A 68,836-nucleotide genomic window follows, 5' to 3' on the forward strand; every position below is an offset into this window, starting at 1 on the left:
AGAGGGTCGACCGGCAGTGGATGTCGGATGGCGCTGAAGAGGTTCATCCGCAGGAGGGGTCCAGCTGCTGGATTTCGTGTGTCGTAGGAGTTCGCCCGGAATCTGTCCGCTACAGAAGTTCGATCGGAGTCCGATCTCCGTAGAAGCCCGGACGGAGATCATTTGTCGAGGAATCTCGGCCGAAGCTTGTCTGCAATAGAAATCCGAAAGGAATTCGTCCACAATGGAAGCTCGGGTGAAGGCTTACAGTGGGAATCCGGCGCGGACCGCTCGTAGTAGAAATTTGAAGTAGATCGTTTGTAGCAGAAGCTCGGAGTGAATCGCTTGCAGTAGAAGCTCGGAGTCCGGTCCTTGTAGGAGTTCGGGTGAGGTCTACCTGCATCAGGAGTTCAGGGCGGAAGTCCGGCTCCCGTAGGAGCTCGGACGAAGTCTACCTGTTCGGGGAAGAAGACCGGCTCCCGTAGGAGCCCGGACGAAGGCTACCTGCAGCTGGAGCTCGGGGAAGAAGTCCGGCTCCCGTAGGAGCCCGGACGAAGGCTACCTGCAGTTGGAGCTCGGGGAAGAAGTCCGACTCCCGTAGGAGCCCGGACGAAGACTACCTGCAGTTGGAGCTCGGGGAAGAAGTCCGGATGAAGTCTAGAAGGTGGTCAACCACCGTAGACACTTGGATGGTGTCCGTCCATCGCGGAGAATCCGGTTGACACTGGTAGGGGTTTATCCGTCAGCAGAATTTGAAAACGTTGCGGAGGCTCGGCCGCCAAGGAGGTTCGGAAAGATGTCGCCGAAGGTCGGACGTCGGTAGAATCTCCGGAGGGTCACTCCTGACACGAACTTCGGCTGGGGGGTATTTTATACCCAACAATAGTGAAGAAGTATCATTCATAATTTTTCTATAATGATATCTAATTGTTGAATTTCTAATTAAATTTGTATCCTTAATCACTTCATCTTAAATTTCTCTACATGTCCAATATAATCTCATCATTCCCCTGATTCTTTCTAGTTTACCCTACATCCAAATTCCCCTAAATTGATATTAGGCTTCTGGCCCACATGGTGGACCAGAAAATAAGGATTTAAACAAGAATCCTTGTGCATTCTTGATGGAAGATGACTAAAAAGGTACAATTTTTAACCAGGTACAAGATCATAAGCAAAAGCATACTTTGATTCTGAGCCAGTAGCAGATACAATAGATATGTTTTAAGTTATCAGAGCTCGTTCTGACATGGCAACAAACAAGTGATAAATTAATACCTCTGCTAAAAAGCCATAGTGCCTATGCAGAATAATGGCTATTTAGAAATAAAAGACAAAGTATTTAAGCTCTAAAGAGCCATAATATCCAAGTCACCAATCAGGTCTACATTATCCAGCTCTAAAGTCAATCAAATTGGTTCTGAATCCAGAAACTTTTGAGAACAGAATGATCACTGTATTGTTTTTTTGGTTTCATTTTATTGAGCACTAGTCTGTATTTGAAGACAGGAATAATATATAGGTCTCCAACAGCTCAAAAAGATACTATAGTGACTAACAGAATCAGGATATGAAGAAAAGGAAAGTGGGAGTGGACCTTAAAGTGGAAATGGAACCTTTTATATGAATCTATATGTGAGGAACCGTGTGAGGGTGCATTTAGTCCTCTATAAGCTATGCACTAGGTAGATCTTAAATACTTATATAAGCCAAGAAATCCAAATAACATCTGCTAGCTAGACTTTTGAACGAGGTCCTAGATTATTACTAGTATTGGAGCAAACCCAACCAATGGCCAATGTGAACTATAGGACACCACGAGTCCTTTGGGGCAGACCATGGCCAATCATGATGTTTATAATTGGATTTTGATTAGATTTGGATCCTTAGCTTGGTGAGGATGCTAGGACTTAAATAAAGAGAGTGCATGATGACCCGTAGCTTTAGTCCCATATACTATGTACTAGATAGATTTTGGATGCTTATACGGAACCCAAATAGTGCATTCTAGCTAGCATTTTGGGTTGAAGCCCTGCATTGTTATATTATATTTCAATATATACCTGAACCAACATAAGCATAAGATTTGTTCAAAGCACAAACAGCTTAGAAAGGTAATATAGAGATTGATAAAGGAAGCATATGAAAAAAGAAAAAATGTGGGATTGACACCTATTCTATGAATATATGTTTCATCATTTACCCCACTCCAACAAAAGGGTTTCCTTAAGGAACAAAATCAAGATTTCACCTATGAAGAAGAATTTTTTACAACAAAAAGTTCTTCAAAGTATAATTCAGACATCAAATGCATGGGCCCTTGATTTAATGTATTCTGCCATGACTAGGTAGTCTCCTAAAGAGATTCTCAAGACCATATTTCAAAATAATGAACAATGACCATGCCACACCTAGCCACAGCTTTTTCATAAGAGGCTAATGCACAAGTTATACTTTCAAGAAGCTGGTCCCTTGCTAACTCTCCTAGTCATAAGAAGGCTCACTGACAACTTCTTACATCTGAATGACTCCAGATGAAAATATTTTATTTTTTCAGAAGTCATAGATAGTCTAGTCTAAGTGACGCAAAATACAATCTTGCCTCCTAAAACCTTTTGTTACATGTTATACTAAGAACCTGCTCTGTAGCACATCAAATTTATCCCTATTGCAATGAAATCCAATGAATTCATAAAGTTGATTACAAAAACAGGGTTCACCTTTACTTCACTTGTAAAACATTGCTTCAATTTACAATCCAGAAGAAAGCAAAAATAAGTTTCTTTTAGCATAAAAGAAGTATAATACAGGAAGTAATAAAATTTTAGAATTGTCCGTTAAATTTCTCTAAGGAACAGCTTAATTTAATAGAAATAGATTACATACATCGAATTGATAAACAAACGTAGACAATTAAACAAAACATCTGCTTCAAATCAGATAACTCGAATTTATAAACAAACCAGAAAAATAAAAAAGTCAAGAAATCCATAAACCCTAGGTAAAAATGATGAAACCCCAAAAAGAAAAGAATGAGGCTATCGATCAAACATTTCATGTGATACAAATCCAAACACCCAGAACGATAAGAGCGGTACCAAAGAGTGCATGCCCGACCCGCATCTCTTCGCCGAGGAGCATGGCGACGACGGCGGTGGCGGCGAAGGTGGTGGCGTTGGTCACCGGCACAGCGACGGAGATCGGGGCGCCGCCGAGGATGTAGAAGAAGGCGCCGGAGGCGGAGAGATTTATGATGAAAGGGACGGAGTACTGCCAGGTTAGAAGGAGGTCGAGCCACTGGCGGACGGGTCCGAGAAGGCCGCGGCGGCCATCCGGCGGCGCCGCTGAGCGTTTCTGGTCCCAGATAAGAGCGCCGCGGCGCATGACGGCGTTGGTGGCGCCCCAGACAAGCCCGACGCCGATCATCTTCTCGACATCGGCTCCCATCGGGCTCCGGATCTGCAGAAGCAGCGATGATCGCCGGGTATTCGACGAGTCGCAGAACAGAGGGAGAGAGAAAAGCCCCAATCTTTCCCGTTCAAGGCTTCGAGCTCGTTAAATCAAAATTAGAAAAGGAAAATTATAACGCAGTCCCTCAGTGGACACGAAATTTTTTGAAAATTCAATTGGTGCCGTTTTTTCATTTTGCAGAGTGATCCACCGTTACTGTGTGTAATTATTGAATACTAGGGGTTTTTTGTACCAAAAAAAAATACTAGGGGTTTGCAGGTTCTCGGCATATAGCAGGATATGGTCTATAAAAATGAAGCAACAACATGGTAAAAAGGATGCTCAAACGATAAATTATATAAAGTAATAAAAATTTATTTTTAGAAAGGGTTCATGGAAAAAGAGAATTACATATAAAATAAAATATTAGAGTGGAACTCTGGGTAGAGTCCAATTCCCGTAGTTTTTTTCCCATAGTAGTAAAAATATTGAGATTTTTGAATTCTTGATTTCAATAAAAATTATTTATCAGTTAAAAATATAGAGTTTCATATGTACAGTACAATTTCATGATCACCATGTGGAGTATTTAAATAAACAATTAGTTTAGTCCTTATTTAGCTCCCGGTTTTTTGTAGGATATAAAGGTTTACCATGGGGATGAGAAATTATCATTGCACTTATAATTGAATCTTAAGAATTGATAGTTCTAAATCTCAAATTCTGTGATTGCAAATACTTCCAGGATATCAGAAAAAAGTTTTAAATAAATTCTTAATTATTTCTAGATTTCTAAGTTCGAATTTCATATGGAGGTTACAATTTATTTCCACTTTATATATCAAAAATATGAGGGCAAAAATGTTCTAAAAGTCTCCTGGAATATTTTTAAATATATAGAAGTCTAAAAATCTAAATGGAAAAAGCATCACACTCATTAGTTATTATGTAAGAACATGTGAAAAGTATATGACAAAAAAATTAGATAATGTTTTAGCTACATAGATGTCCCTAACTTACTAGCATGAAGATGCCTAACTAATTCCAATATCTTTTACATTTGAACTATTAGTATGACATATCTATCGCAAATTTAAAGTTGTCATACGGCCCACGGTAAAAGTTGTGATGGACGAGAGAAAGGGAAAACATCATCTAAGTAGGCAAAAGAAAAGATAAATGTTTACACTTACCCAAGATTATTCAAATGGGGGAAGACAAAGAGGCAAAAGTAATTAATGTCAAGACTGATAAAACTTTAACCCTCAGGGTCTAGTCCACCATTTCTTCCCTGGGACATTATCTTGGCTATACAAGGACGAAGTTTTGTACATCTATATAACCTTCAAGTTTGTATGTGAATTTGTTATAAATACATGCGTTTTATGTCAATTGCAGCTCCAAGTTTGCAATGAAGCTTTGTATTTAGCTTTAAACTTCGTCCTTTCTCTAGTTCACAGATAAGTTCTTCAATTTGAGATATTGTGTTAATTGTGTGACTTCGGTTAGCTTTGAAGACCTGTCCCCTGCTTCCCACCGCGCTCTCTTTGGGGTCAACATTTTTTAAAGTATGAGATTGAGTTTGGCACAAGAATTTTCTTTTCTTGTTCAGCTGACTGAAAATTTGATCATGAATAAATGTAACAAGGCTCTGTTTGAGCCAGGGAGCATTCCATTGCTTTGAGTTAGAGCTGTCAATGGACTGGATGAGGTCCGAGACCCACAGGTATTTACCCGATGGGTTTGGATCTGGTACTAGCATTAGACTCATTCATCCGGATCCGGATCTAGATCCGATCAACCATAATGTAAATGGATAGGATCTGGATATTTAATACCCAGACCCGATAGATCCAGGATCTGATAATATAATATAATATATATATTAAAAATATTTAATACCCCATCCCAGACCCTCTCTTTGTCTCTCAATCTCCCTCTCTCCCTCTCTTTCAGTCTCTCAATCTCTCCGTGCACCCCGACGGCGCCTTTTCCTCCCCTCCTCTCCCTCTCCGTCGTAAGATTCGCTCGTCAGCGGCCGGACCCCAACACCAACGCCGGCCCTTGACTCCCTCCTCCAATTCCTCACTTCCGATCCACCCAAACTCGCCCCTCCTTGCCGTCAGCAATGAAGTCATGGCCACCACCGACTGCAACCTCATTGCCCATCTTGTTCCCGTCATGCGCTCCCTCTCTATCGCCCTAAGTGAGGCCAATTTTTTCGAGATCCGCATCTCCACCCCCCACTCTCTCGGCATCCTCTCCGCCTCCAAGCCCCCATCCTCCGACTGCTTCCATCGGGGCTACGACTGTGCCATCTTCGCCTCCATGCTTGATTTCCACCATCGGGCCAAGATCTCCTTTGTCGTGAATACCCATGCTCGCCAATGGCTGGACCTCCGCACCAAGACTGTGGATGGAGGAGATACGGGCCGCCTCTCTCTCGCAAAATTCGTGCCCCCTCCCTCTGCCTCACATCATCTCCACCGCCATCCGGACTGCGAGAAGTTTTGGATCCCGAAACCAGATTCGGATACTTGGGATCCATTAAAGTCTAGGTCTAATACTTCAAGATTAGACCCGTCGGGTATTCGGATCCGATACCAGTAACTAAGATCGGATCTAGATTTAGATATTCAGGTTTCGATCTGAATCCGACCTGTTGACAAGTCTACTTTGAGTTTGGACTTCTGGCCTTGCATTGCTAGTTGGAGGCTAGGTTGCCCAAAAGACAATTTTAGGACCATGATTGGATAACACATGCAAACCATGCAATTGGTGCTGCAAAGGACCATCAAATTATTCAATCACCGTCCAACCTACTCCATTTCTAGCTCAAGGGAAAATCAATTTGTGCAATTTGTGGGCTTAAATGATAGGAGCTAAGAAAGATACATCCGGAGAGGAGAGCATAGGAAGAATGCAGGATACCGATAAATTGACACAAATAAAACATACAATAAATCTTCAAATGATTCCAGGCATCCTACTTATATGTAAAATAGTTCTTTACTTACAAAAAGATCTACTTTCAAACGCTACATTCACACATCTAAACTTGTCGTAACCATAACTTCGATGAAGAAGGATGCAGTGACAAAAATCTATGAAAGGGTCTGATGAGGGCAAGGCAAGCTATATATATATAAGACACATGATCATCACCAGCTACACGTCTCAAGAATGAATCCATGGCTACCGACCTCTAGAACTTATTTTGATGTCTACAAAGGGAGCAAAGAATGGGTGGGGACTACACTGCACCCATGTTCGGCATGGTCTGCACCACACTGCTAGGGTACAAAGATTCCAGTTAAAGCAAGTACCCACCTTGGGGCACCAAATATGCTTGTAGAAATGGGTTGAGGGGCATTCACAAACAGTGGCCTGGTCAATAAAGCTAATTTGCATTCTAAGAAAAATTATTCCATACAAGTCTAACATGGTCCAAGTACTTCAAAGATTAGTGGCGTGGCAGAAGCCCAGGTAGAGGACAAATGAACCCGGATAAATTGATTACAGATTATAAACAATCTGGACACCAGGTTGGTCCATTGCCATCCCTAAATTCAAGTCTTAGTTAAGATGCAAACAGAGGAACAACCTAGTGGTTGCACCCCTGTTCGGCCTGGTCTGGAATTTGGATGTGGCTATAGCAAAGATTTACTACTTTCTCACACAATCAGACGGCAGAAGTAGCCAAATTAACGCAAAAGAAAATTACAAGGAAGCACCTTACCCATCCTATACGCTAAACAATCCAGTAAAAGAGAACTAATGCAACACTGGTTTAGGCCTCAAACAGATACAAGAAAACGGCTTCTCTTAGTTTTCCATGCTCCTCCTTTACTTCATCGACCAGGTAGGATTGGAAACATAATCTAATCTAGCTACTAAACCTTTCAATCTCGAACTCCTATCAGTTCTTCAAGCAACAAGTCGTTCTCATCCTCTCCAACTCTTTGAGAACCTTGACAACTTCGTCCAAGATAACTCCCGGCTCATCACATCCTTCGTAGCCCACCATTCCAGCCAGCACCTCGATCTTTTTCTTGACACTTTCTTTACAGAAAACATCATCCACAGATCTTTCATCTTCGGAAGCATCAGCAACATCCGAATCCCAAAGATCACATGTGCCAGCATTGGACATGGCATCCAAATCCTTGTTAGAAGAATCACAAGTAAGCGTGGAGCCTTCTACTTCAGAGTCCCGAGACAACTCCAAGGAGCCAACAATGGCATCCGGCTTTGGTGCAAGAGATTGAATCCGGACCGATCGGGCTCCATCTAATGCATCCATGCTTGGAACCAAAACCTTCAGAGTGTGAGAAGACTCAAGGGGTGCTCCAGGTTTTGGATGGAAGGACGTAAGAATGGAACCGGAGAGATCAAAAAGCGCAAACTTCGGAGATGGAACGGGGGTCTCATTGTTAACATGTAATGACTCTGGTTCCATGATCATAAGGCGCCTAACTGCAAGCCAAGCAAAAAGATGGTGAGAATTAAAGAGGAAGGATAGCGAGCGTAATAATAAGCAATGAAACTAGACGTTACATTTCAAATCGGCCGTTGAGGAAATTGTTGCATGGAAGAGTCAATTATATACTGCTAGGCGATGTCCTCATATGACATTTCACAGACAAACAGAAAACAGAGGAAATGCAAAATTAAAAATATCCGTTATTAGAGCAAGAGGTGTTTTCTTTGTACACAGGCGTTTCGGTTTAGCACCAGGAATAATGGCATCACATGCTTTCTCGAGCAACATGTGATTTTCCTCAGGGAACCTTATCCTTTGACAGCCATCACGAGACATGGCAGTTCACAGAGAGAGAGAGAGAGAGAGAGAGAGCTTGGCGTCCTTCGTTCCTATCTATATGATGAGAGGATTCTTCCATGCAACTCAGCTTTTGCATGCATGAGCCGGCACGGGTTGTTTCTGGTGCCCACATGAGGAGAAGGGTAAAGAAGATAGCAGAATGAGTAGCCGGACTGACAAAGTGCCATGAAAGACATGGAAGGCTTGCAGAGAAAGAAGCCGGCTAGCAACTTACAAAAGCAAAGAAATTGTGAAAACCAGCATGCATGGCATAGCATAACAGGTACCTGTCTCTTCTCTTGTTCGGCAAACTCTTTATCTTCCTTTCTGCCCTCTTTACAGATCCTGCACCTTCTTTCTTCAAAAATAAAATACGCCCCGGGGCAAATCAAGTTCTTCTCTTCACCGTACCATTTTATACATAGGAACCTTTTAATTGGTGGGCCCTCTCCAAGGGCGATCCTCGTCAAAGAGATCCGGCATGGGCCCCAGCCGCCAATTCCAGCAAACATGCTCCCCTTTCAGTGGCTTTCCCTGTACTTTGGTTCACCACATCATGTTCTCTTGTTCGAGAACGGTGCTGCAAAAAGTTTGAAAGGGGGGGATGACTAGCCTAGAAGAAACAAGTATTTCGTGGCCGTGGGGAGTGGGTTAAGACTTAAAGAGTTATTAATGCCTCAATCTCGCCGTCTCTGTCGCCGGGTTGTAGCACGCGCGCCGGCCGACAGGCCCGAGGGGGGGAGGGGGAGGGGGAGGAGCATGGGGCCAGCATCGGCAAGCGGTCCGGCCACGCGTGGCGACCGCTCGAGAGTCCGCGCCCGCCCTCGGAGAGAGCGGCCCGTACGACCTAACCGCAGACCGACGCGTTGGAAGGGTCTGGCGCGCGTGCGCGAAAGAGACGACCGCGAGCCAGCCCGTTGACGTCGATTGAGTCAATGAGGAAGCGTGCGGTACGGCCGGCGCTACTTCGACACTCCTTCCTTTCCCTTTGCCCATCGAGTCTCTCTCTCTCTCTCTCTCTCTCTCTCTGCTGCAAGTCTCTGGCAGGCAGGCAGGCAGCAATTGATTGAAGGCAAGGGATTACATGGGATCCGCTATGAATCCATCCACAGTCACGCAGTGACCGAGGGGGAACGGAGGGCCCTAACTACGCCGAAAGAGAGTAACTGAGGAGGTCATGATGGCCGTTCATACATATACACACATAAGGGAGGCAAGCATGTTGTTTTATAATTTTATTCCAGAACAGGGACGGATTGTATGTCATGCTCCGAGTATCGTACATCACATACAATATACTTAACATATCTCTAAAATCCGAAGATCAATCAGTTACCAGAAGTTTTACTGGAAAAATCAACTATCCATCCCATTTTGTAGAGAGAGGGAGATGATGGGCTGTGTTGTATGTCGCACACTAAAAGAGTGAATTGGCTAATATCTTTTTGAATGAGAGAATAAATGGAGAGGTTAGACATATTAAACCGCTAATATGTCAATAATTTCCTATTCTAAATCTAAAAATTTGCCTTTAAATCTAAATAGAGGAAATAGAAATAAAAAAATATTAATCATCTCTCCTTCATAAGCTCCCTCCAACATGCTCCCCTCCTCTCTCTCTTCCCTTCGTATACAAGTCTCCTTGAATTTTCTATCTTCAAAAAAATCAAGAACAAAACAAAGAAATGATCCTCCTTTTTATCTCCATTTTTTCTTGGGAAAAAAAATACCACATTATCTTTGGAAAATAAATAGACCATCTTTGTTTCTTCTTAGATTTCAACATGTTGACTCTAAATTTTGGAAAGAAAAATATATTTCAACGTGTCGACAGAATTTATTTATGTATCTTATTTCAATCAAATTCGAATATTTTATCTAGATATATACTTATAGCTTTGCCAAATATCAAATATTAAAAAAAATTCTTTTAACACACCAAACCAAATATGTGCTAGATTGTGCCTACCACTCAACCACCATAATAATATTAACTGCTACTATATAACTATGATTTATTATATTTTTTCAAAAATTATTCACAAAATAAAATTTGATCATTTTAAATATATTTCGTATTCTATAATTAATTATATTCATAAAAAATCAATCCTCTTCCTTTTGACAAAAATAAAACATGAATAACTCCATTCTACTTTTTATATTATTTTTGCTTAAAATATTTAAAATATCAATAATTTTACATATTCCTATAGTTGTACATATATCTTAAAAAGTTCTTTAAAATAGATAAAATTCCTAATTATTTTTATTCATGCTGTAATTAAAGATAATAATGATATTTAATATAAAAAATTTTAATACTTTATGTTATATATTTTAAATTTTTAATATATTTTTAATATCAATTATGTTACATCTATGATCCAAATTCTTGGTTAAATCAATCTCTACACATATTTTTTTAATAACTACATCTCAGACAACTACCTAATTATGACACATTGCTTGCAATCGTAATAATACATTTCATACCTAGATTTTATGATCATATCATTGACTTAATTTTCATTATTGAATTCTACTCAACATTAGATTTATATCTAAAAAATATCCAACATATATCCAAATTCTATCCATTTCCATTTAAAACAAATACATATACACTTAATATCCTTTCCATATCTATATCTATTAGAACAAATATATATTAATTTTGCCATTTGATTAGTATATGTATTTGTGTTTGTCGAAAGATATGGATATAAATATGAATATATCAATATCCAATCTATTTCTAAATATCTTTGGAACAAAAATTAAATGATCTCTAGAAATCAGCCCCTCTCTCTGTTCCAAGTTTCTACCTCGCTGTTAATATATATTTTTGGGGGTAGAGAAAGGAAGCAAAAGCGTTTCTTGTTAGGAAAAATATTATTAGCTCCTCCTATCCCCAGTTTAGGCATCTTTATTTTAACATCTTACTATAATTAGAAGAAGTAATTAAAAGACCCAATAAAGAAGATTTGATTAGGCATACTTGTCACTTTATTTTATTTTCAATCAATTTTATTTTATGTTTAATCAATGTTATGCAATCAGTTTATTATTTTGTTTCTCTATTTTTATTTTATTCAATCTAATGTTAATTTGAATTCATACATTTCATCATTTTTCTCAAGCATGCTGCCGGCACATGCCCAGTTGCTAGTAACTAATAAAAAACCAACAGCAACTTAAAAAATATTAAATATTACAAATAATATGTTAAAATTGTGTTGATCCGTATTAGTTGTTAATATTACATCACTTCATACCACCAGCAAAAACAACACTGATATCTCCATCTACCACATCTGTATATGGGCAAGTGCCCCATAATAATAGACCCTCCACACACAGTACTAACAAGCCACAACTTAGTGCCTTCGAAATCTTTAAACAAAGACTTGTAGAAGATATTAGTTCAAAGAGGTTCAATCCGAGATACTATAAAGGCAACAAATTTGATCATATGGAAAGGGGAATCAAGGGAAAAACTCACAATATGGTCAAGATCTTGAAGTTTTCATGTGGATACATTCCTTGAATCGATTATGGTCAGGGAAAAACTGACAATATGGCCAGGCTGTAAAGCTTGCTGCATGCAAACCCCAATTTAGTACTCATCAGCCGGGCTCCACATTTGATGGCAGGTACACAGATTTCAAGCATCGAAACACGCCCCATCGTTACAAGATGCATGGTACAAATTGCTTGCCATACAGAACCGTGCATGGTGGTACATGCCTATTGGGTTCATCAACCAACTATGCACAGTTGTCAGCAGGCGCGCATAGATTGCAAGAAATAAATATACAGCATGATTAAATATGTTTTGTCTAATTGCTTGCTGTACGCTGTACCTATCCCTAGCTTAGTTTGTATATGCCAGTAAGCCTTTTTACGCATTCAAACTTAACATACCGCTTCAAGACAAAATATGATGACCCATCCCATTCTGCTCCAGATAGATATTCAACATTTTTTTTTCCTTTTTTACAGTTCACTTGAAGGGGCATCAACAGCTCCTTTATTATAGAAAAGTAATACATACGGATGAAGATACCGGCTGCTCTATATCACTTGAAATTTGCAGGAAGGACTCACCATGGTGCAGATCCGATAGCAAGTCAGGAATTTGCCAACCAATCCAAATGTGATTTTAACAGTGTAGAATGCCGATTGGACATCCACTGTTAAGCTTCCAATTTCTTCAAATTTTCCTATCTGGAAAAAAAAAAAAAATTTGAAATGAGAGGATTCTTAGTAATGAGCATGTTCAATGTGAAGGCCTAATGAAGCCTAAACAGGGTGCAATTAAAGAAAAGCGATTCCAACATGACTCGACTCATGGAAGACAATTTTTCCGGACTCGGATTTATTCAGAAGGATGCCAAAGTTGATGATGCAGTGACGGGACTCCATCTTAAGTGAGCACCTCATGATCAAAGGAAAAAGAATCCAACTGACTCAAGGAAGACAATTTTTCCTACCTTGGATTTATTCAAAAGGATGTCAATGATGATGATGCAGTGAAGGGACTCCATGGTGTTAAGCGAGCATCTAATGGTGAAGTAAATATCATAAGGCAGATGAGGCAAAGAAAGCTGCATAGATCCAAACGCTAAGCAAATGCATATGATACAAGCATCAAGTGAGGACACCTTGAAGGATAAGGTTAGGAGGGAAACACACAAGAGACCGCATACACAAACCGAATATGAGATAATGTTTGGAGACAATGAGAATTGACTGCATTTAAATGTAGCTTTAATTAAAATGAGTCATAGAGCAGCATAAAGTTGAATCCAAAAAATTAAGAAATATTTTACGGTAAGGTTTGCTGGCTACTGTATTAGCTTAGTTTCCTTCATGAGTCACTTGTGAAAGACAAAAATAGGCCGGTTAAACCCAACAACAGTGCCGGACAAACTGTCAGTTATAACCTCCGCTGATCTGAATCCGACCTACAATAACACATGAATTATCGGTCATGTACCCAGCTGAAGTAGTTAAACAAATAACAGAAAATTACTTCAGAAACAAATATTTTACTTGGGCTCTGTTTACCTTGTCTAGAAGTATGTCTCGAAAGTTGTCTGGATGTAGAGTAATTTCATTGTACTTCGCCATTGCAGTCTGCAAACAACCAGGAATTTAATACCTCCACTGACCAAGTATCTAGCAGTAATCTCACAACATATGTATGTGTGTTCATATTTTTGGGGTCTCTAATCTATGCATCATGTGGACACAAAAATGGATGGTTTCCATTGTGTTAGCATGCTCAAGTGTATGGTAAAGTATTTAAATTGAGAATCCACCTTATTTATCATGATTTGTATATATTAAAACATATATAGATTGAAAATCAATAAATTTAATAAGTATATCATAGCAAAACATAGTTTCAAGTATGTATGTGTGTATACGTGCATGTGTGTATACATATGTGTATATGTAATGTATGTGTGTGTATGTTGGGTAAGGGTTCTGCTAGAGGAAGCCTCAAAGTGTGTATTGGTATAAAGTATCAACACTATATTAAGACTACTAAATTTGTCTGGTAAAACACTTCATGACAAGATTTTACTAACAAAATGCAAGATCAAATTTTGTATATATTGGCACATCTCTAAGTAAAATAACAGCAACAAGGCATGATTATAAGCATCAAACATCCATCAGTTGTACATGTCCATCACTTTGTGCTCAAAGATTTAACTCATGGCATATCCTGCATTTGGGTTTAATTACAAATAAGCAAGGAATATTGCCTGATACAAGAAAGTGCCAACCAAATATAGTTTATCTCGAAAGCCCACTTGAATGAAGGGTGACAAAATGATTTTCTTTCAGTAATATTGCCCTCCAAGATGAGTTGCAAATTTTCACATCAATTCATTCCCACTCTCATATCCTCCTCATGTATCATATCTTTGGACTAGGTCAAATGGTGGGAAGCAATTGCCTTGAAGAACTACCCCTATCAAAATCTGTTATGGCTGCATAAAACCAACCAATAGTTGCAAGATGATGAAAGGTGTTTCTACAAGCAGGTTGCTCCCTGTTACCTCATATAGTCAGATTTAAGGCTGTGCATGACTATTTGTCTGTTTACTATAGGATGGGCCAGATCATGGCCTGAAGTCATGCTGTTAGGTCATAAACTTGTCTACCTTTTTAGGAATGAAGAATCAAAGTTGTTTACGTATGAAAAGATGTTACTTTAAAATCTCTAGCAGGATCAACGGAATGGAAATGTTCAAAAATGTAGCAAGCATGTCCCATGAGGGTTAAGTTCAAGAGGAGAAAACATACGGCAAGATGACAATTCTACAGGATGATAATGTTGGACAGTAAAAAGTGTGGATGGATGTAAAATCAAATATGGCTGTAAATATGCTGATCACATTCATGAGTTTTAAAGTTATTGTCTATCAAAAAGGATTACTCCTAACAGCTTTCTTTTGACAACGTACTCAAAAAAAACAAAGACATTAATATATCAGCCTCAAGAAAAAGAGAAAAAAAACACTGCACCTGCATGGTTAAGCAGATGTTCTTATCATTCATATTAAGTTCTTATTTGTTGCATATTCTTATATTAACAGAATATCATGCATACATTTGAAAAAGAAAATACCATAACATTGAAAAGAATTCTCTCGTATTGTATCTTTGTAACAAATGATGGAGGTTGAGCCTCTAAGGAAATTCATACAGTTGCAAAGTCGCAGTCACCAAAGCGAACAAAAACAATAATTCATAGTGTAAACATTTATTACCTCAGAGACTGGTCGATTTTTTTTATATGAAGACCAAGGCTGAGGCTCCAATAGAAGAATCCCACCCTGGCCAAAGAAAAAAATATTCAAATGCAAGAAACAAACTGTTTTTATGGCTCCCAACCTTGTAATGCACTAATGAACAATGGAGAATATCAAACAATGCAAGACATACCGGTCTAAGAAGTCTCCATATCTTTACGAACAAAGTAATCAATCCATCATCACCCCAATTCAGATGGATCCATTTTGTTACACTCAAACTGCATACAAGGATAAAGTAATTCAGCATGCAACAGGTAGGCCATTTAACAAAGTTTGACTTGAATAAATGTGAAAAAATCAGGTATGCCAGTTCTCTTAGATATTATCTATATTTATAACACCTATGGGCATGAATAAAAGGCCCGTTCTTTGGTGAGTAAATAACATGAAAAAGTCATTGACCAACTTACCAATATTCTCACACTTCTCTAGATGGATAAATCATTTTTCCATAAATAGCATTTACCAATGAAATGGGAGAAAAATCTTACCACCTAGGATGTGGATAAGTCGTTTTTCCATTAAACAGGAAAATAACCTTTTCATTTCATTCCTAATATACCCCTAACTCTATAATAATAATATAATAATATACAATACTATCTTATATGTAATATGATATAATATTATATTATTATTGGACAATAATATTTTATTATTTTAATATAATATATTATAATAATAATATAATAGTATAGTATGATATCTTATTTTATTATAATATAATATTAATATCTTATACCATCATAATAAAATATAATATAATGTAATAATGTATTATTTTAATATATATTAATATTACATACTATATTATTTTATAATATATTATATATATAACATATATTATCTATATTTATGAATATATATTATAGAATATTATTATTTTAATAAATATGAATATTATATCCCATATTATATTATAATATATTATATATATAACATATATTATCTATATTTATGAATATATATTATATAATATTATATATTAGAATATATAAAATATAATATATTATACTATATTATTATATAATAAAAAAATTATTAAAAATATGGATAGATAGCAACTTATCCAGGAAACTAGTAATGCAAAAGAACATAAGTAACAAATTTCTAAGTTATTTTTCAATGCATAAAAAAATATAGATAAATTATTTTTCTCTCTAAATGTTGTCTGGAAAATACTTATCCAGAAAAATACAGAATCTTAAATAAATTTTTTACCCTCAAAAGAACGGGCCCAAAATGCAAAAACACTAAGAATTGTAGCACCTGAATTATTAAAAAGCCATAAACTATGAGTTTGTGATGCCGGCTCTAACTAAGACTGTACGGTGAATTTACCAAATAATAGCATCATACTTCTCCGAGCATCCATGCAGACTTTGAATAAAATTTTCTTTCCGGAAAGTAACTCTTTCAAAAATTTTGCCTTCTGAGGGAGAAGAGGGACCGTGCTGACCATGAAACATTTCACCATCTGAAGCCTGAGAGACCTTGTGCTTTGAATAATTTGACCCATCTAAAATCTGCAAATCAGAAGCCTCCTTCGATTGACAATTACTATGTCCCATTCTAGCTATCTTCCGTAGATTCCAGTTAGCAGTTTCAATCAAACCTAATACATACAGAGCTCTATCAAAGGATTTTCAAAGATAACAATATAAAGAATTAGGAATGCAACAAATAAGCCCAACAGCACAAATGAGGTCTGTAATTTTGACTCAGCAGCAACTAACATATAATCTAACATATAACAAGTACCAGTAAACTGCACTTAAAGTCATCAACTCTCAAACCTACAAAAAGTATCAGAAAGCTAAAGTATATAGGCAGCATGTCTAGACTGCTGAAATTTGTTGCTCAAGTCCAAGATAAATTTTTTAAAATCAATTCATTTGCAACAAGCAACAATAAATCACATTAATTCAGGACCAGCTTGGCAGATGAATCATCTCTGCTCCTATCAAGAGCTCCACTACAGGCCTTTCTAAAGCTGTGTCACCATATATCCTATCAAACAGAGGTCATAGGTTCAGTACTTCAATTCACCAGCATGGGAGCAGTCACCACAATCAAGAAAAAACCAATAAATCAGAATGCCTCAGCACAATAACAAAAGGAAAGACAGAGCATTATCCACCATTCCTATCAGAAGCAACATCCTGCAAAACACCATTTTAAAGCTGTTTCACCATTTCCTGGAAAACTCATTTGATAACTGAACCAATACTTTATCAGTAAACACTGCAAGAAAGGTAAAGTATAAAACAATCAAAACATCTTAGAACCGTAACAAGAAGAAAGATGAGGATATCATCCCCAAGAACAAAACAGTTAAGAAGACCACATCTCATAAGCCCAGCTGACAAAACCAACACTAAAGTAACAATGAAAGCATAGAAAAAATACCACTAACTTTTGATAAAAAAAATTTGGCAATCACAACACACCTTTGTTACAAAAAGCACATAATGGATTTCATAGTGTCATAATCCACTCCCTTTAAACTGCAAAATAAAAATAAAAATCAAACAAAATCCTAAAGAGATACTTAGAAACACCAATTATTACCCATGAACAACAAAACAATGCTACCCTGCATTAGCAGGTCAAGCAAGTGGGTTATCCAAAGGGAAAGCAACAATATGAGTTCACGATAGATATTGTGCAACTAATCTATCTAGTCTCTCATCTCGCTTAACAGCAGCACATGAAGCAGCGGTTCTTCAAATCTATAATAATATCTCTCAAACTAATGAGATATAGCCATTCAAGATTTAATTATTGTAATATTGTTTGCTGGTTTAGCACTTATTGACTAACATACTTAAAGAATTAAAAACACCCAAAAAGCGAACAGAATCAGAAGGCTGAATCAAAGATGAACAGAAATTGGGGTAAGCTCACCTCCGTCAATATCTATTCCAAGAATGCTTCGGCAGAAGAACTTCGTTGCTGCATCAAAGGGCAAAGGAAAAAAAAAACCTCTAAGGGGATAGAAAAAAAGAAGGATGTTAAATAGTTAGATTCAAAGAGTTATGACTTTAGCTGACAGTGCACAGTCAGGAAAGAGGGTCATGCTTAATTAAAAAAGATAAAAGTTTAACCAAACATCATGCGTGATGGGAAAATAACCATCCATCAAATACCCATTCATTTTAGAATAGTCACTATAGCATGCAGAACATTATACATTACCTATCTCAATGGTTATCAACCCTTGGTTGCAACCAATATCAAGGCAATCCTTGCCCTCGAACCATTCCCTCTTCATAACCATAAGTCGGGGATCTTCCTTCTGATCCCGATGTATCTGCATTTAAATCAAGATGCCATTCTTTCAGCCAAGATAAGAACGCAAATCCATAAAGTGATTGATGATATTACAGGCCTTTAAGAACCGCAATTCCCGCTCAAATTAAAAAATCACAAAGAACTTTAAAAAAATGATCAAAAAGGAAAATCAAATCACTAAGACAAGCCAATCTTGCAAAATAAGACTACAATAGGCAACCAAGAGGACGCGAAACCAAGAATCGCAAAGAATTTGATGCCCTACATGCATATGTACATCCTAGATGTCATAAAACCGATTTGATTTGGGAAGTATTTAAATAGGGTTTCTCGACGAAGAACAGAAATCCTGTTCATGTTCTAATTGAAATGTCTTGATCTTGGAGGGAAAAAAAGATTAGGTTAATCGATCACGAAAGGCGAGGGTATACACGAAACTTTATCCGTTTTGACCTAAAACAAGATAGGGTGAAAGTAATCGAGAGATAAATTAACAATTAGGGTTAGGCCCAAGAAAGAAAGAGAGAGAGGGGGGAGAAGGAGAAGTTACTCGATATCCGTAGTAGTTCTTGTAGTTGCCGTAGATGAAAACTTGCTTCCGCTTGCGCTTGCCGACATTCTTGTTTACATCTTCTTGCGCTGGCATTCCTTCTCCTTTTTTTTTCCCCTGCTTCGCCTTTGCTTGGGCTCGGAGACTAGAGAGAGGCGGCAAAATAGAAGAGAAGAGGAAGGAAACGAGCGCACCAGAAGAGAGACCGGTCTGCCCCTCGCCAACTGGGGCGTTCCGGGTACGTAATAATTCTCCGGCCGCAAAAGAAGCGCCGCCGTAATCACAGTGTCGCAGGACCCGAACGGGCCGAACCCGGATCCAGACCCGCTAAGAGAAAGGATCCGAGTCCAGATCAGACGGTTACAAAATGTTCTCGGATTCGGATTCGTTCCAAAACAAGGTTGTGAAACGCTTAGGACCCACAACCAAACCCGGTAACTGGCACGTCGGCTGGCACAAAGGAATACCGTTTAAGTCCGGTGCAAGGTTTCGGCATATATGATGGTCCATCCGAATCCCATAACTGAAACTAAATTTCTACTTAACACAAGAAGCTTTTTTTTTTTTTTTTTTTTTTTTGGGTGCAAAGAAGCCAAGGATTTTTTTTTTTTTTCAAAGGATAAATCAGATATACCCATAAAAAGCAGTAAATAAAATATTCAAACATTGAGCCAGAAGAGAAAAAGTTGCAGAACCCCATAACGACTTTGGCCAATTGAGACGTTAGCCATGTTTCGCTAAACTCAAAATTGTGGTATAAAGAACCAATTTCCGGGCAGCATGAGATAGCGTGGCTTTTTTGCAGCAACAAAATTGAGCCTAAAGCACTTCTCAATTTGTATTACAAATCATCAGCTTCAAAACCGGGTTATCAGGCCTGCATTTTCATGGACTCGTGTCATGATGCGGTAAAAACATTATTGCTGGCTGACATATGAGAGTAGTTCTTTTGGGAGTGTCACATCAGTGGAAGTATACTCTACAATGATCGCATGCTAAGAATTTGTATGGATTAAAGCTGTGAACCAGCCAAGTTGGTAAAGTTTCGCTTGATATCAAGAGAGCTAGATTAAATCGCATCCTCACTGTACATTCAGCCAAGCTTCCATCGAGAAACAAATTATTTTGACTGATAGGAACTCTGGCATCCAAACAGCCCCAGGAGAGCAAGGTTGTAGGAGGATACAATCAATTATATCTGGAGGCCCCAAGTGAAGGACTTACAAATCGGAAAACAAACAATGCAGCATAAAAGCAAGTAACTTTTTTATGATTTTGATAATCTTTTCTCAAAGTCTGCAACTACAGTTTTCGATGAATTTTAATTGCTTTAGTTTGCAGAATATTTTAATGCACATCAAGAAAGTTGGTAGCTATGGAAACTATACTCTCAAAGGAAAAAAAAAAGTCTTATCGTTAAGAAGACAAACAGATCATGCCAATTTATAGCAGGTGGAAGCTAGGCAAGCAGAAGCAACCAAATATACACAAGATGCCTGATAGCCAACAGGAACATATTACAGTCATGGAGGGTGTTTGTCAGGAAGGCCATTCAAATGAAAGACAGCAGCACTTGGATGATAAATTGAACTTGAGATGAAAGGAAATTTAGGCAAGATCATTATAATCGATCAAACAATGAACTCAGCAAGAAATATCTTACAATCCATATATCAAGCAATAACCAAGCAAATGATGCATGATAACCATTTATAATGGGAGGTGGAATGGCTCATCTACGTAAAATTTGAGGAAGAGGAAGGCAGAGATGTGTTATAGAGATCTCTGGAACATATACTTGGCAGGAACAGGGTTGGGTATGATGGCAGGTCACTCCAGTTCTTTGGCAAAGTCTACATTGTCAACAAACACCTGCACAAGAACAATGCAAACTCAAGAAGATGAGGACTGAAGATAATTTATTTAAACAGCATAATTTGATTAATTAAAGATCAATTAATCAAAATAACATAAGGAAACATTGAAGAACATTTTCTGCAATTATTCAATTCTGTGAGAAGTAAAATAAGCATTGCATGTCTGTCCGCACACGCACGCATGCGAGAGAGAGAGAGAGAGAGAGAGAGGTTGTATGCATAAAATGTTTCAAGATGTCACAAAAGAAGCAAAATATTGGATCATACCGTTTTCCAGCCATCAGGATCTAAGCAGGCAGTAATCTTGGTGTTGATGCCAGGTAAGGGCCCAGGTTCACGGGTGATCTTTCCACCAAATAATTTTACTGCTTCTGCAGTTCTATAAACATCATCTGTGCCTATAGCAATCTGGTGTAATGCATAGTCTCAGTCTCCATTGTATATGAGTGAATTGACTTAGCACCACATTAAAACCAATTTTAGGGAAAAAGAAACATGTATTATCCAAAAAAGAAATATGTGATGGAGTAAAACAAGGATGACTGCACCTCTAATCATCAGTATTTTATAGCGGGAAAAGAGATCCTCACCTGTGCATAGGCATTTCCTTTGTCATACTCTTTAACTCCATAGTTATAGGTCAACTCCAACACTGCATTTTTATCTTCAGGACCATATCCCATCATTGCTACTGTGTACTGGAAGATAGCATAGGTATAAATCACATGTGCATTTATACATGCATGCACCAAATGCTAACTAGGAAAAAACTGAAAAATTGGAAATGTAAAAACAAGTCCTATGAAAAATGTATTAGCTTATTGACACAATTTTATATATATTAATACAAAGCAATTTGTCTAACTTCTGTAATGTTTAGGGCAGAAGTATTGTACACCAACAAGTAGCGTTGAAACTACAACTATAGCAAATATTAACAAGCCTGATTGCATCTCAGATTCTCACTATCTAAATTGGTTCACCATTTGATCCTATCTCGCTTAGATCCCGCAATAACAAGGTCATGAATTGTTTCCATCAGGGTATGTTACATCTCATTCCCATAATCTGGGTTGTCTCCAAAAGACTTGATCCCTACGGTTAGGGAATCATACACAAGGCCCGGGGACACAGCATACAACATAAAATTTGGTACCAAGGGATTAACATGCTTACTGAACATTACTGTTGGTGCAGACGTGTTACAAACTGTGTGCAATAAAAGACAGGTTTCCTCCAGACACTAATTGGCCTTTGACAGTATTACTGATAACTACAAATAAGAAAATATTAGTGGGTCCCTGGAAAGATCTTTCAATTAACATATAATATCCCCATTCTCATTTTGATTAGAGAAAGAAAAAAACAATGAGAATACTTCTAATTAATTCAACTCCAAGGGCCAATGGGAAGCAAGATACTTAGTGATTGTAAGTATGCCAGGGATGCTCGAGAAAAATTCCGAAAAGGAAATACTTTATTCTAAATTATTGTACCAGATCAAAATGATAAGCAATAGCTAATGAGCTTAGGCTTAGCTTGCAGCAAATCTCTAAAATTAGAACATAGCTTGCGATAAGCATATCCAAGGAAGCCTAAAAGTAGAACCAGAAGAGGATAAACTGATGGAGTCGAAAGGAAATTGTCACATCGAATATGGCAACAGAAAAGAAAGAATCTGAAAAAGAGAAGCTGGGTCTGAAAATAAGCAAATCCCAAATTGCAGAAAGGCATGATATTTATGAAATTAAACAAAAAAAAATTCTGTAAGGCCAGCAAACATAACTACCATAATGAATGAAATTTCTTGAACCCAAAAATATAAGGGTCCTGTTACAGTGGAAAAGGGCTTCATGACTCAAGTATTAAGTAATGCAAGTTATCAGAATTATTTTTCTTGTTTTTCAAATGCAATTTACTAGGTTGTTGGAAAACCAAAGATTTTTTTTTTGTCAACTTAGCTGTTATACTTAGTGTTCAGAGCTTGCTAGGGTTGAAGGTTTCAGCAGCATAGCCAGAAATCAGGGGTGGCTATAGGTTCAATTTAAAGCACATGTTTATACATGGCCCGCAAACACAAATTTCGATAAGCACTTATCTTCTATTGTTGGTGAAGAGTGCATACCTTGTACTGAGGATTGTCACGTTTGCGTAGAAGCTCCATTCCAAAAGCCTTGACTTCAAAAAAGAAGGGATTCAGAACTTGACAACATGAAAAGGTGATAAATGAAGGAACATCAAAGAGGATTGACTTAGAACTTGAAAATATACAGATCTTGTTAACTCCACTTTAGGAAAAAATCACCTTCTCATAGAAATTTATGGATCGATCAAGATCTCCTACACGGAGCATTACTTGACACAAGGGCTCTGGTGTAGGACCCCTTTCCAAAATCTCAAACTTATAACCATCAGGGTCTTCAATAAAAGCAATCACAGTTCTACCACCTTTTACAGGACCAGGTTCTCTAGTCACCTTTCCTCCTTTGGCTCTTATAAGCTCCACTGTTTTGGACACCTGTTATGAACATCAAATAAATTTGAAAACAAAAGCATCTTTCAGAAACAATGAAGATATTTTAATGAAATATTACATGCTATGCGAAGAACTAGTACTGAGAAAATAGCCGGTCGAATTAGAAGATAGCCAGTTTGATCAAGAACAAGTACTGACATCAGACAATACACTGGTATGTTAATGATGGCTTTGACAATCGACAGAAAGAAGGAACCTTGCGACAAATGTCACTTTGTAATAGATCATAAGCATTCTGCAAAAGTGAAGGGTCTTTAAGAAAATTCTATTTCTATGCACAAGAAGCTTCTTATTTTTGTGAGTTTCTTAGTCATCCATGATAACACATAGATGACATGTAATTGATGCAATATAGGTTTTTATCTTTAAATGCTTTTTTATGAGAAGATAAATATAGAAATTTGAGAAAATTGATTTTACTTTGTCATAGTCTGCTATATATTACCTATATCATATATGTACTCAACTTAGATACCACAGAGACTAGAAGATTCCAAATTGCATTCCATAATGCTCATTGATCTGCAAGTGAAGAAGATAATCCTAATTGTTTCTTTGCGAGTTGCTCTTTTCCCTGCATAATTTTCTTTCTTACAGCAAACGTGCGATTGCATCTTCATATAAACTTTTGGATTGGTGTATCAAAACAATGCAGCAAGGTGATCTCAGTTCAGCTTCAACACTTGAAAGACAAAATCTAAGAACAAAAATCCCAAGATCCAGAAGCATGAGAAAGCAATCTACATGGTTAACGAGAGAAATCCTAGTCAAACACTAAGTTTTCCTAGGAATTAACTTGTAAGAAGCCTAAGCTATACCTTGTGAGCAACTGAGAACCAAAAATCTTATGTGCAAGGTTACCCCATCTTCATATATGCAGTTGAAAAGAAAAAACAAGCATAACAAGACCCCAAACAAAATGTAAGGAAAAGAATCTTACATCTTCCACTGCGATACCAAAATGACCAAAGCCAGTTCCTATATCATATTTGTTGACCCCATAGTCTGCAAATATTTGTGCAAAATAGTTTCAGTGACACTTTCCTAAGTGCATATATTGCACTTCTAGGTAAACCAGAGAAAAGTACCAGAGCTGATTAACCTTCATAATTTCAATAAAGGCTTTTCAAATATTTTGAGCGTTGAAGATTGTTCAAACCTCAAAAATGTGCAGCAGTACAAATAGATAACCAGTTAGCATACTCACTGTAAGTGAGTTCAACAGCAAAATGTGAGTCCTCGGGCCCATATCCAAGGAAGGCATTCGAGTATTTTTCTTCAGGTATGTCACGTTTCCTCAGCAACTTCATTCCCAAGCACTCCGTGTAGAAACTGCAACATAATAATACAAAAATTGCAGCCATTAACGACATTACCTTTAATCTAAACAACATCTTTAGAATACCTCTAAAGCAGAAACTACAGCCAGGGGAAAATATCATACTTTATTGTCTTATCCAAGTCTCCAACACGATAGACAACATGAAGCAGCCTCCGGTTATCCTTTTTTGCCCACTGCAAGGCACCTTCTTCACTAACACCAGTGCTTGCTTGTGCAGTTCCTTCTGCTCTAATCAACTTAGAGGTTTTTATTCCAAGCAAATTTGGCTGGGGTATAGCTGGATGATCACAACCAATAGATTAATGAGCTCAGGCTTAATGGACTATGGATGGTTTGAAATTCTGCATCAAACTTCAAAACTGATATACGAATATTTAGGTGTTGGCTAAAACTAATCTTTTGAAGCCAAATACATTATAAATATGAAATATGCATGCAAATTTTTTTTTTTACTATTCCTTTATTCATTTAAATTGCAGGAAACATCTTTCTAGACTAAAATTTTGCAAGTTTTGATCAGCTTTGCAAGCACTGCAATATTTAGGTTGCAAAAAGATTTAGAGGTAAGCGACATATCTTAGCATAAGTTCAGCTATCTAAACCCCAAACCGTGGATTTGTAGATGTTTTACGTTAGATTTTCATCAAATTGGAAAATGATATATTACATTTTAAAAAGGATTTTTTAATGTCGTTATTCATGAAAAGTTGCGGGCCAACATTGGAAGCATCTATTCATCCAACAGTCCCATATGTGTGTGTGTGTGATATTCTGGGACAAAGTCTCCTCTATTTCCTTAGCTTTTTAACTTTCCTGATTTCTTTCCTAATTTTCATTACCTTAACTTCTCTAAATGATTTTCAAGCAAAAATTTGGAGGAGAATCCGCCCAACAATCCAGAAAACCCAAAGATAGAAACTCTTGCTGTCCAGCCAAAACCAAGATTTTGGACCTTGTAGCGTTCGAGATACCAATTCGGAATTTTGGTGATATAAAATGGTTAGAAAAATTTCGTTACTTTTATTGACTCATGCCAATTCTTCCGAATAATCCCTGCAAAACCAAAATTCAAAAAACTCTCATATCCTTTATCAAAAAAAAAATAAAAAAACTCTCGTATCGAATTCACACAAAAGTCATTGGGTGAACACCATCCATTGCCAAAGCAAAACCAATGATTCGTCCTCCTCAAACCCGAATGCCTCGCCTCAAAGAAATTCTCAGTTGAAAGGATACAAGCAAATAATGACAATCTCCTAGTATATGACGATGACCAAAAGCCGCCGTACTTCGATCATAGAATTGATATAGATGTTCGGAATTTATTTACAATCTCAGAATACTAGAATCTTGTAAATTATGTGCTGGATGTTGAAGTAGTGAAACAGACTATTATTTTTTCGACGACTCTTTATAAAAGTAGTCTGAAGTTCATTCTAGATAAGCTAGGGTTTTAAAAATATATATATATAGTGAGACACGATAGGTGGTGAGGATGGGGAGCTCACCGCTGCCCAGCTGGAGGAGGGCAAGCCGGCGAGAAGGCTTCGAGGAGAGGCGGAATCGAGCGCGGGGTGCGAAGTCGGAGAGCGACGAGGAGGTGGTGGTGGAGGAGGCGGTAATGGGGATAGACCTTGCCATCTTGCTCTCTCGCTGCCTGGCCACCAGCCACCGCTTCCGCTGCTTAAAATCTGGGCCAAAAAGCCTAAATTCCAGGGTTGGCCTGCATCTCGGACGGACTATTTCAACACACCGGCAAGATGGCCCAGAACTGGGCCTGGAGTTTCCAGGACAATTTTTTTTAGGGATGGCAATTTTTAGCAGATCTGATTGGTTCTATCTAATCTGATTAGAATACAAGATGGACATAGAGTTTAAAAAAAATATTTAAAATATATTCAGATGAAATATAAGTAATGATATGCTTCACTCTAAATTTGATCTGACATAACATTAATCTATAGTTCACTTTCAAAATTATTATTATTTTCTAATATTTATATGTATCCGACCCCACTTATTTATTCAATCCATATTTTTATTTGATTCGATCCAATCCAACCTGATATAGATATAGATATTGATCTACCCGATTTATACCGAGTCCACTATCATTTTTTTTTTTTGAAAATTATAAGATATTTGTTGCTAAAAAAATATATACATAAAATCTCAGAAGCAAACTAAGTTGCTGGTTTCTTGGCAAACTATGCAAGCGTGAAGTACTGTGAAACAGCTTGAAATGATAGTTTTCCATTGATCTTGCCTCTTTAATTGGAGTGGATGCTTAGGGACTTTGTTTTCATGAAATTACAGTGAAGTTTCTTTGCTTTGCTCTTTGTATTATATTGATTTAATAATTAGAATAAAAATTAAGAAAATACCAACAGCTATTAGATATATACCATCAATTACGATTTGCATGTTGCTGTCAACTACTAGCAAGGGGAAACCGGTAAAACCCCCTCAATGCATGATGGGAATTGGAAATAATAGAATCGTGGAAATGGATGAGAAAATTGAGAATGGTGTTTTGGGTGACAGAGGAATCAAAAAGCCACAATCCATTCTATGTCATCATATTTTACCCTCCAATGAATTGTTTGCGGTGAATTTGACAGAAGAAATAATTGGAATGCGAATGGATGGTGTCTAAAACTTGATTGAGTGACTCCAGACAAGTTCCAAGTAACTTGGTAAATCGATCGGGTCAAGACTAAGCTGCAATCCGAGTTTTACAAAAGCCGAAGCTCAAAAACTTGCCAAGTGTGCTCCAGCAATCAAGATCACCATGACATAAATTCAGATCAATTTCTTGAATCAATGTGGGGCAAGAGTTAAAATTAAACTTTAATTCGTAATACCACATGAGAAGTAGCATGTAACATTAGTGCATGACGAGCCAAATAGTTTCCAAAATGGAAACTGACCTGACGAAGAAGAACAACCTCATCTAATATCAATAGAGAATCCAACACACCAGCTGAGTTATTTACAGTTACATTACTAAATTACAAAAACATCTTTTTTTTTTTAACGATTATGAGAAAATGTAAACGCACGCTAAGACCACGGCAAAGATGCCTGATTTGAGGGGGACCAGCTTTAATTATAGCCGCGGTGATGGTGGCCCATTTGATGGATCGCTGCCAAGATTCTCTCTCTGAACCACGGAAACCATATCAGTCCGCCAGCACAGTTTTCTGAGCACCTCTTTAACCGGACGGTACCAAGACTGTTCTGGTCCGGACGGACAAATTGGTCCAATTCATTTGTAAACATCGAAGAAATCGGAAATATCTTGGCCTTCGGGACCGCGGCTGTTGGAGTAAAGGGCACCCCGTTCGGCGCGTTTTGGGCGGCAACGTTGTGGTCGTGGGACCCACGCCTTTTATGGAGCCCCAAGCGGTATTTAGATAATGGCAGTTTGTAACCAAGGTTTTTTAACGGTGAAAACTATTTGCGACCCATCAATTATGAAAAAGGTCATCACGGTTATAAATGATTATTTAATGTTAGAACTGATTGTTATAATATAGATACTGACTATTAATTATATTTTTAATTTTTATGGATCGAAATTTGAGTAGGTAAAGTTTACCTCCAATTTGTATATATAAAAAAAAAATTATAAAAATATTACGTGATTCAAATGAGATTACTATGGTAATCTATATTCTAAAATAATTTGATCACAAAAAAGATTACTATGTTTGATATATTATACTTATGTTTCAGTAATTAAAAATCTCTGGATACACACAGAGGGATCACTATGTTGATTTGGTAAAAAGCTATCTTTCCATTGTTTGAGATGTATAAATAATATATAATATGTCAGACATCTCTCTGGATTGGTGGGTCCACAACCCACGAGAAATATACATGTGATATGGTTTGAATTTTAAATTTAAAATTTAAATTTTGAATATCTGTCATATTAACACACCCTATCTAGGTGGTTTGTAATATGCAAACGTCTAACTCGTATAACACAAATAGTAAATGAGGATTTTTTTTTTAGTAAAATGGGGAAAAATTTGCTATACCCAGCAGTATAACATGAGAGATCCACTCTTTCGATCACTGAGTCACGTGAGTTGATTGAATGTGTCTGATAACTCATGAGATATCCGAAGTGATATGTTTCATAGATGTCATATCGAGCCTATCCAAATCAAGAAAGTTAGTATGCCACACCAACGGCAATGATCGAAACTTGGATCTCCAAGTTGACGTCCAAGCCGGAGGTCTGAACACGAGAAAAGATGAACAGTTGTACTCTCCCATCACCTTTTGTTTTCCGTACAAATGGCTTCCGTATCATCACCTTGATGTTTACAATCCTGTGACTGATGGCTGTGATTGATTTTCGTTTTCACGTTACCTTTTAAATCTGCCCCCAGAAAAGAAAATGTTTGATCGGAGAGGATGAGATCTGAAATCAAAATCAAAATGAATAATTTTTATTTTAATTATTTAATTAAAAAATATTTTAATTATAATTTTAAAATAAAATTAAAATATTTTAATTTATAGAGATATTTGATTAGAGGATTTAAAATCAGAATCGAAATAGGTGATTCTCATTCCAATCGTTTGGTTGGAAAAAATTTCATTCTGATTTTGATTTTAGAGTGGAATGAAAATGGATCAATATATATAGAACTCAATTTTTACTATTTTCTATGGATTCAATTTTTTATTTCAATTTTGATTCTGATTTCGATTTCGATCACGAACCAAACGCTTCGAAGGATTTGGCCATTCCAATTTCAATTCCAAACCATTCTGATTCTTATACTTATTTAGACTCCGGTTACGAACCAAACATCCCCTATATAGAGCTCAATCTCTACTCTCCTCTATGGATTCAAATTTTCATTCCAATTTTGATTCCGATTTCGATTACAGTCACGAACCAAATGCTTCAGGGGATTTGGCAATTCCGATTTCGATTCCAAACCATTTCAATTCCTATTCATATTTTGATTTCAATTATAAACCAAACACTCCCTTAATGTTATCCAAAAAAAAAAAATCTACTCTTAAATTGGATGGAGAAGAAAAAAAAATTTATATATAAATTTCTACTCCAAAAAATTATTAGATAGATCAAATCCCCCAAAGATAAATTCATTCTAACACATTTTAGCAGAGGTAGACCACTAAAATAGCCATTTTGTGTGGTTGACGGCAAATGGCTTCAAGTGGCCATTTTACTTGATTGTTGGATAACAACCTTATATTTTAAAGAAAAAAACAGATCCTGTATTTATTAAGAATTTTGTATTATTCTACCTTACAAACTAATATTGTTCGGGAAATCCATTAAGAATTTTGCTTCAAAAAAAAAATATTTCAAGATCAATTTACAAATAATGTTTGAAAAATTATACATAATATCATTAAAATATTTATATGATCCACAAAACATGTCTATAATTATTATTATTTATTCTTTAATAAGATAACATTTTTTCTATATGCTGATTAATTAATATAATATCAAAGCTTAATTGAATAATTGGAGGTTATGCATTGTGTTTTCATCTCTTCCCATTTCATTAGTTTTCATGTGGGTGACTTGAGTTCCATGGAGAGCTCTACTTGATTGTGATTTGATTAAGCTAGGCTATTGATTTCACTCTTTAAATAAATTAATTTAAAACTATAACATAAATATCTCTATATACATATTTTATAGTGAGGAAATATGACTGCATTCCATGAACCTTCAAGATTCCTCTCTGACATTTGCATTAATACATAGAGACTTTTTTATTTTTGATACAATGGTTTCTTTCTCTCAAAATAGAGAAAACTATATGTTATCATAACAAATTATTAACATGAATTTATTTATGAGGATGCCGGTTTATTTAGTTGGCTAACCATCTGCGTTTTGAGTCACCTCTTCCACCAATTCCAACCATGCTTCCTTCTAACCTGTTTTTTAAAAGGAAATTAAAAAAATAATAAAATACTCCTTAGCTTGGGGTTGAATGAATAGTTCAAGTTTAAATCGCTCACCATCCATGCAATACGGAGCAATCAGCTAAGAAGCAGGTCCCTTCTATTTCACCAAACTTGGCTGGATGACGGATGATGATTTGCAATGGTAACCTAAAAGGATGTTAACCATTCTTCTAGAAGATTACGACGCCACGCCAACCACAATTCCTGTCACACGTACAGAATCACTGGCAACAGGTCTTCCCGTGGTAGGTAACGGCACTCGTTTGGTTCGCAAGAAGTGTAAGTAGGAGAAAATCTTTTTTATCTGGTTAGAGGTTTAAGGAGAGAGAAAATATAAAAAAATTCATGAAAAGACACAAGGCACATTTTATTGGACGTGAAAGCCTATTCGGGAGATAGATTTTGAGATTTTCTATGGGTGACAATTGATAGTTTTTTTTTTTCAAAAATATCATCATTATAAATATCAATATAATATTAAATTAAATACTATATTAATATATATTAATATAAATATTATAATATTGATAATATATTAATATTATTTTAATATTTATATTAATATGATATTTTATTAATATTAATATGATATTAATATTAATATTATATTAATATCTCTATTAATAAATTTGTTATATTAAAATATTAATATTATATCAATATATATATATATTAATGTTGTATCAGTATAATAAATTATTATAATCTAATGTTATATTATATTATATCATTATTATATTTATATTAATATTATATTAATATATATATAAAATTTGAGAGTAAGAATGTATAATCTTATATTTATCAAGAATATAATAGATATTATATATATATATATATATTAAAAAATAGATGTTCAACTAAATATATATTATTTTATAATAAATTATTTTTTTATAATCAATTAAATATATTAAAATTATATTTTTAATTCTCATATTTTTAAAAAATAATTTTTTTCAAATAATTTTTTTTTAAAAAAAAATTGTGAACTAAATAAGCTCTGAGACTAGATACTCTTTGTTGGTGCGGTTGATTTTTATCACATGAGATAATACTTCGCTCAATATGCCATGATCCATTTTACCAAAAAAATATATTGCATGATCCATTCTGACATGTGTTTACCACGGTCCCTCCGCCGGTATTTCACTCATAATTTTGAGTGAAGAGGGAAGGTTAATAAGTAAGAAAAAGCAAGCTACACCTCCGTACGTCCTTGTCGGTATCCGAGGTTAGCGGGAGAGCGCCAACCACCCCTGCCTTCGCCTACAAAAACGTACACCAGCAATAATCCCACCCCACCGCCGATCGGCAAAATAATGGCGAAGATCGCGGTGGGAAGCCGGGAGGAGGTCAGGGAGCCGGATTGCATCCGCGCCGTGTTGGCTGAGACCATCCTCACGTTCCTTTTCGTCTTTATTTGTGTCGGAGCTGCCATGACTGCAGGTACGTACGATGATGGGTTCGAAATCGATGTTATATTTTTTTCCTGGTTGAGGGGTAATTAGTTTGTGGTTAATTTTCCCATGCGATGGTGGGTGTGGCAGAGAAGATGACGGGAGGGAAGGACGCGATAGTGGGGCTGATGGCGGTGGCGGTGACGAATGCGCTGGTGGTGGCGGTGATGATAGCGGCGGGGCTCCACATCTCCGGCGGCCATCTGAACCCGGCGGTGACGGCGGGGATGGCCTTGGGGGGTCGCATCACCCTCTTCCGCTCCATCCTTTACGTCGCCGCTCAGCTGCTTGGCTCCTCCGTGGCTTGTTTCCTCCTCAAGTACATCACGGGAGGAATGGTGAGTTAATAAAAAAAGTCATCGATTCCAAATCTCCCCTTCTCCCTCTCTCTCTCTCTCTCTCTGACGCCCGCGCACGGCAAACGGGTCGTCCCAGAATCATGCCAGCTATACTCATTGGCCAGAACTAATTAATGTGAAATGAAATAAGAACCAAGGGTTCCGAATGAAATAAACTAGATGTTAAATGGCAGTCAATCCTCCGGCCAAGTCTCAATTCTTCCTAGAATATTCTCCTTTGCCTGTAGAAGTAATGATAACTAGGCTGTGCCAATGCTGGTGGAGTTTATCGATTTGATTATTTAAGTCTTGGTCCAAGCTAAGCTTCATCCACGCTACGTCTGATATTGCTAGCATGGTGACAATTTTCTTTGAATTATTCCCCATTTTTTTTTTTTGATCAAGTGATTCTCTGTATTAATCTTCATAAAATTTGATCCAGAACTATTCTGTTATTCTTGAATTGTACTCAAATTTTACAATGTAATTTAAAAATTCTTATGAATTACAAATTAATGATACCATTTATTGCTGCTATAATGGTGTTTTCTGTTATTATTTCTCATTATTGCCTCCCCTCTAGTTAGTGGATGTGTTCGCTAGACTTTTGAGGAAAAAAATAAAATTTAATTACTTATGTGCAAACTATAAAAACAATTCAAAGAAATGTAATTTTATATTTAAAAGAAATTTTTTACTAATAGGATTTTATTTGGAAGAAATATTTCATATTTTTATGGTTCCCAAAAGCAATCCATAAAGTTCGTCTTACAAATATGATTTGAAATGGAGAATTTTTTTTTTTTAATCTTTTTCTCCTTACTTAGGAGGCAGAATAAATTAGAAAGTCGGAATCTATTTTGGTACAAAAATTGCACGGGGAATCAGAAAGACTTCTCTTTTTTTTTTTAATGCATCATTTATTTTTTATTTTCAAACTTTTTAATAGCTTTTAACAAATTCATTGAAGTTTTATCTGAATTTCAAAACAATCTCTCCATCAAGGTGGTTCACAATGCCAAATTTATGACTATGCTTTCCACTCCATCTCTAATTGCACGCAACAATTTTTTGAGGAAAATTTAGACATCATAGATTAGCTAAGTCAAACCTACTAGTGCAAGCACAATATACTTGAGCTTAGCTTATTTGGGGACAAGCTTTAAAACAATATCGAATTTAGCTTACTATTTATTGAGATGAAAATAATCGAGTTTATCATTAAGGTCCATTCACAGCAGCACCGAACCTTGAACAGAAAGAGTTCTTCACCAAACAATGCCATGAATATATAGCTTGGCCCTCTTGCAACAGTGGCAAATCTAGATAGAACAACCGAAAACAGACAGCAACTTTTGGCTACCTTGATGACGAAGTTATACTTATGGTATATATAAAATAATAGTAATAATAATCTCTCATCAGCATTCAAACGTGCATTATTTGCTCAGGCAAATTGCTTATACACTTGTTTTGACTGTAACGTAACCGGTTTTCTTCGGCCATCTTTCATTTACGTTTTATTCCTTGATATATAATTATATAATATGATATATTGTTTTATACATACACTTATGCCTAACTTTAAGAGATACATGTCCAAAAAAAACGGGGATCATCTCCCTCATAACAACCGTAAAAAATTTCTCTTCGTTGAGTTATATACAGTTCATGTATTCTTGCACAAATATTGGCACGTCCCTAGGCTTAGTTCAACTCAAGGATAGTGTAGCCCAGCCCACAGAGATGGGCACCATGAAACTAAGCAAAGATCCACACAAATAACCTTTACGAGGATTACAAAACTCATGTGACTTGACTGCCTATTTGAACAAGTGTTTCAGTAGTCACTTGAATCATCCTGCTCAAAGGGAAATGTCTCAACACAAATGAGAGCCTGATTCATAGAAGTGAAAGGTGGTGTATAAATGTCTTTTTTCGCAAACTCTTTTCCATCTATCTTACACTTTTAACCCCAAATTTTACAATATGTAACAGGATACTCCTGTGCACTCTCTTGGTGCTGGTATGGTGGCCGTCCAAGGTGTGATAATGGAGACAGTCCTCACCTTCGCTCTCCTCTTCTCCGTGTATGCGACCATTTTGGACCCCAGGAAGGGCATTGTAGCAGGCCTGGGCCCTCTTTTTGTTGGGCTTGTGGTGGGCGCCAATATTTTAGCCTGTGGGCCATTCACAGGTGCATCCATGAACCCAGCTAGGTCGTTCGGGCCAGCCCTGGCCAGCCAGAATTGGACTAACCACTGGGTTTATTGGGTTGGCCCAATGATTGGTAGTCTCCTAGCCACATTTGTGTATGAGCATCTCTTTATGGCAGGTACACACGAACCTCTCTACAGTAATGAAGAAAATTTCTCAGGGTACACTTGACATTGCTTTTTCTTTTTTTTCTTTCCTTTTTTTTTTTTTTTGGAAAAGAAAAACAATCCTTAGCCTTGGCTGCCATATCTTGTCTGATAGTTCCTGTTTTGTGTAAATCGTATGAGATGGACCTGTTTGTTTTTTATTTACTTCTTTCATCCGTGGGATTGTCACATTTGATTCCATTCCTTCAAGCTTTATGTATGTAGATGTGGACTCGAACCAAGACGATGGACATCGGGCTCTCAATGACTCTTGGCTAATCAAATGAGCTCAGTTGAGCCTTACCATCAAGTCAAGCTGCAAACGCATGGCAAATTGGGTGGGTGAACTTTGAACCAGTTCGATATAATGAATGTTAAATTATTTAGTGGTTGTTTGTAGATTATGCCTGGGCGTTGCAATTCTAACAAATGATTGTCGATAGCAACTCTCTATGACCTGCGGGAGGCTTTTACCATGCTGCCCTTGGGTAGGACGGCACTCACCAAAAACTTTACCAAGGTTTTTTTTTTTTTTTTAACCTATTTATTTAAAAATTATACAGCCTCAAGATAATACTTTTATTTGATGACAATAGTTTGGAAAATAAAGATTATAATGGAATGTAAGAGGCTGATATAACTATTACAACGGATTATACGGGCATAGCGAGATTCAGCTACGATTTATGTTAGCATGATTTTAGATGATTATATAATCTTAAGAAGATCATATAATTTTAAGAATCATTTGATTTTAGATTGAGAAATATCAAATTTATCAATAAGAATTATCCCTACTGATGGTTCTCATTGGCAGAATAAATGGATGTAGATATTGAATGGAAACTAGCAAAAGTCTCCGTACTAGAGATAGCATGATGGTGAGAGAAATTGATCTAAGAGAAGCTTTTCTAAGAAGCTGAAGAAGTATTTTATAGGATATCAGATAGAAAAATAGCAAAAGTCTATGTGGTTAGAGACGATGCGATGACAATGAGAGCTTGATCTAAAAGAGGTTTTCTTATATACTAAAGAAGACGTCTCGTGTCAGAGATGCTAGCTTGAGAGAAATAAAATGAAAGTTAATAAAAAAAAAAGAAGAAGAGACAGGTCTTCACGAAGGAGATGGTTGTGATACCCTGCTAGAAGAAAAAAACAAGAGAGAGGAGAGAAAATAATTTGAATTTCTATATTATTACATTCAATATATTTCAGATATTATATATACTAGTGTATAAATTCTATACAACAAAAATAATAGAAGCTAATGTAAGATCATGTTAATAAAAAAAATATATTATGGATTGATATGAATTATCATATGATTCTTAAAATCATGTGATCATTTAAAATTTTATAATTTATAAAATTATATATTTTTTAAAATTATTTGATCATCTTAAATAATGCTAACAATTGATATATATTATTTTTTTAAATACTTCAAATAATGGAGTATTAAATGACTCATCTGATCCGAGGATCTTGAGATGGTCAACGAAGAAGGAAGCACAACAGCATTTTGTGTATTTTTTTTTGGTCTACATTTAGAAGGAGATATATCGAAATATTAGAATATAGATGAGTTGACTAATTTTTTTTATTAAATTTATCAATGAAAGAATGGATCTAAAGGAAAGAAAGATTTTTTTTTTTTAATATAAAAAAGGGGCACCACCGAACCTATGATTTGACTTTTGCGGTGTGGAGCTACGGTCCATCAGGACAAACCTAGCTCCCTATAAAATGTTATCATAAGTGATTAAAAAAACAGAAGACGCATGGCAAGTGGCGACAAAATAGAGGGATGGGGCGTAGCCATGCGCCATCACCCATGCGCCGTCGCCCGATGGCAAGCTAGGACTAGGAGGGAGGCTTCCTGGGAGGAGATTCCTTCAATGATAGACCACAATTGGGTGTCGCAGAAATTGAAAGGGAAGAAGGCAATAGTGTAGCTGCCATGCTCCCACAAAAAAAAGAAAAAGAAATAAATCACAGCTATTGTCTATTGCTCACTTTATGTGTCCTGCAATCTATATCGATTTGGTTGTTTTCCCGTTTCTTTTCCCCTTTCTTTAAACAACAGCATTAGTGAAAGCCGCAGCTTTTCAGTGTTTAGGTAACTTCACACATGCGTTTATCAGACACGTAAATCCTTATTGAGATACGTTGCTTTTAACCCAAAATTTGGACCGACCACTTCATCAGATACGAGCACTCTGTTTAATTAATCTCGATACATTCATCATATGGTGTTCGTGATGTTTCATGATGTTCAGATTATTATAATCGATATCTAAAATAATTTATAACTTGCATACATGCGTGAGTGGGAGAGGAAGAGAAAGACTTCATAAAAAAATGAAGTGATGAACGGAGATGAGGTGGAACCGAACATTTCAGGTCTAAGTGCTTCGGAATTGTTCATACAAAAAATGAAAACAATTACAATTACATGAAGTCATGAATTGATTGTATCTTTCACTTCGATCGCCATTTTAATCCTCAAGAATCTTTGATGTCTTCTTGTGGGCAATAATTCACGACAAAGTAAAGAAGACATCACGATGGCAGTACAATAATGATAAAACCTTGTTGCATTCTAATCGAGGGGCCCGGCTCTACTTTTGTTCCCAACATCGCATTCAATTGTGTTTTGGGATGTTGGATCCATGGTCCATCTCTAATCATCTCAGATGCCCCCACCGGTTGCCGACCACTCTGGGCCACTGAAACTTATGACCCCCACCCCTTCATAAATGATTTTGGCACCACCTCCATCAAACAATCACGATAAATAATGGGTACAATGCCATTTGAGAGTGCCAGAGAAGCCGGAGCTGGGACGGACCCGAGTGATCCCGGCGCCTGGCCATCCATGCCTGCTCTGGGTGTGATAATTTTTCCTGGATCCTAATTGTAGGGCCCACGGCTAATGCGCGAAAGGAGACAAGATCCGCGGTATACCAACTGGCACATTTCCATCATAAACTGCACGTTCCCTGTAAGGCGTAACCTTGCAACGATGCCATCTCTCATAATTGGAGTAATATTGGAGGGTTACCGAGAATTAACATCGGGGACGTTTGGTTGGCGGTCCAGATCGAAATCAAAATTAAAATTAAAAGAATTAAATTTTTTAAAATATTTAATTTATAATTAAAATTAAAAAAATAATTAAAATTTAAATTTATAAAAAAATATAAATTAAATTATTTTTATTTTATTCTAAAATTATAATGAGATTTCTTTTAATCCAACGGTTGGAATGGGGAGCCATTCATTTTTATTTTCATTTCAGAATCAAATATTTTTTATTGGATATAAATAATAAAAAAAATAAAAGATTAAAATATTTATGGATATTCATACTCATGTTTAATTATACTACTTATCTTAATAAAATAATATTTTATCTAATTATTTAAGTTAGTTAAAAAGTATTCTATATATGTGTTAAATAGTTACGGTGCTGTTTTTATCCAACGTGACCATATAGAACGGTAGCGTAGCTACGTTCCAGATAACTCTCGATCCCAAAATCAGAAAGACTACAGATCACAGAGCATGGCTCAGGCACCCTCTCTTAGCAAAACAGGGTACCTCCGAAATAATCCACCAGCCCATCCGAAAATAAATAAATAAATGAAACAAGAGATCAACCAAGAAGAGAGGACATGATGGCTAATAATTCAATTAAATAATAAATAAACTCCGTCTCTACAGGAGCAAGATGGCTCGACAACCGCTGACTTTCGGTTAGGATGCGATCCTTAACCAGGAGTCATCCATGGGGAACGACAGGATGCTGCTACCTTGGTCGCATCTCCTCCACTGTGGGGTTTTTGGCTTTGCATCAATTTATTTCCAGCCGAGGGAGAATAATTACCAAAGGCAAATTGAGTGATCTAGATGTGTCCCCATTCACTGCCAATATCATGAAACTTGCCAATAGTGTATGACTATTTCTCGTCAAGGTTTCACTGGTATCTCTCCATCCTTTTTTTCTTTTTTTTTGTTGGTATGTAGGAATGATCACATCACTCTGATACGAGAATGGTTCAAAAAATCAGAATACAAAAGATTTCATAAAATCGATGAACAATTCTCATTCTGCCACCAGATTCAATCTCCGAAATACTCCACTACATATGATGCAGCTCACTGTTCACCTCCATATCTTCCCGTTCATTACCGCAAGGGCCCATAGATATAGAAACACTTTTTCAGCTAGAAAAATACCTCTCCCGGTTATTTCTCCAGGTTTCAAGCAATGCCGTGCAACCACTGGACTTGCCCAATTATTTCCATATCCTCCCTATCATGCACCTGATCTCCTTTTGCTTTAGATGAAGGAAAGGAAAATATTTTCTTCTACTCATGCACATGGCTTAGCTGTCTCATGCGAATTGTTTACGACATCCGTGGGTGAGTTTTGTGAAAGTATTGCGATACAAATCCTTTTCTTTTGCTTTCTTAACTACTATTTCAATGTCAAAGTTCCACTATGGCACTAGAACAAGCTATTATAAGGAACGATCGAAGGGAAAGCTTAGAAAGCGAAGTCCACCTCAACACCGGAACGCTAAAGTAGGTACATATCGGCCAATAAAGTAGCTTTAACTTGTCTGTTCTCGGTTGGTGACATGAGGTCCGGTGTGAGTGCTCATATGACATTGATTCAATTACCCCCTCATAATTTGCATTAGTGCTCATAGATTACACCCATCCACTCCTGTTTTGGTCTGTAGATTAGGAGGTGAATCTAATGAGCCCATAGAATTCTTATTGAAACTAGTTCTAATATTACACATGCAGTGTGCACAAATATGAGAAAAACGGGATACTATTATTTTGTTATATGATCTTATCAATCTAGAGCGAGATGTTGAAAGAGAAACCATTCTTGAATCCTTAACACCCCCCCCCCCCCAATCTCTTCGAGTCAATATTGGAAATGTAATAAAGATGCGATCAAGAAAAAAAAAAAGCGCTCCAGCTACTCAATAGAAAGTCTAACGGGGACAAAAGATTTTAAAATTTGAATAGCACATATAAGATCATTGCTATTCAAATATGTTCCTTGCGTGGTATATTTTGGGAGATTCTATTGACATAGCACATGCATGGAATATACATCAGACCATATTATCAAGAAATTTAGTGTAATTTGCTTGCAAAAATACGTTTCTGCCAGCTTTTTAACATCTTTATTAATTTTTTTTATATATATTTATTTTTGTAAGAAAAAACTTCATCATCTACTTATGCCCATCCAATGGATTAACGCAAGGCCATATCCATTGTCATTTCTTGGCTTACTGCACGTTCGTCTTTAAAACATGCAAGAAATTCTTGGCTACAGGATTTATTCCAATGGACATGAGCTATTCCTATTTTAAAGCAGTTTACATCTATTGCGAACTCAATCAGATTGGCTGATTAGGTCTCAGACATGCTTGACAGATACAACTTGATATTTAGTTCTCCCTCCCTTTACAATAATATTGGAGAAGTGGAGTGTGGGGCAGGATTCGACCCGTAACTGAAGATCGAGAATGAATTATTAGGAAAAAAGCCACTATAGCGGTTAGAGGAGAAAACAAAGGAGCAGAGATAGATGAGGTTTCACCGCTAGTTGGAGATCAAAAAAGAGATGATGAGATAGTCGGAGCTTGATTGGTGGCAATCGAAATGGTTAAAAGAGAAGAGACTATGACGGTCAGAGATAAAAGAGAAAAAAATTAAAAATTAAAAGAAATTTTTTTTTTTTTAAAATAACGTATATAATTAGTTAAAATTAATTGTAAATTGATAAATCGATGCCATCCATGGATGATCAAAAAAATATTATTATAAAAAAAAAAAAAAAAAAAAAAAAACTTTGGCACACCGTACTAAAGTCCTATTGGCTCCTAATGCCCATTCACGGTATTTAAGTAAATACGACCCACCAAGCACATATCTCGGGGCTGATCGGGTTTGTAACTTTAGCGCGGAAGAAGGATTAACCTTCCTTCGCACGATCATCCACTGAACCCATCTCAAATCGCTCGGAAATCTGTCACTTCCGGATTGCACATCTCTCAAAGCGATGAGTGGATGATCCAACGGTTGATTCGCACGAAGAAAGGTGAATCCTTCTTTCGCGCGAAGGTATCATCCCCGACCCCTCACGGTACCTCCTGACGTGGGGACCGAACCGATCACGGCACGAGTTGATGAAATGAAATCCACTTCCCACGGTCTCCTGCCTCCGTCTATATGAACACCAGCAGTACGACCGCTTGCCAGCAGCCCATCGGCCCTCCTCAAAACCATACATCGCCGACCAAAATAATGGCGAAGATCGCGCTGGGAAGCCGGCAGGAGGTCGCCGAGCCGGACTGCATCCGTGCCGTCCTCGCAGAGATCGTCCTCACCTTCCTCTTCGTCTTCGCTGGTGTTGGGGCCGCCATGACCGCAGGTATATAATCTGTACGTTGTGCAGTCGGTAGTTCCGATTTTTATATCTTGATTGGTGATTGTGTGGTTTTGAGGTGGTGGTGGATGTTGCAGGGAAGATGGCGGGAGGGACGGACACGATCATGGGTTTGACGGCGGTGGCGGTGGCGCACGCTCTGGTGGTGGCGGTCATGATATCGGCGGGGCTCCACATCTCCGGCGGCCACCTCAACCCGGCGGTGACGCTGGGACTCGCCGTCGGCGGCCACATCACCCTCTTTCGGTCTATCCTTTACATCATCGCCCAGTTGCTGGGTTCTTCCCTGGCTTGCCTCCTCCTCAAGTACCTTACCGGGGGAATGGTGAGTTCGTTAGTTTCCCTCTTACCTCTATGCCTCCAGATCTGTGTCCAGGCTAAAGAACCAATTGATGCTCCAAACACGGCTCTCCAGGTCATTTACCTCCAAGTTAAACGAGTCGCGTTGTATATTTCGGGCGAAAGAAGGATTTACCTTCCTCGATCCAATGGTCACTATGTTCCACGGTGGATTCGTGCGAAAAAAAAAAAAAAAAAAAAAGATGAAGTAAAATCTGAAATAAGAAACAAAATGAATAGTTTTTATTTTAATTTTTTGATTGAAAAAAAAAAATTCATTTCGATTCTAATTTTGAGGTGGAATGAAAACGACTTAATCTATATAAAATTCAATCCCTACTCTTCTCTATGAATTTAATTTTTTATTTTAATTTCGATTCTGATTTCGATCAACGAATCAAAAGCTTTGAAAGATTTAGTTGTTCCGATTTCAATTTCAAATTATTTTGATTTTTATTTTTATTTTGATTTTAATTACGAATCAAATACTTTCTAATCATTCTTTCATGAAAGATACAACTCCAATCCAAGAGATGAGAAATGCCAGTTCTAAGCTTCTTGCAGGTATTGATCGATAAATTAGCAAACCAAAAAAAAAAAAAAATCTAGCTCAAAAATTATTGAGGTTGTAAGCTATAGACTGAGAAAAATAGGTGCGCTCAGCTCTCGAAGTAGGCTCATTTAATAGACTCAATACCCTCCTTATCTTAATTAGGGATATCAACTGATTGAATTGGTCAAGTTATTTAGCCTGCACCCCTTGGCTGGACTTCCTACCGGCTGCGGATATGGCGAACTTTTCGCCGGATGCCAGCTCCGTGTGATCCGCACTTGGCCCAAATCCCCAGCCTCCATTCAGATCAAAGTTCGTTGTGCTGAGCTTGGACTAGCTCAAGTAAGATTTATTTAGCTAGGCCTAGGGTATACGACTGCTACTCAAGCTTGACTAGACAACGGTCGTTCAAGCCTGGTTGGGCTTTTAGGGGAACAAGCTTGGTATTAAGTTGGACCCGAGCTTCTTTGTATTTTTTGAAAGCCAAAATTGTTTAAGCTTAGATCATTTGCTAGATGAGCGATGTTTGAACATAGCTAATCGCGTTATATAGAAGACCATCTTGATCATCAAAGAAGCTTGAGTTCTTTACTAATAGCTTAGTCAGTCCTGGTATATGTTAAATTAGCCAATAAAAAGTCCATACATGTGTATACATAAGACATCAGTATTCCTGTGTACATTGAGTCCGGCTACTTGAAGGAGCACTTCAGACAAGATTATAAAATTATCTTAGTCGTCTTATTTAAAGGGGAGAGTTTTTAACACAAATGAGAGCGCTGGATGATAAAGTGCTGTATGGATGTGTAATTCTTTAGTCATAACTCTTTTAACATTTTACATCTTTGACAGGATACTCCAATTCATGCTCTTGCTGCTGGCATGGGCGCCGTCCAAGGTGTCATCATGGAGATAGTCCTCACCTTCTCCTTGCTCTTCTCCGTCTATGCCACCATCGTGGACCCAAAGAAGGGTATTATCGCAGGCCTGGGCCCTCTTCTTGTTGGGCTTGTAGTTGGGGCTAACATCTTAGCTGGTGGCCCTTTCTCGGGTGCATCCATGAACCCAGCCAGGTCCTTTGGGCCTGCGCTGGCCAGCTGGGATTGGACTGACCACTGGGTCTACTGGGTTGGGCCACTAATCGGGGGTCCACTTGCTGGGTTCATCTATGAGCATGTCTTTCTCATAAGGACTCATGAACCTCTCCCAAGAGATGATGGTTTCTGATGGTCTGATTAGCTTTCGACTAAATGGATCTTGGTGTTAAGCATGTTTTAATTGCATCATCATGTATGTTTTGTGCAGTCTGTGAAACATCTACCTCCCTACTTATGCATTCTCATTTGCACTTTGTGAAACGAATGTCCCATGTATGTCTGTCATTATATTTATGGATATTTTATTTGCATTATTTTTCTAAATGGAATGAGTGCAAATCTTCTAGAATCCTAACTACAGGAAATTCCTACAGATTAGTACATGACATGGGAACAACTTTATGGTGCATAACTCTCCCATGGTTCAACTTCCATGATTCAAGAATCAATATGGTTGACATTTAACATGTTATGCTCTATATTGCGGCCCTCGTTCGGCCCACCCCTAAACCTATTCTCATCCAACCCAATGTTGAATTACCATAATAACAGAAGGGGAAAAAATCAATCTCCATTTCGGCCGACTATCTATTAAAATAGATCAAGTATTTTCCGAAGACATCACCCACAATCGTGGAACAGGTTGATCCGACTTGAATTTGACTAAATTCTGGGTCCGGGAATTTGTCCATGTGGCCTAGACAGAGTCAGGTAGTGTTGATTTGGTTCTACCAAGGAGATTGCTACTTCGCTAGGCAATGCATTTTCATGCTATAATGTGATTGGAAATTACTTATTTTGTTTTGAGCACAAGAGGAAGCCTGTGTTCGTAGTCCACTCTCTAAGATTATGTTGAGATCCTATCTAAAAATCTGAAAGTTTAGATGAATGGTTCTAAGAGCATGCATAAAAATCATAAGAGTTCTTATCCTCTCCGATGCAGGGCTATTATTTCTCAATACATGTACCTGAGGAACTCGATGATATTTTGGCTCAGGATACATTTGAGGCATATCATGTGAGGATGTAACCGGCCGTGGCCTTATGAAAAAAAAAAAAAAAAAACCTGGTTAGTGTTCATTGAGCTTGAATCGCGGAGCAGTACTCTATAGGTATTATGTCAATCCAGTCATGTTTCGATTAATTTCCTATTGGATCTGAATTTGATTCTACGTACCTTAAACAGTCTCCACCTACCTGATGGTTCTAATTTGGATCCGACCTGGAATTAAAATTCTTGATCCAGACAACAACCTTCACCTCCTTTGCATGCCCAAACATCAACATAAAAGCAGAAAATATCATCCACCTGGTTTATGGATTGCATCAATATGAAACCATGCATAGGTAATTAGCCAAGTAAGCTTAATATTTAGTTCGTTCGTTCCTCAATGAGATGCCTTATGTTTCCCAGTCTTCATGTCCTCGGTCATCTGCAAGCCCAGACAAAGTCTCCCAAAAAGAAGATTCCTTCATATCCTCACCGCCTCCTTCCTTGCCGGCCATGTCATATACTCTGCAAGCCATGTCCATCTCCACATCAAATCAACTAAAATATCCCTCCAAGAACCCACGCTATAAGATTTCCCTACAAAAAAGTCTACCCGACAAGCTCTAGTCACCCTATCAACCTATCTCCGAGCCCCTTGGCAAATTCAAACACAGGACGCGGTCGGTGCTCTCTGGCTGAAACCAAGTAACGCCCCCAAATACGTCACTCTTCCGGTGGGACCACCGTTTGGTCGGTCGCATGTGCGTGATCATTGATGAGCTTCACGACAGTTCAATAAGCGCATGTTCCTCCCAGCAGTCGGGCTGGCATTGGATAATCTCCATCCTTCTGTCTCATCAACACACCACAAATTTGTCAACCTTCTGGCCTCTATAGTCTATATATTTTGCAGGATAGAGGCCATCGAATCACTACTGATATCTCTCACTGTCTCCCTTTTTCCCGAGTAGTTCTCTTAATCACTATCGCCGGAATAATAGCCTTTGGTCGCTTTGATGACTCCTTCAGTGTCAGCTCTTTGAAGGCCTACGTACCTTGCTGAGTTCATATCAACTGTACTCTTTGTGTTTGCTGGAGTTGGATCGGCCATTGCTTATAGTTAGTAACATTTTCTTTCACACATTACCCAATCTAATGATCAGCAGAACTTAGTATTCATGGTTTAACAAATGCAGATAAGGTGACACTGGGCTTGGCTCTCGATCCTGCCGGCCTTGTTGCAGTGGCTATTTGCCATGGGTTTGCTCTATATGTTGCAGTCTCGGTGGGAGCTAACATATCTGGGGGGCATGTCAACCCCGCAGTCACCTTTGGGTTGGCTCTTGGAGGGCAGATAACAATCCTGACGGGGATCTTCTATTGGATTGCGCAACTTCTCGGGGCCATCGCTGCTTCGTTCCTTCTGAAGGCTGTTACCGGGCTGGTAAGGTTCCGCACTACTTTGAGATCACACGATTTATGTTTGCTGTTGTAGGTTGTTCAACATGGGTGCAGGTTGTATCTTACACGTGAAAAAATGATTGATTTTCTTTTACAGTGTGAACCGTTGGATTGTGTTTTATGCAAACTTCAAAGCACTCAAACATCTTTCTCTTGTCGTCGGTACAGATGACGAAATAGATATTATATTTTGAAAGCTGCACCAAAAATATACCGTCCGGTAGTTAGTGCTGTGAAAGATCATTTTGCTGTGCGAAATATACAACCTGCACTATTAAAATATCACGATGAATATAGATTCTGTTTGACTAAATTTTTAGAATGTTAGAAAATATTTTATAATTTTTAAAAAATATTTTTAGATTATAATATTAGATAAAAAATTAAAAAACTATTTTGATTTTGTCAGAAAGATAAAAAAATTTATTTGAAAAAAATTTTATTTTGAAGCTTTTCTCAAAAATACTTTCTGATTAATATCGAAAAACTATTTTGATTTAAATAAATTTTTAAATAATAAAAATATCCACTAATAAACATCATAATTATATCATATTATTATTATACTATAAATATAATATAATAATAAATTAATATTATAATATATTATAAATATATAATATAATCTATTATTATATTATTATATTATTAAAATATAATTTAATATAATAATATTTATTAATAATATAATATTATTATATTATAATAATATAATTTATTATATTATAGTTTATTATTAAATTATATTATAATCCATTATATTATATTACATTATATATTACATCATAATTATAATAATATTATATTATAGTACATATTATATTAAGAAAAAATTCATCCGATCTGATCGGATTGTCAAGGTGCATTTGAAAATTCAAAGCTTGCATAATATTTATCTTTATCTTGATTTGTAGCAGAATAAGGATCAAAATCCTCAAAGAAATTCAAATCTGATGTCTCGCAAGGTCTGAAGGTATAAACCCTCTAATTTGCACGTATGCCAGACTTCGTAGGGAAAAAGAATGATCTTCTTTGTGCTAAACCTTCAAAAGACAGTAAGAAAAGGAGGAGATCTTATCTCGGACGGAAACTTTCACACTAACGAAGAGGATACCAAGAGCGAAGATATGAAGAATGGAGGATGTCCCACAAATTAGCGCCCCTTTCTTTTGTTGTTGCACACAAGCTTCTCCCTTATCTCATGGTGGTCTATGTTTGTCCCACAAAGCAATCACACTCTTTACCATGTAATAGGGTCCTCCCTTTAATAGATGAGGCATCCATATCTGATCCAAAGTCCTAATTAGTTAGGACACCCAATCCTATCCAAAGTAGGAATCAGTCATAAAAAAAAGAGCGCCTAAGAAACCCTTCACGCGAGACCTTCACACACGCGCACTTCTGGGTGAAAAAAATCACCGCCCCATCATCTCTTGGTCGGTCTCTTTATAAGAGAGAGTCCCAAGGTTCTAGAACTTTTTGTTTCTAAACCAAATGGATTCAGATTTGACTCAATTTGGATCCGATTTGAATCTGATTTGAACCAAATTGAAAAAGTCTGTCAATCTTAATCTAATTAGAATTCTGGTTCAAGTCTAACTTAAATTTTTAATACAATCCAAGCTTAATTAAATCAGATCTAATCTGAAATTAATTAGCTTTTGAATTCAATCTCTCATAAATCTCTTGGATCATTGATCAGATCATTATCATCTTCGAATTAAATCTGAACCTCATGTCCAGTGCTAACTAGACATAGTCAACTGTTTAATCCCATATTGGTGCGGACACCAGAGCCATCAAAAATCGGCAACATGATTTAAGTTCGATTTGGATTGAAGAAGCCTCATTAAATTGATTCTACTTCAGTTATTTATTTTCAGTCAATAAATTTTAATGCATTTGGCTTTGGGTCCATAGGACCATACTTGGATTTGTCCACGTCAACTTTGGAGCCACCACTCTCCACATGCCAAGAGAAGAATATGCATGCCAGCATATGCCGTGCTCATGCCAAGTTGTGTCAAGCATCAAGCACCCACACGAAATTCCATTTCTTCCTTAGAATTCCTTAAGAGTTCTTGGCTACTTACTTATTTTGTTGAAGGCTGATTTCTTTCCTATGGTAGATTATAATGCTTTACTTTTTTGTGGAGGGTTGATTTCTTCCTTGTAAAAATAAGAGATTCCTAAACAAATAGGACCCTTAGAGTCCTATATAAATCCTTGTATCTTTCATGAAAAAAATAATGAATGATTTTACAAACTCCACAAATACTTGTGTCAATTGCTCCGAGAGGGAGAGGGTGTGAGACCCAAAATCGCCCCACAAGGGGAGGGTGTGAGGCCCACTTTCTATCCTATTCCTTCTACTTAAGATTCAGTGTTCTTGCGACTCTGATCGACTCCACCATCTACCCACGCAAGCCTATTCCGTCAAGAGAAGATCTGTCTCCTCCAGAATTTTCATCTGTCGTGCTGAGAGAAGGAGTAATTTCTTATTCTACAGATCATATGCTGTCAAGGACCTTCGTTCCTTAACAGTTGATCTTTGATTTTTTTTTTTTTAATCCGATGTTGGTAAAGACCTAGTTCTTTATCGATGGATCTGTTTGGTTAAAAGATTAAGAGCCCTAATCAGAGTAGTTTCTTAACTACCACGATCCGGATTCTTATCATCTTCTTGGATTTTTCTCACGGGTTTAATGTTTTATTTTCTCTCGTTCCATTCTTATTTCTTTTTTTTGCATCTACTCGTGAGCATGTTTAATTTCTGCTATCTGTTTATGAAATTTTCTATTACTAATTGTTTACTGATCTCTCGAATGGCATTCGTCTGTATCATTTAGATTGATCTCGCTTTAGTCTCGTATCAATCAATCACGCCTCCTGAGCAGAGTATAGGCAACTATACTGTCTGTCCTGGGAATAATGAGCCCCTGGCCGGACGTGATTTGTTGTTGATGAACAGAAGAGAGCTTGATTATTAGGATTGATTTTCTTTTTAGGATTGTCCCGCATCAATTTGGTATCAGAGCAGGTTGATTAGGGCTTTAGTTTAAATTCAGCAATTTAAATTTTCGCAAGTTAAATTTTCGCACTCTAAATTTCGTACTTTACTTTCAAGCATTTTAATTTTTATTGCACCTTATTTCTGCATCTTAGAGTTGCATGACCACTAGATCAGGTACCTGGTACCAACGTCCTACTTTCCCACCCAATACCAATATGGATCCCAATATAGCAGCCATCATTAATGCTCTGACTGAAAAGTTTGATGACATGAAAAATTTTATGAAAGCCATGGATGAGAGAATAGTGGTATTAGAAGAAGCTAGGCAGAAACAATCTGAACCTGAGTCTCCCCGACTACCTATAGGACAAAGAGGTAGGAATCTAGAACTTGATCGACCTATAGGGGCATGCCCGCACCATAACCAGTTCGATCAAGATGAGCATATTCTTAGGAATGTAAAAGTCGAAGCCCCAAGTTTTGATGGTTGTCTAGATCCGAGAGAGTACCTAGATTGGGAATCAGGTATGGACCACTATTTTGGATGGTACGAAATGTCTGAAGCAAGGAGAGTTAGGTTTGCTGGGATGAAATTGGTGAGGCAAGCCCGACTTTATTGGGAAAGTGTTGAGCGTCTTCTCAATCAGAGAAGACAAGATCCGATAAAAACCTGGGATGAGATGAAAGAAAAACTCAGAGAGAAGTACCTCCCCACCTCTTACCAACAAAGACTTTTAGATCAAAGACAGAGGCTTACTCAAGGGAATAGATCAGTCACCGAGTATATCACGAGATTTGATGAATACCTCATGAGATGTGGAGTAGCCGAAGATAGAGTTGTTACCTTATCTAGATTTAGAGCTGGATTACGAGAGGATATTCAGCGTGAGCTCTTTCTGCGAGAGGTAACCACGTTAGAACAAGCTTATCAACTTGCCTTAGATTTTGAAAGATTTTCTAGATATTCGACTCCCCATCGTCCTGAACCCAACCGAGTAATCCCTTCTGGATCGAGACCTAATATTAATCAAACTCCTAGTAACGGACCTCCACTTACAAATACTATTGGGAGAAAAGAAGATAAAGGAAAAGGAGCTATAGGAGAGTTATCAAAAGGAAGTAGTTCTCGATCTCATTGCTTCAAGTGCCATGGTTACGGTCACTTTGCTGCACAATGCCCCAACCGATCATTATTCGTAGAAGAATTAGAAGGAGAAACTCTAAAAAATATTGAGGAGGAAGTTTATGAAGCTGATCTAGATTTAGCCGAGCAATTTGAGAGTACTGAGGACATCATAGGTTATGCCACACCTGAGTCAGACCTTAGGCTTGGAGTCGTTAGGTATGTCCTAGCCCAAACTAAGGAAAGTGAAGACTGGCGTAGGACCTCTATTTTTCATACCTTCATAAAATTTGACGATAAAATTTGTAAGGTGAACATTGATAGCGGTAGCTGTATCAACGCCATTTCCACCGACACGGTTAAGCGATTAGGATTAACTCCTGTAGATCATCCTAGTCCATACCGTGTGTCTTGGATTGATTCCTCCTCTATTCCCATCAAATTTAGATGCCGTGTGCCCATCCAGCTTCATTCCTATCAGGATCATGTGTGGTGCGATGTCTTACCCATGAAAGTCGGAAGTATCATATTAGGTCGGCCTTGGCTATTCGACAATGATGTTACGATTTATGGCCGTACCAACTCCTGTAGCTTTACTCATCAGGGTAAGAAGATCACGATTAATCCTTCCCCACCTAAGGCTACTAATAGAAAGATAGGCGATGGACCAAAAGAAAATCTTAAGAAGAAAAGCCTCAATCTGATAGGTGCTAAAGAATTAGAGACGACCATGAGTGAAGGATCACCAGTTTGGATGCTTGTTCGTGAGGATTCTAAGGTGGATTATCCTAAGAAAGTAGCTAGCCTTCTTACTGAGCTTCATGGTGTCTTTCCTGAGGATCTTCCAGATTACTTACCGCCTATGAGAAACATTCAACATGCCATTGATTTAGTTCCTGAATCTACCCTACCCAACTTGCCCCACTATAGATTGAACCCTAATGAGCATGCCGAGCTACAAAGACAAGTTGGAGAGCTGATAAAAAAAAGATTTGTGAGGGAGAGTTTGAGTTCTTTTGAAGTAGTTCATGGATATCAACCTAGAAAATCAATAGACCTCATCCCACTACCCATGCATACTAGGATTTCCGAATCTGCAGAGTCATTTGCACAGCATGTCAAGAGTCTGCATAAAGAGATCAGTAAAAAAATTAGTATGAGTAATAAAGTTTATAAACAGAATGCAGATTCTCATCGACGTGTTCAAGAGTTTGCAGAGGGAGACTATGTGATGGTTCGATTGAGGCCTGAACGGTTTTCCCTCGGAACCGTGAAGAAGTTACATGCCCGAGGAGCAGGTCCATTTAAGATCATAAAGAAAATCGGATCAAATACGTATGTTGTGGACCTACCTTCTGATTTTGGAATTAGCTCTACTTTTAACATTACAGCTCTTGTCGCCTATAAAAAAAAACCAACTCGGATACCTAGTGAGCCATTTGAGCCTAAACCAACCTTTGAGAGCGAACCTATCCCTGAGTGTCCACCAGCCAAAATGTCAGCAAAACACGATCAGATTGAGAAAATTTTGGATGAGCAGATCCTTTCCACCCGGAGTCGAGGCTATCAGCGGTATCTGGTCAGATGGCGAGGTCGATCGGAGTCTGAAGATACATGGATCACTCGAGAAGAGCTGCAATGCATTGATCCCGATCTACTTGAGCGTCACCAGAACGGAATCGACCCACACTCGACAGGGTCGAGTTTTTCCCACCCCGGGAGAATTGGTGCGGACACTAGAGCCATCAAAAATCGGCAACATGATTTAAGTTCGATTTGGATTGAAGAAGCCTCATTAAATTGATTCTACTTCAGTTATTTATTTTCAGTCAATAAATTTTAATGCATTTGGCTTTGGGTCCATAGGACCATACTTGGATTTATCCACGTCAACTTTGGAGCCACCACTCTCCACATGCCAAGAGAAGAATATGCATGCCAGCATATGCCGTGCTCATGCCAAGTTGTGTCAAGCATCAAGCACCCACATGAAATTCCATTTCTTCCTTAGAATTCCTTAAGAGTTCTTGGCTACTTACTTATTTTGTTGAAGGCTGATTTCTTTCCTATGGTAGATTATAATGCTTTACTTTTTTGTGGAGGGTTGATTTTTTCCTTGTAAAAATAAGAGATTCCTAAACAAATAGGACCCTTAGAGTCCTATATAAATCCTTGTATCTTTCATGAAAAAAATAATGAATGATTTTACAAACTCCACAAATACTTGTGTCAATCGCTCCGAGAGGGAGAGGGTGTGAGACCCAAAATCACCCCACAAGGGGAGGGTGTGAGGCCCACTTTCTATCCTATTCCTTCTACTTAAGATTCAGTGTTCTTGCGACTCTGATCGACTCCACCATCTACCCACGCAAGCCTATTCCGTCAAGAGAAGATCTGTCTCCTCCAGAATTTTCATCTGTCGTGCTGAGAGAAGGAGTAATTTCTTATTCTACAGATCATATGCTGTCAAGGACCTTCGTTCCTTAACAGTTGATCTTTGATTTTTTTTTTTTTAATCCGATGTTGGTAAAGACCTAGTTCTTTATCGATGGATCTGTTTGGTTAAAAGATTAAGAGCCCTAATCAGAGTAGTTTCTTAACTACCACGATCCGGATTCTTATCATCTTCTTGGATTTTTCTCACGGGTTTAATGTTTTATTTTCTCTCGTTCCATTCTTATTTCTTTTTTTGCATCTACTCGTGAGCATGTTTAATTTCTGCTATCTGTTTATGAAATTTTCTATTACTAATTGTTTACTGATCTCTCGAATGGCATTCGTCTGTATCATTTAGATTGATCTCGCTTTAGTCTCGTATCAATCAATCACGCCTCCTGAGCAGAGTATAGGCAACTATACTGTCTGTCCTGGGAATAATGAGCCCCTGGCCGGACGTGATTTGTTGTTGATGAACAGAAGAGAGCTTGATTATTAGGATTGATTTTCTTTTTAGGATTGTCCCGCATCACATATGATCTCTAACTTAATTTTTAATTAAGCTAATCTATTTGTTCAATCAAGTTAAATACTTTCAAATTAAACTCATAGATTTAGTTTAATTCTTTCCTACGTTGCTGGACTTTGTGAGTGGCTCCATAGGTTCGAACACTAAGCTGATAGTATAAGAACAGCTTTCTGTATTAATCGAAGTTATCATCTAGCAATAATTTCCAACGTCCGGACAGGTCGAATATATACAAGTCAATATTCAAGAACCTATGCATATGGTTACCGCATAATTCATCCTTTTGACCTTGAATACTCGAGGATGACCTAGGATTTAACTATCAATCCTCGATGAATCATCAACATTATATTTCAACCTTTCACATCCATCACATGGATTATTCGGGCTCAAAATTTACTAAATTAAAATACAGTGATATTCTAACTCCTATAATTCAGAGGAGTCAATTCTATCTTAATCCACACACAGATTTCGTAAATACTTGACTATACCCAGTAGCTTTCCGTGATTGTATTAGATATGTAGGTAGTCCGACACCAAAGCATAGTGAGTTATTTGTAAGTCACTATGATGATCTCAGATCAGAGAAACACTTATGTCCATATGCTTCGTGAGCTGCTCTTGATAGCAGAGTGCTTCGCAGGTGATGATGTACTTCTATATCTCATTTGTATGCTATATCAATATCTTCACACTCTTTGATTAAGAAGACAACCAACATATATAGCACACAACGATCTACACTCGATGAATGTCATCATCTTTTAATGACGTATCATTTGGTTACGAACATGTTTAAGAACTATTCGATAAATCCTTCTTTATCGATTATCATATAATTCTAAAGACTTCATCACAACACAAGAGTTCTAATAACAAAGATGTACACCTTGTGAATAAAATATTAAATAATTTTTATTATTTTATAATTCATATATAAATTATAAAGAGCACAATCATCCAAATGATTGACTTTAGGATACATTTTCTAACAATATTACATTATATGATATAATATTATATATTAAAATAATATTTAAAAATTTAATAATATTTATATTATAGTCATATAATATAATCCATTATAATTTTATAATAATACAATATAACATAATAATATTTTAATAATAATATAATATAATATAACATACTCTATTATTATATTAGATTATAACTAATATATTATATTACATTATATTATAATATTATGTTATATTATATGATAATAATATTATATAGTATAATAATATTTTAATATATTATATTATATTATATTATTTTTTACTATACAATACTATATAATGTCTCTTATTGTCATTTTATAATACTACAAGTATTTTTTTATTTTACTTACCAAATATATGTTCAAGTTCTAAAGCACTTTATAAATGTGATTATCAAATAGCAAATAGCTTTTTGTAGAAATTCTACTTCTCAAAAGCTCTACTATCAATAACAATTTCAAACAGAGCTATAGTTGCTTGAGGTTTAGGGATAGATGTTATTTGGGAAGATCTAAAAGAATCACGATGACAACTAACTCCCAACAATAACGGACTGAACTAGTGACTAGCCCGGTTGATGGGTGTTTTTCTAATTAAAAACACATATATCAAGATTATTAGCTGGCGCTAATGTTAACCAGTACATTTCAGAATACTATCGACCAGTTAAAACCAACTCCCTTAATATTAACAAGCTCTTCTCCCAAATGAATTTGTCGACAACTCCAACACACAGCCTGGCAGCAAGAGTGGGAAGCATTGAAGGAGTGGTGATGGAGATAGCCATCACCTTCGCCCTCGTGCACACCGTGTACGCAACGGCAGCTGACCCAAAGAAGGGGTCGTTGGGTACCATCGATCCCATTGCCACCGGTCTACTTGTGGGCGCCACCATTCTCGCAGCCGGCCCATTCTCAGGTGGCTCCGTGAACCCGGCTCGTTCTTTTGGGCCTGCGGTGGCCAGGGGAGACTTCACTGACAACTGGATCTACTGGGTGGGCCCTCTTATTGGTGGTGGGCTGGCTGGCCTGGTCTATACGTACGTGTTCATGTGCCATGATCACACTCCCCTCTCCAACGGATTTTGAGCTCAGCTTTGCGTTGTTGGTTGTTTGGTCCTTTGTTTTCTTGATGCCGTTTATCTTGTGATAGGTGGATGAGGGATGGAACGGCTGCTCTTTATATCTTTTAATTCTTTTACGGTCAACTTTTGTTGTTGAATAATTAACTTTATCGTCCTATTGATGAACATGGTGGTTGCTGGATGATGTTGATTGGCTGATGAGAGATCACTGTCGTGGGTCGTCCCACTTTTATTAGCCGATAGATGTTTGGCTTTCCGGAGAATAAGGTATACCAGTATGTAACCTTTGCTACGATGAAGTAAAAAAAAAAAAATCTTCGATCCCTTCAGAATGGTCGTCCAATTGCATAGATATAAAAAAATTACTAAAAATATGATCATAAAAATTTTATAAAAATAATGAGAAATGTGATGGTAAAATATCTTGAATATATTTTTTTTGCTTGGTAGCATCGGAGAATGAAAATAATTTACGTTTTTTTTTTCAAAATAAGATATCAAATAATAAAAAGATATTACCGTTCTGTGCCTAATGTCCTTCGTAAGGAAGTAGTTTTCTGAAAAAGTTTACGCTGAACTTATTTTTTAGGAATTGCAAAAGTAGGCTCATCCGGCATATGAGATGTAAAAGATCCAGCTATAAAACTTCCAGTCAAATTGACTAATTCAGATTCACTCTTTTGAAAAACATTCGTCATCTTGAAAGTACGATTGTTATCATCAAAAATTGACAATCCATACATAACTTGGAAGACATAGGTGACACCAACAATCTTTCTATCATGATCGGAAGAGTGAATCTATTAGATCTTGCATCCGCCTCAAGATTAACTGCTGGAATATCGATCAATTATTGTGCCAGTTTACCAAATATAATAAAATTTGCTATTTCGGTAGCATCTTCAACAATGACATTTAATTTGTACCTAATAAATTTAGATAAGTCGATATTATTTTTTATACTAAAAATATATATCCATTTAAAGCAAAAAATGATAAATGAAAAGATATATTAACAATACCATAGTATTGGAGGCTGATCATTCTTATTACATTGATTGCACCAGAATTCGTCACCATAAGATTTGATAGCAGTTCTGCAATTATAGCGTATCTTGTACCACCACCCATAAGAAGCGTCGATGTTTTAAAGATTAGCCTTACATGTAAATTTTGAACCCTAAAAAAAATTATCTTAAATTTTTAAAAATGAATATCGTAATCTATGAATTATTTTAAATTATACCTGAAAATTTTACGGATCAATAAATCTTCAATTGTTTTTCCATTTGCAATAGCTTCGAATTGAGGATTGACAACAACATCTTGTTTTTTGTCTGCAAATTCAATCAAAGGAACTAATGCGTGTATCCAATAGGCATACTTATGATTACACTCAAATTATCATGTTCGGTTGCTATATATTTTTAAAGTACAATAGTAGTTTATTCATATTTTGACCTGTTTCGATACTCCATTATTTCTTGTGTTTGCATATCCATATAAAATGTTGATGCCGAACATGTGGACAGACATATTTTTTCTATAAATATAAGCAAAATCAAAATTTTTTGCAATAACAATATTATTTTCATAGTAATAAGTTTCATTAAGAAATAGATATTGCCTTTATACATCCTTATTATCATGCCAACGAAGATAATGATAATAGGTCCCTCTCTCTCTTTTGCGCGAATAATATCTTCTTTAATTTTCTCGACATATTTAGCCCATAAAGTGATCGATAAATTCTACATACTGGAGGATATAGAAATGATCATCGAACGCTATTTTTTTTATCTTTGAATAATCTAAGGATATGCTAATATTTATAAATGTTATATATATATATATATATATATATATATATATATATATATATATATATATATATATATATATATATATATATATATATATATATATATATATATATATATATATATGATAACAGAATAGAAATTCGGATCAGTATACATAACTTTAAATTCGCTATCTCCAGGTTTCTTTTATAGACCATTTTCTGTCTAACATAGGTTGGCTTGATAGATCGAACGGCGATGATGTGACCAATAATATCTGTAAAATAAAAATAAGAATATATTTTTTATCTTAAAAGGAAGAAAATTTGTGCATACCTATTAGATAAAAATCATTAAAACTTCTCTCCGTCAATTTAATAAAATCGATAAAATTAATTTTTGGATTGGTATGGAGCTGTCATCATCATCGACTCGCCGTATGCTTGTCCATCTGTTTATATAGATGATATATTAATACATGGTAGCTCAAAAAAAAATTTTATTCGATGTCATATTAAATTTTTTGGAAGTATATATACTCCCCTTAGCAACCGAATTCTTGAATTGTTCGACGTTTTTCTTACGAATCAATGCTTGTATAGTATTTTTCTGTATTTTCATCTCTTGAAAAGATAAGTATAGAATTTTTATCTGTAGAAAAAATATCCAGATAACTTCATAACCTTTTCATCAATTAAGATACACTCGATGCTTAGTAGTTGATTATCGGCATTAGGATTTCTCGAATTCCATATCCTTACGATTCTAACTTTAATCCTCTAGTTTTGCCTCTGTAATGATAGATCTGATAGCAGACTATATTTCATTTTTTTATTCTGCAAAAAAAATATAATATATCAAATACTTTTACATATATAAATATTAAAATAATAATAATTATATTTAAAAAAATATTATCTAAAAGCAAAATATATCTGAAGGTAAATCCAAAAAGATTTCTTTATAAATTATATTCTTCATATAATTTTTAAATCTAGTATGCTCATTTTTTATCAAAATTTTAAGTCTAATATGTGATGTAACATGTGAAAGTGCAGCATAGAGCTGACCATGGCTAAATACCGGACTAGATAAGTATAATCCAACTTTATTCAATGTTTAATCTTGATTTTTATTAATTGTCATGGCATAACATAATCTTACTGAAAATTATCTTCTTTTGAAAATAAATGGCCATTTCCACTCTTTAACTTGCATTATAATGTGAGGAATATATACTTTCATACCGATGTGATTGTCTGTAATAACTTCTACCTCAATAACTTTTTTTGTTAGATTAATTGTTATTAATTTTGTACCATTATAGAGACCTGTATTTTGGTTGATATTTTGCAACAACATTATCGGAGCACCCTTTTTCAATTTTAATTGATGATGCGGAATACCATTAAACTTTAAAAAATTTAAAAATTTAACTGGATAAAGAACATCTTTTGGTGCAGCATCTGCCGATATTTTATATATTGTATCAGAGCTTAAGTATATCTTCTTTTCACTCGAAACTAGAGAAAGTAAATAAGCATTTATTTCATCAACCACCTCATTTGTAGGTGTAACAATAGCCCTTTCTTTTAGATATACTGCATCACAAAAATTCTCTTCGAAATTAGAATAATTTTTTGAACGGATATTCTGGATGTGATCTTTATCTATTTTTATAAGCAAATTATCTGAAATTTTGATCTATGTTGATTCTTCCTCATCTTGTTCCACCTTGATGGTAGGTACTTTTCCATCTCCAACTTCTAAAATTCATTTACTAAAATTAGCCAATGCTTTTTTGAAAGTTTCATCAATGATGTCATTCAATAACCTCATATTCACTGTCAAAATAAAAATTTTACAACTATTTCATAAATATGATTGACTTATCGATGCATCAACTGTTTCTGCTCTATTTTCGCTAACAATAATCGATAAAATCTGTTTAAAATCCCCTCAAAGAACTATAGTTTTCCCACCGAACGATCTATTCTGTTCATTTGAATCATTGCTCTGAAGAATATTTGTTAATGATTTATTAAGTGCTTTAAAATAATTTTTATGATTTATTGGAGCTTCATCCCAAATTATCAAACTTGTGGATTCAATCAATTTAGCAAACTGAGTACTTTTTTTGATTTTACATGTAGAACATTCATTAATTTCAATCGATATTTTAAATCTTAAATGTGCAGTTCATCTACCAGATAACAAAAGCGATGCTATTCTAGATGAAGCTATGGTCAACATAATTTTTTTTCTCTGATCTAATTTTCAAAATGATTGTTTGCTAAAGAAAAGTTTTGCCTATACCTCCATGACCATATATAAAAAAAAAAATTCACATTTATTCTCTTTGACAGCATCCAATACAAATTCATAGATTTCTTTTTATTTTTTATTCAATTTCTCAAATAATGATGAATGTTCTTTTTATAATTCATATATGTCATAATCCAATTTTTCTTTTAGCAACTGATTACTCAGTTCTTCAGTGATAAGTCTATCTGGCATCGAAAGATTATAATCTGAAAGGGAACAGATATTTTTATTGAATATATTTTTTAATTCAAACAAAACATAATTTTTCAACTATGATTATCGAATTTGAAGATTTGGAAGCTCTAATATATTTCTCAACTTAGAAACGGTATCATCGAAAATTTTTTTTCAATGCATTTCCAATAAATTCTTCGGCTCAGCTATTTCACAATAAATAATCAAGGTAACAAACAATTGTCTTAATTCAGATGATGTTGCCCAGTAAGAAGCTTCATGCAATTCTTCGTGCCATTCTTTATCATCTCCTAATAGACCAAGTGCATTACATGCAGATTGAAAAGTTGGATGGACAATAAATTTATAGTTTTAATTTTATCATAATTCTAGATCTTTTTTTCATATTCAGAAGCATTCTTAAATAATATAATTCACATGAACTTGGATAAACATAAACTGTTCCGTTGATTTGATTTTTCAAATTTTTTTTAACTTAGATTTTGTCTCTCAAATTTCAAACTCATTTTGTAAGAAATTTAGCATAAGTTAAATATCGAGCATCATCATATACTTCATTGGTTTTCATCCTTTCTGTAAATATTGACTGATGTGCATTTCCTTTTTCAAGAATGGACATCAAACTTTGATTGTCATGATAAGTTATTTTATTCATATACGAAAGATACACAACCAATTGTTCAATAGTTGATTCCCTAAAGTGAATATCAAATAAGAATAATCTCCATATAGTTTCATATACTGATAGATATCTACAGTCCAGATGCATCTTAATCTCATCAACCTATTCATATTATTGCTCTCCACTGTTGTTGTTAATGATTGCATTTTCTGTCACAACAATTTTTATTCTATCCACTCCTTTATTGACATACTTAAATAGATATTTGATCAATCCTGACTTATTACAACATTCAATATTTATATGTGCCTGATAACGGATGATTAAACCCAAATTATATAAAATGACAAATCTGTTATCAAGTTTTATCCTATTTTTGATAGTATATCGTCTATCATTCTTTCTTCTATAAATAGCAAATCTATTTTCATCAATCATTATTTGATCTCGAAATTTTTTGAAAAATTTTTTTGAACAATGTCCCTTATTCATACATGGTGATCTAGGATTATCTGCACCACATGGACCATACATCATAAATTTTGCGATATGATCATATGCTATAGGATCAATCTATTTGTCTGGTAATTCTGCACTAATGATAGAATTGATATCTTCTATTGTTGGATATTTATATTTCGATTTGAACAAAAGTAGAATATGGATATGCGGCAAACCTTTTTTTTGAAACTCTATTGTATATAAAATTATAAAATGCATTAGAAAATGCATGAGATAAAATATTATCCAAAATTATATAAATTACTATGTAGATAAATAATTCATGCTAGAAAATAGTATTTATCCGTAGTTGTTTTTCCAAAGTGTTGCTTCTTTGTTATATTCGACATTAATTCTTCGAGTTTTATTTTGAAAACTCGACTAACAATATCAAGTCTATCTTCGGGCCTTTATCCAGAAATTTGGTTTAAAGCATCTTAAATCTCGGATCATTGGGCATTGCAGGTGAATGTAATGAATAAATTGGGAAGTCCATGCCATCTGCAAGTTGTGATTGCATCTTGATAGTTCTAAATCATATACCTCAGAGTATTAGCAAAGCTTGATGACAATATGATTCTTTTTTCGATTGCATTTTCATCAACATCAGCATGGATTACTGCATCTCTAATTCCTTGATAAATTTCTGACCATAATTTTTTTTGATTTCTTCTAATATAATCCAATCTCTCTTCTTCAATACGTGGGAAGGCATCAACTATATATTGTTGGAATAGTCTTCCTCCCTTTATCAATTTTTTCCCTTCGTTAACTCTCTGTGGTATTCTATACGCATAAAATTCTCTCATACTAATATGCTGTCTGATGGTGGAATACTTATTTGAAGAGCTCCTATATTTAATATCAACCCTAAAACCATCTTCATCATATAAAAATAAAATTGGATACTGTATAGCCATGAAACTGAGATGTAAATCACTTATACAAGCCTTTTATTTTATGCTCAATAATAATATCATGCTGATGATTAAACTGGCCTAAATCGCCAACAATTAAATTACATATTTCAAAATATGAAGGAGGACAATATTGTAGGCTATCTCCATGACGTTTTTTTAAAAATTTCAATTGTACTAGCATAAACTCCAATTGCTCAAAATGATCTCTTACCATTCTGAAAGCTTTGATAATTTTATTTTCATTATCGAACATTTTTATTAGTCCTTTAATAATATTTTGATCTATATCGATTTCATCATTGTTTGAATTCAATGCCTTCATCCTATTATCTACCTCATTTGTGGTATCGTATATATACAACTGTACAAATTTAGATTTTTATCCATCAATCGGAAAGAGCAAATCCATTTTATGATGATTTTGATCATTGATACGAAATATATATGGTCATAGTTTTTTATTAACTACACTATTGATCTTGGCTCCTATTGATGTAAATGCAAACATTGAGTTGTATGCTCTCATATTTTTTCAAAATTTTGAAACCATTCTTCCTTCATTATGATCTAACAAAGCATCCAAGAAGATTGGGATTTCTTTCAAGAGAGGCAAAAAAATTCTTCCTTCATGACAATATAAGGCAAAAATAGGTCTAGATGTATTTCTTGATTTTCACATGCGTTCTTTATATCAAAATAATGCTCCACAAAATTAGCACTCATGCTCAAATGATCCCAGATATAATGGCTCTATATAGTTTTCTACAAAAAAAAAAAAGCAAAAGAAAGTTTTTATTTTTTAATTTTATATTATTTTTTTTGATACAATAGTATGACAAAAAGTGCTTACTTTATCTTCTAAATGAAAATGCATTTGCATTTTCCTTATTAGATATCAATCAATTATCAGTTGAAAGCAGAGAAAAAAAAAATTAATGGAAATCTTATATCATAAATGTAATCAATAAATTATGTAATGATGAAAAGAGAGGAATTGCACCTTCAGCCATAACTGATTCCAAATCATTTTTAGAATTGAAATCATTCACATTAGTTTCCACTTCTTCATCCTGAATAAGGTTTGCCTGAGAAAAATTATGGATAGCAATGTCCATACCCATACTTTACAAATCATTGAACAATTCATCTTCATTAGAATTTTCAATACTTTTGTATCCCGTAGTTTCTAAATTTTCCTCACTATTTGTTGTAGAACGACAGTGTATATGAAGAAATTATTTATTTGCAGTGTTTGTGTCTGAATGATCACTATTTTTCGATAGATTTCGACCACCTCGTCGATTTCTAATGCTCATTCTCCTCTTCTTATTTTGCCTATACATGTCCTCCAAATCTATACTATTTTTTTTGGAAAAAAGCCATAATTGGAAGAAACATATATAACCACGATCAAATTTAATTTAAAAAAAGGTATGTATTGTAGAAGTTATATAACTAATAAATATTAATATGCTATAAATAATAATGCTAAAAATAAAATATATGATAAATACTTTAGCTTATGAATGCACCGTCAAATTTAAGATGAAGTTTTTTAATTGCCTGCAAAATTTGATATCAATCCAATTAGCAAAATCTATTAATAACCATTTTTTTTTGAATAAGTTATACTAAATATCTTTTAATGAATATTTATCTCAAATTTGAGATATTGACCATATAAATCATTGATATTAAAAATTACAGAACTAAAACACCATAATAGCCTAAAAATAATATGGACAATCTAAATGCATAGGCGATGTATTCCATATTTTCATTTTAAAAAACAAAGGTAGATCACATTATTTTCTTACACAAAAAAAAGATACATCACAATCCCAACATTAAAAAAAAAAACCATTCTTTAGGCAATAAAACAACACAAAATAGCCTAAAGCACCACTGCCCTGCTCGAAGCATCCAACAGCCAATGCAAAAAAAAAAAAAAAAAAAAAACTAAATCCATCTACACTTTGTTCTCCCCAATGGATGATTCTGCATCCAGATGAAACATCTTCCAATAATTTTTGACTTCCTTCTTCAGCTTAGCATAGTTGTCCAACAACCATTTATACCTATCAATTGATAATTTCTGCTCCCATTATAATTATCTGTGCTTATACCGAAGATCTTCATATTCATTATTAATCCTTTTGTACATATATTTGTAGTGCTCCTTATCATCAAAATTAAAGTTCCCAATTTCAAAATTGAATCTTTTCTTTTAATCGGCCAATTGCAAATCCAACTATTGATTCGTCTGTCTTGTCCCAATCATTGGACATATAACCCCAAGTTTTCGGATATTTAGGCGATCTATTTTTCTATTCCAGTACAATCTCTACATGCATGCCAAAAAACCATCATCTCGAATACTCATGCCATAAATCAGCTTAGGGAGTCCTAATTTATCGGTTATTTCTTCCAACATATTTTTCAATGAAATTTTGATTAATTCTATTTCTGCAACCAAAATAAATTATAAGATCAGATAATTTTTTTCAAAAAAAGAAAAAAAGCTAAGCATACTAAAAGTATTGATTCAAGGGATAAGCAGGGAGCTCTTTTCTTTTCGTAAATCAAATTTGTCTCTCAAATAATACCAATTCTATATCATGAAAAAGCATATAATTTTTTTGAAATAAATAATAAAAAAAAATTAAATAAATTCACCATCTCAAAAATGTTGATGTTTTTAACCAAAAAAAACATATAAACAATGCCACTCCCTTTTTTTTGGGGTATGATAAAGTAAATTTTATATATTTCCCATAATATTTATATTAAAAGGGAAATAACAGAATAATAGATCCTACACAGAATTCTCCCCTACACATGAGTCAGCATTTTTTTGTATCTACCAACTTCCTCCTGCAATGCATCATAATCATTTTTTAAATCTTTATATTTATCAACCATCGAATCATAGCTCCGCTTCAAAATTCTATGCCTGGTATTAAGATCATCATAAACCATATTAATTTCTCAAAACTGATATTTATAATATTCTTTGTCCTCATAGTTATGATCATTAATTTCAAACCGAAAGATATCCTTCAAAAGTTTTATTGCCTTTTCTGCCGCTTCTTCTTTGGATTTAATCTGTGGCCTCCCTATCTGCCCCCATAGCATAGTACGTTCAAATTGATCATCTTTCTGTTCCTCTTCCAGTTCAAAAATAATTTGAACATAAGCTTTAAGAAAGTCAAAATGGTGTAACTCAAAACCATATTGCGGCGGCATAATACCTAACTTAGTGGTAATTTCTTGAAGTATGATTTTGGAAGAAATTATGATTAAATTCATTTCTATAATTACAATAAACTATTGATTAGCATTATGATAGAATAGTGCACCTAATTTAACCCAAAAATTAAATAGGTTATAAACACAATAAAAGAACATACAAATAATCAAACTCAACCATACTTTATACATATATATGTGTGTGTGCATGTGCGTACACACATATCTATGTATGTATATATATGTATGCATGTGTATATGTATATATACCAATCAAGAAAAATTCAATTTATCATTTACTACCCTAATTCTTTTTTTTAGATCTATCAAGAATATGCAAATTTTCCAAAGTATGATGCGTAACTATAAAAACCCAAAAAGAAAAAAGAAAAAAATCCCTCAAAAAAATATGGCAGCTCAACTCCACCATGTTAATCATTTTTTCAAATTTTTTAGACTAGTATATATGTATATTATAGACATGCAATACAAAAAAAAAAAAAAAAAAAAAAAAAAAACTAAAACACCACAGTTCACTTATAGAAAAATTATGAGGATGTCCGCATAGAAACAAATCCAGCGCCATTACCACATGTTTTTTTTGTGGGAATGGGCACACCATTTTTCTCCATGTGTCTGAGGCACATAGAATTATTATGCGCCTCCCTATTTCAATTCTCCTAACCCTAACCCTCTACCCACTTACCCACCACCACCTCTCTCCCTCACCCCTCTCTTCTTCATCTCTCTTTCGATCCAGCGCCACCCCTTCCCTATCTCCCTCTCTTCTCCGGCTCTCTCCCAATCACTATATCCTTTTCTCCCCAGCTATCTCCTCTTCTCTTCAGCCATCTCCACCATTGGAACCCTCCTTCTTCTCTGATTTTCTCCCTCTTCCTTTTTAATTTTTCCACCTTTCTTTTGTTTTCGTTGATTTTTTCTAGGTTTTCCTATGATTTTTTCTCTATTTTTTTTGGTTCCCAAGAGTCTCAATCGGGTGGGGGGCTCTGGACTCTTCGTCGCACTCTCTTGGACACCACCTCCCATTGGTCCTGTTGGTCTCCATCATCGCTGTCACCGACATCGAACTTCCCTTTCGATCTTCCTCAAGTAGCAAGTCCTTTCTCCTTTCCCTTAAGCCAGATCGATGGCTCAATACCTCTTCTCCATTGTTCCCTGCCTCCTCCAGTACATAAGCACCGACGGTCCATCTCTAGGTAAAAACAAGTATTTCCTATCCATCTTTTTTGTTTGGCTGGACACCTCATCAACAATTAATCTTTTTTTTCTTGATTTCTTCTTCCATCGCCACTCCTTTTACTCATTCTCCTTATTTCTATCTGCTCTCCCTTTTTTCCTCCATTCCTCTTCTCCATTGCGAGCCTCTTCGCTCTCTAAACTCTAATCGTGACCCTGATATACATTCCTATGCTGAGGCCTTACCTTTAATCCTAATCCTGGAGATGGATACCGGCCTTTTTTTTTTCTCCTATTTTCGATCATCTTCTCTGATCTGATCATCGGACAGTGAAAACCCTAACCCTAAACTCGACGTGACCCTGACATGACCCTAACCTTGATCGTGACCCAACATTAGCACTAATCCTAACCCTAATTGTAGGTTTATCCCTAATCCAAAGCCTAACATAAACCTTAGCTCAAATACTAACCCAATCGGTTAATCTTTCTTTCTCACCCAACCCTAACACAAACCCAATTAATCCTATTCCAGTCAGTTGACCAAACCCTAAACCTAATTAACCTGATCCAAAAACCAACTCTAACCCTAACCTCCTCGTATTGAATTCAAAACATAACCTATTCAACTGACCTCTTGACCTAACCTTAAGCCAACCCTAACCTGACCCAATGACCAATCCTGGCCCCACCCTCCCAACATCAAACCCTAACACCAACTGGATTAAACCCCTTCCACTATTCGACTGAGACCACAATCCCAACCCACAATCTTGATCCCAACATTGACCCTGCCCAACCTAGTCCGATCAAACCCTAGCTCTAAACCCAACCCTAACCCTAACCCGATTAACTCACCCTAACCCTAACCCAATTAATTCCCTACTCCTAACCCAATAACCAAAACCTACAATCTGATTAACCTAACCTTGACCTAACCCCTACCCAAACTGGATCAGTCCACCCCAACCTTAACCCAATCAACCCCACTCTTTATCCTAACCCAATCCTGATCTTGATCTGACCTGACCCAATCCCCTAACCTGATTAACTGTTCTCTAACCCTAACTTACAATCCCATTCTTGACTCCACCCTCACCCAGACCTAACTTGATCTGACCTGGCCCGACACAATCCCTAACCCTAACCTGATTCACACTATTACACATTCACCTAACCTAAGACCTGTAACCTATGGAACCACAACCCGAATCCAAAACCCATTAACCCAAATCCTAATTTGTGTTTCTACGATCCGCCACCTATTCATAGGAACGGATGGCTGTTCGTTTCGAACAGAAACCCTCTGTGGCCATGAATAGGCCCCTCATCCCAGCACCCGGTCCATGGATAGATAATGCCCTCTCTAATGGAGTGGATGGCTGCATAAAATATATGCAACAACCCTCCATGTCTAATAATAGTTTTCCACAGCATAAATGATCAGAGATCTCCTCCTAATTGATGCGCTCCGGATGACAGGAGTTTGCGGCAAACTTGGCAGCAATCCCCTAAATAGTTATTGAGCCCACACCCCCCCTAAAAAGAAAGAACCATCACATACCTACACCGATGAACCTTTCTCAGATGATGCGCTACAGGAGTTGGAAGGTTGCGGGAAAGCTAGCAGCAACCCCCCCAATGTCTGATGAGAATATCCCAATCCAAGAAGAAAACAATGCAGGACCACATCCAAGGGTAGTCTTGCTTAAATAGAAAACCAACTAGCCCCCTCTCATTCCACGGCCATATTGATATGATCGTACTTTCCTCTGTCGATCCATGCCCTTCACCGGCAGAAAAACAACACGCCTTATAAATACTGTAAAAATCCACCTAGATAATCATATTCATCTATTATTTTTTATCTACTTCCGTACATCTGTGCCATCCAACCACCGACACGTCAGTACCCCAAATCAATACCACACTCAACCTTAATAATCCTTTAACCCTATGCTAAACAGGCTGGAAACACAATCTCCTGTTCTATTTCTCTGTCCCTTTTTTCCTGCATATATCTCTTTTATGATAGAAAATGACATGAAAAATATCAAGCTGGAACTGTCCAATCCACTGCCCACATCCCTCTCATAATAGGGACATAAACGAAAATCCACTCAGCCATCGGAAAGATGTTCGACTCGTTCAATCTGAGAGTCAGCTTTCTTCAGATGATGCTTCTTTTTTTTTTGTTTGCCCTTTTCTCTGATACGATAGATGCACGCCACCTGTCTTCCTTGGATAAGCGACAATTATCACGCTGAAAAGCTCCTGCTCTCAAATTTTAATGCTTTGCATGGATGTGTGGCACTGCCAATCATAAAAGATGTAAAGCAGACAACAAGAAACCGTACATATATATTATTCAATGCAATTGTAGGCTATCGTGATATGCCATGTGAAAACGGTAGCATGGAACATTGAACAGAGGATATCAGTGAAGATGGTTGGGTTGCATCTGGGCATGAAATTTGGTAGTTGTTAGGTTTATTTACAACACGGGAAAATCGAGCTCAGTACCTACCTAACTACATCTTGAGGTAAAGAGCCACATGAATGGATATCAGGTTCCCTTAAAGGGCAAAAGTTTCGGAGTGTTAAAAAGATCTGAAAAATAAGTCTTATACATAAGGCTAGTCCATCTGTTGTTCATAAATCTTTGTTTACACCTACATAAGCTCTTGGACTGGATAAAATTTCAAACTTCTTTATGATCCAAGATAGATCTCTGGAAAATTTTCAGTGAAGAAAGTCAAAATTTTAGGTTTGAAAAATAGTCCTACCACATGGACTTTGGACCATCCAACTAAAAAATTCGGCATAAATTGGATTGGAAATGACTAACCATGATTAAATATGTATTTTATTATCATTTAAACTTTTCAGCCAAGTGGAAAGTTTCGGTACTTCAAATTATCAAAGGACGTACCAATCTTTTATTGGATTGTCCAAAATCTACATGGTAAAACCGTTTTAGCCAACAATTTCTCCATTATCTGGGTTCAAATGCTCTATAAATTTGTCCGTTGGTCAAACCCAAGCAGCTTTAGGTTAGTGCTTTTAAAGAGGCCTAGCCTTGTAA

The 68,836-nt window shown here is 36.2% G+C and overlaps 6 protein-coding genes across 8 annotated transcripts; 3 read left to right on the forward strand and 3 right to left on the reverse strand.

The window, feature by feature from the left end:
* Positions 1–2,793: 2,793 nt before the first annotated feature.
* Positions 2,794–3,521, reverse strand: LOC105042202 (uncharacterized). Its single transcript, XM_010919326.4, has one exon. The coding sequence runs from the start codon at positions 3,424–3,426 to the stop codon at positions 3,034–3,036; it is 393 nt and encodes a 130-aa protein (XP_010917628.1). The 5' UTR covers positions 3,427–3,521; the 3' UTR covers positions 2,794–3,033.
* Positions 3,522–11,955: 8,434 nt separating this feature from the next.
* On the reverse strand, positions 11,956–19,455 carry LOC105042212 (probable RNA methyltransferase At5g51130). Of its 2 annotated transcripts, none has more exons than XM_010919346.4 (9): positions 18,932–19,455; positions 18,286–18,400; positions 17,995–18,042; positions 16,447–16,702; positions 15,218–15,305; positions 15,043–15,108; positions 13,325–13,393; positions 13,087–13,221; positions 11,956–12,481 (listed from the first exon to the last, which is right to left on the reverse strand). In XM_010919346.4, exons 1-8 carry the CDS (start codon positions 19,025–19,027, stop codon positions 13,132–13,134), a joined length of 828 nt encoding a protein of 275 aa, XP_010917648.1. In that variant the 5' UTR covers positions 19,028–19,455; the 3' UTR covers positions 11,956–12,481; positions 13,087–13,131. The 2 variants fall into 2 exon arrangements, with proteins under 2 accessions (XP_010917648.1, XP_010917640.1); XM_010919338.4 differs by having other exon boundaries at positions 16,429–16,702; positions 18,932–19,451.
* Positions 19,456–20,538: 1,083 nt separating this feature from the next.
* LOC105042244 (probable lactoylglutathione lyase, chloroplastic) lies at positions 20,539–26,454 on the reverse strand. Of its 2 annotated transcripts, none has more exons than XR_012139147.1 (9): positions 26,195–26,454; positions 24,789–24,963; positions 24,552–24,676; positions 24,285–24,349; positions 23,114–23,326; positions 22,934–22,981; positions 21,399–21,506; positions 21,076–21,263; positions 20,539–20,803 (listed from the first exon to the last, which is right to left on the reverse strand). XR_012139147.1 is itself a non-coding variant. In XM_010919376.4 (9 exons), the coding sequence occupies exons 1-9, from the start codon at positions 26,325–26,327 to the stop codon at positions 20,762–20,764; spliced, it is 1,050 nt and encodes a 349-aa protein (XP_010917678.1). In that variant the 5' UTR covers positions 26,328–26,446; the 3' UTR covers positions 20,539–20,761. The 2 variants fall into 2 exon arrangements, 1 of the variants encoding a protein (XP_010917678.1); XM_010919376.4 differs by having other exon boundaries at positions 21,076–21,216; positions 26,195–26,446.
* A 5,495-nt stretch (positions 26,455–31,949) lies between these two features.
* Positions 31,950–35,230, forward strand: LOC105042250 (aquaporin TIP4-4). Its single transcript, XM_010919387.4, has 4 exons — positions 31,950–32,114; positions 32,216–32,463; positions 34,462–34,798; positions 35,052–35,230. Exons 1-4 carry the CDS (start codon positions 31,988–31,990, stop codon positions 35,111–35,113), a joined length of 774 nt encoding a protein of 257 aa, XP_010917689.1. The 5' UTR covers positions 31,950–31,987; the 3' UTR covers positions 35,114–35,230.
* Positions 35,231–41,059: 5,829 nt separating this feature from the next.
* LOC105042269 (probable aquaporin TIP4-3) lies at positions 41,060–43,620 on the forward strand. The gene is made up of 3 exons (XM_010919405.4): positions 41,060–41,292; positions 41,385–41,632; positions 43,052–43,620. The coding sequence occupies exons 1-3, from the start codon at positions 41,091–41,093 to the stop codon at positions 43,424–43,426; spliced, it is 825 nt and encodes a 274-aa protein (XP_010917707.3). The 5' UTR covers positions 41,060–41,090; the 3' UTR covers positions 43,427–43,620.
* Positions 43,621–44,692: 1,072 nt separating this feature from the next.
* LOC105042982 (aquaporin TIP2-1-like) lies at positions 44,693–55,022 on the forward strand. The gene is made up of 5 exons (XM_073251258.1): positions 44,693–44,823; positions 45,333–45,406; positions 45,484–45,731; positions 47,959–47,966; positions 54,581–55,022. The coding sequence occupies exons 1-5, from the start codon at positions 44,693–44,695 to the stop codon at positions 54,942–54,944; spliced, it is 825 nt and encodes a 274-aa protein (XP_073107359.1). The 3' UTR covers positions 54,945–55,022.
* The last annotated feature ends 13,814 nt before the right edge of the window (positions 55,023–68,836 follow it).

Source organism: Elaeis guineensis, chromosome 2 (genome assembly GCF_000442705.2).
Source record: "Elaeis guineensis isolate ETL-2024a chromosome 2, EG11, whole genome shotgun sequence".
NCBI lineage: Eukaryota > Viridiplantae > Streptophyta > Magnoliopsida > Arecales > Arecaceae > Elaeis > Elaeis guineensis.

Coding starts and splice junctions, on each gene's coding strand:
- LOC105042202 (XM_010919326.4), bottom strand. CDS start 3,426: ATGGGAGCCGATGTCGAGAAGATGATCGGCGTCGGGCTTGTCTGGGGC.
- LOC105042212 (XM_010919338.4), bottom strand. CDS start 19,027: ATGCCAGCGCAAGAAGATGTAAACAAGAATGTCGGCAAGCGCAAGCGG. Junction 18,401..18,931: donor AGAACTACTACGGATATCGA/GTAACTTCTCCT, acceptor ATTTAAATGCAG/ATACATCGGGATCAGAAGGA. Junction 16,703..17,994: donor TGGAATAGATATTGACGGAG/GTGAGCTTACCC, acceptor TGTATGTATTAG/GTTTGATTGAAACTGCTAAC.
- LOC105042244 (XM_010919376.4), bottom strand. CDS start 26,327: ATGGCAAGGTCTATCCCCATTACCGCCTCCTCCACCACCACCTCCTCG. Junction 24,964..26,194: donor CCTCCTCCAGCTGGGCAGCG/GTGAGCTCCCCA, acceptor GTGATCATCCAG/CTATACCCCAGCCAAATTTG. Junction 20,804..21,075: donor ATCCTGATGGCTGGAAAACG/GTATGATCCAAT, acceptor GTTCTTGTGCAG/GTGTTTGTTGACAATGTAGA.
- LOC105042250 (XM_010919387.4), top strand. CDS start 31,988: ATGGCGAAGATCGCGGTGGGAAGCCGGGAGGAGGTCAGGGAGCCGGAT. Junction 32,115..32,215: donor CGGAGCTGCCATGACTGCAG/GTACGTACGATG, acceptor TGGGTGTGGCAG/AGAAGATGACGGGAGGGAAG. Junction 32,464..34,461: donor AGTACATCACGGGAGGAATG/GTGAGTTAATAA, acceptor AATATGTAACAG/GATACTCCTGTGCACTCTCT.
- LOC105042269 (XM_010919405.4), top strand. CDS start 41,091: ATGAACACCAGCAGTACGACCGCTTGCCAGCAGCCCATCGGCCCTCCT. Junction 41,293..41,384: donor TGGGGCCGCCATGACCGCAG/GTATATAATCTG, acceptor TGGATGTTGCAG/GGAAGATGGCGGGAGGGACG. Junction 41,633..43,051: donor AGTACCTTACCGGGGGAATG/GTGAGTTCGTTA, acceptor CATCTTTGACAG/GATACTCCAATTCATGCTCT.
- LOC105042982 (XM_073251258.1), top strand. CDS start 44,693: ATGCCTTATGTTTCCCAGTCTTCATGTCCTCGGTCATCTGCAAGCCCA. Junction 44,824..45,332: donor TCATATACTCTGCAAGCCAT/GTCCATCTCCAC, acceptor AGCTCTTTGAAG/GCCTACGTACCTTGCTGAGT. Junction 45,407..45,483: donor TGGATCGGCCATTGCTTATA/GTTAGTAACATT, acceptor TAACAAATGCAG/ATAAGGTGACACTGGGCTTG.